At 41.5% G+C, this 72089-nt stretch overlaps 1 protein-coding gene across 10 annotated transcripts; it reads right to left on the bottom strand.

Moving 5' to 3' along the window:
• Positions 1-1589: 1589 nt before the first annotated feature.
• Positions 1590-42686, bottom strand: Prpsap2 (phosphoribosyl pyrophosphate synthetase associated protein 2). Of its 10 annotated transcripts, none has more exons than XM_027922288.2 (13): positions 42573-42686; positions 40757-40797; positions 37749-37844; positions 37351-37499; positions 36396-36448; positions 33620-33686; positions 24562-24734; positions 22860-22975; positions 15383-15438; positions 8039-8187; positions 5905-5975; positions 3343-3489; positions 1590-2276 (listed from the first exon to the last, which is right to left on the bottom strand). In XM_027922288.2, exons 4-13 carry the CDS (start codon positions 37467-37469, stop codon positions 2118-2120), a joined length of 1110 nt encoding a protein of 369 aa, XP_027778089.1. In that variant the 5' UTR covers positions 37470-37499; positions 37749-37844; positions 40757-40797; positions 42573-42686; the 3' UTR covers positions 1590-2117. The 10 variants fall into 10 exon arrangements, with proteins under 10 accessions (XP_027778089.1, XP_027778091.1, XP_027778090.1 ...); XM_027922290.2 differs by having other exon boundaries at positions 42540-42686; XM_027922289.2 differs by lacking the exon at positions 42573-42686 and adding an exon at positions 42200-42456.
• Between the last annotated feature and the right edge of the window lie 29403 nt (positions 42687-72089).

Here is a 72089-nt window from a genome sequence, read left to right on the forward strand (position 1 = left end):
CATTGTTGATATATAGAATTGCATTTGATTTATGGGTATTGATTTTATATCCTGAAACTTGGCTGAATTCACTTATTAGTTCTAGAAGTTTTCTGGTGGAATTTTTTGGATTCTCTAAGTATAGAATCATGTTATCAGCAAATAGTGATAAAAAGTTTGAGTTCTTCTTTCCTATCTTTACCCTTTAAATTTGCTCTGGCTAGAATTTCAAGGACTATGTTAAATAGAAGTGGTGAAAGAGGGCATCCCTGTCTTGTTCTACGTTTTAGAGGGAATGCTTTCAACTTTCTCTATTTAGAATGATGTTGGCCTTGAGCTTAGCATAGGTAGCTTTTTACAATATTGAGATATGTTCCTATTATCCCAATGTAGTATTCTTAAATCCCATTTATTTGTGAAGATCATGGTTTTCAATTTCTAGGGACATATTCATAAAGGCAAGGGCACTTCTTCAAAGTTAATGGCTCTATCATTAACTGAATTTGAAAACTTAGGGGGGTTGAAACACCATTTTCCAAGCTCTTTTTTTGTTGTTGTTGGTACCAGGGATAGAACCCAGAGGCGCTTAACTACTGAGCCACATCATCAGCCCTTTTTATTTTTGAGACAGTCTCACAAAAATTGCTAAGACTGGCTTTGAACTCACAATCCTCCTGCCTCAACTTCCTGAGCTGCTGGGACTACGCGGCATGTGCCACGGCTTTTTATTTTTTTACTAAAATGGCAAGGTGGGCACCACTTGGTGTTGGAGGAGGTGAGTGACCATCACATGCTCAGGGCAGCTTCTAAGTCTTCAGTGCTTCTGCACACATGGGATTCCAGGCTTGCTCTGGCAAACCTGAGTTACTGCTTTCTGAGGGTCACTGAGAAACCCCACTATGGAAAACAGTGACTCATCTTAATTTTGTGCTAAATCAACTGCTATTTTAGTCCAGATTGTAAGACAGGCAGAAAAAAAGGTTTCTCTTTCTTGTAAGAAAGTCTATGCTTCCTCCCTGGATTGGCTGGGAGTGCCACTGAGTGAGCAGCCTAAGGGAAATCCTCATCCACTGGCCTACCTCTGGGGTCCCAGCATTCCTTAGAAGCCTGTCTGCTATACTCTAAGGGAGAAGGTCGGAGTTCTAAACTTGAAACTTTAAAATTAGACAATCTGTAGACCCTTGACATGGACAAAGTTCCCATTATTTACCATTTGTTATGCTCCCCTATCTCAGAGCATGTCACCCCCCCCCCCCCCCCCCCCCCGGGCCTGCAGTGGCATATACTGATGCAAGAATGGTTATGTTCTAGTAAAGGAGGAAAGCCAGATGCAGAGGGCTGCTCATGCCCCCTCCATCACATTTTGCCCTAAGATTCAAACTTCTCCTGCTTCAGTCAAGTGATTTCACATCACAACTTGCAGGGTCTCCAATCAATCATCAGAATAGGGAGCACTGCCCTGCTAAGAGGCTACCTACCTCCAAGGAGGCTACTGCACCTTCTGCAAGTTTATGCAGAAAACTTAACAAGCTGATGAACATTTCAGCATCCATAGCACATATATTCTGCTTACATTTTATTTTAGTTATAGAACAACTGCCCAGACACAATTTTAAAAAACACACACAAACACATATTTTTATTCCTTCTTTTGTTGCAGAAAATAAATACAACCACATATTCCATATGCTTGTCTATAAAAGCATTTCTAAAAACATCATTTACTTGAGTCAACAGTATAATCTTTTTGGCTTTTCAATTGCAGGTATCAGAGTAAATTATTTGAACATTTTTGGACACTTGGCTCAAACAACTTTGGAAAAAGGCTGTTTGTAGGCTTAAAAATCTTATTCCAAAGTTTTTTTTAATAGTTACACTAAAAACAACCACATTTTAACTTATTTAAGAGGAGAATAGTTTTTCTTTTATAAAAATTGCTCCCAAAACTCAAATACCCAACCCAACATAAAAAGTTTTGTCTGTCTTCCCAGGAATCCATGGGGAGGGGTGGGGGGAGGGGTGAGGAACAGCAGCACAGGGTTCCGTCAAGTACATCCAGCCCTAGCCAGAAGGGTCCTCACAGCATTCATGCCTGTGCTTCCAGTTTGGCCCTTGGGAGTTTTAAAAAGGACAGCCTTTTAGTCATCTAAGCCTATGTTTCTGAAAAGGTAGGACATAGACTCTCCATTGTGAATGCGACGGATGGCTTCTGAGAGGATCATACTGATATCCACAGTTTTGATCTTGGGACACTGAAGCTTCTGAATTTCATGTGGAATTGTATTGGTAACCACCACCTAAGAATCAAGAGGAAAAACCAAGAGCATCAGAAAGTCAAGTAGCTTCTGGGGCTGGGGGTGTAGCTCAGTGATAAGAGAGCAGGCTTGACATGTATGAGCCTTATGTTCCATGCCCAGCACTGCAGAAAAGGAAAAGAACACTAAACAATTGAAAACTAAAAGCTAAGCAGCTTCATGGCTTGATCTGAAAATGTGATGCATTTTCAAATATGTGAGGTCCTACTTAACAGGACGGGGGTGGAGTGGTCTCCCCTCCTTTCAATAAGCTTTCCAATCAACGTGAAGCTATCCGTGTCTCTTGGGTTAAGATTTGATAACTTCACACCTACTAGGATAGTTATGGCTAAAAACACAGATGATAACAAGTGCTGGGGAGGATGTGGAGAAACTGGAGCCCCCTCACTGCTGTTAGGACTGTGAGTTGCTTAAGCTGCTTTAGAAACCTGTCTAGTAGCACCTTAAAAGTTTACATATTAAGTTACCATATAAACTAGCAATCTCTCTCCTAGGAATATGTACCCAGGAGAGCTGAAAACACATCCACACAAAAACTTACATATCAGGGTTCATAGAAGTATCGTTCATAATAGTAAAAAAGTACAAACTGAACTCAAGTTTCCAGCAATTGATGGAGAAACAAAATGTAGCACATACCACAGAATATTATTCAGTCATAAAAAGGAACCAAGTATTGATCCATGCTACAAAATGAATGAACCTTGAAAATATTATGCTAAGTAAAGAAGCTAATCTCAAGTGATGACATACTGTATGATCTCACTTCTGTGGTAATCATTACACAATTTTGGATTCTCTAAAAACCATCAGATTATATACTTTAAGTGAATGAATTCTATGATATGCAAATTTTATGTCACAAAGCTGTGATTTTTTAAAAAAAGTGGTATTCAAGCTGCTTATAGTCAATGAAATGCAACTTTAACCCATGTTTAAATTCATTTTTAGCACAAATGAGCATCCTCTTGTACCAACTCTCTGTGCCTCAGATTTTGGAGATGCCAATGCCCGGGCAAGTGCACCCACATTAACCAGGGCCCATTACCTCATCAATGGCAGACTCTTCAATCAGCCGGGGTGCGTCTGAAGACAGCAAACCATGAGTCGCCATCACGAAGATCTTATATGCACCTCTTTCCTTCAGGGTCTCTGCTGCAGCAAGAAAGCTGTCGACATCATCGATGATGTCATCCTGTCAAATCACAGGTGGAGCAAAGGGCATATGAACACTTGCAAGGGTGGGCTAGACAACCAAAGGAAAGGGGCTGCCTAAGTGTATGTGACAGATCTTCCGCGTTCAGTTTTAACACATGCAGGTGTCATGTCACCAGGCCCCACAATGTCTCTCCAGGCCTCTACCACAAGCTGCCTCCTGAACAGCACTCATTATTTCCAGGGCTGCAGTCTCGACAACCTAGGCTCATTGGGGAAAGGGCTGTTTCCATCCCTGTATGTGACTGGCCAGAGCCATACCCTTTCTTCAGTGCAGGTGCTTGAGGTGTGTCTTGGATGATTTTTTAAACGCAGAGGGAAATTGTTTGAAGATGCTTTTTACTCAAGGTAATGGAACTGTGCCTCTATCCCTCAGTTTTTTCCTTGCCATTTTTCCTTATTTTCCAAATTTTCTTCACTGAGCGTATGAGAAATATGCTTTTTTATATGCTTTTACAATGGGAAAAACAAATGATGATTGCAGTTTTTAATAATAAGACATCCTATCAAATGCTTTCTAATGTATAGACCACAGGTTCCTGGAGTTCTTTTATGGTATCAAGCATTGTCTAGAGTTGAATAAATATTCACGTATTTATTTTACATGTATTACTCTTTTCAGATGTAGACTGATAATAATATGATCAAAAAATACAGATATCACTTAAAAGTTCTCTTGGTAAAACAGTATCTTGTGAGACTAAACTGGCAACCACCATGCAAACCAGCAAATGCAACTGTGGGCATTAACCCAGAGAAGCCCATACAGGAACGTGCATAGCAGTTTTATTTATAATGCCTGAAAACTGAAATCAGCTCAAATGTCCTTCAATAAGCAGTTGAACAATGATACCTACATATCACGAAATACTGCCTAGCAATAAAAAGGAAAAAATTATTAAAATACAAAATGACTTGGAGCGATCCCAAAGGAATCATGTTAATAAAAATAAAATCAATCTCAAAAAAAGTTTATAAACTATACATTTCATGCATATGACATTCTTAAAATAAGAATTATAGAGGCGGGGACAGATCAGTGATAGCTAGGAGTCAGGGATCAGATGGGAGAAGATGAAGGTGCAACCATGATGGGGTGGCATCAAGGAACTTTGTGACGATGGAATAGCTCTGTACCTTGACTGCAGTGGTGGTTACACACACACACACACACACACACACGTGCACGTGCGTGCACACAGGACATGAAAGTGGTGCTATCTAATGGTGCTGTGTTTGACCCACAGCACCACAAAAATAAATAAAATGAGCTGTGTGCCTCATAGTACTGTTAATTTCAGGTTGTGTTACTGTATCATAATTCAGCAAGAAGAGGAAGCTGGTTCAGGAGTACAAAGAACCTCCCTGCACGTTTTTTTCCCCTACTTCCTATGACTCTATAATTACTTCAGAGTGATTTATTATAGCTCTTGCCAATTAAATAATAAATTAACAGAGAGCTATTACCCTGTACTGGAGATAAATTTTTAATTTGAAAAAGGAACAAACAAAATCACCAAGAACTGGGGAAGACACGGGGTACCCCTTGAGGAGCTGGGAAAATTGTTGCGACCACTTTGGAAATACTGGGCAGCACTAGTAAAGTTCCAAGTGTGCATGCAGCAGGCTCATCAATTCAATCCCAGGCTCCTAGAAATTGACACATGGATGCACTCAGAAACAGGTACAAGAATGTTCAAATATTATTTGGAAATAGAAAAAAAACTGTATGCTCAGTGCTGTAACACCATCCAGCAGTGAAAAAAAGAACGTGCAACTCCACGTCAGTAGGCAGGTGAAGCTCAAAAAACAGTGCTGGACAAAAGAGTATACAGAGACATCAACTGAAGTCATGTCAACAAGCAGAGCAAAATAATATGGCATTTAGGGATACACGTTGTTATGCAGACTGTAAAGATAAGCAAGGACAAGGACTGATGATTCTCAGGCTAGTGACAACCTGAGAATGGGAGAAGAAAGAGGCTAGAGAAAGGCCAGGCAAGGATTCCAGGGCACCTTGCTACATGGCTCTCTCAAGTGGAGCAGTGAGAACCAGGTGTTCGTTCTAGTCTTTTTAAAACTATCCACACAGGCAGTAAGTACACCCTTTGTGTACATTGGTTTTATAACATATAAAACGATATGTTTTTGTTTATGTGTTTGTGTGTGACGCTGTGAGTGGAACTCAGGGCTTCCTGCATGCTAAATAGGTGTTCTATCATTGAGCTACATCCCCAGCTCCTAGTGTGTGTTTTAAAACAGTTATAATCAACTTTGTTTTGTACTTTACTTACTTGGCTGCACCATCATACATATATGTGCACAGTTAATAAGTCAACAGCATAACAATAGTACATATTCCAATTAATAATAATAATAAAAGAGGTCTCCGTACCACAATGATGGCAATCCTTCCTCCAACGTCACCAACGACTGTGATCGGGGGCTTTTCTTTAGGAATCAGCACTGGTCAGAATAAAATACATACAGCAAAGTTGTATTTATTATTAAAAAGTAAGTCTTCAAGAAGTTAATGTCTCATAATTAAAAACTCCCCACACACTAGGAAGAAAAGGGAACTTCCCTAATTTCATAAAGAACAACTGGGATAAATAAAGAATTAAAAAAAAAAAAAGAGTAACAACCCAATTAAAAATTGGACAAAGGATACAAATACTTGAAAACATGAAGGTATGTAACATCATTAGTCATGAGGGAAAAGCAAACCAAAATCACAATAAGATGCTATTTCACACTGACTACGACAGTGATAATAATAATTTAAAAAATCAGAAAATAAGCACTAAGCATTAGAGATATTGAAACCCTTGTGCATTGCTAACCCTAATCCTAACCATTTTAATGGTACCCTGGGAGTTCCCCCAAAAGTTCAACACAGAATTACTAATTACCAGTCCCATTCCTCAGCATAAACCAAGAGCAAGGGAAGCTATGTGCCTACAGGCGCTTGTACATGAATGCACAAGGCAGCCTTTCCTCCCAAAGGTGGAAACAACTCAAGTCTCTATGAAATGATGAATGAACAGTGTGACACAATGACACAATGGAACTCAAGCACCTTGGGGCAGGATGATTTATAGGCTCTGCTGCCCACATCCTGGAGCAGTGCTGCTGGACTGCCCTATCAGTGGCTCAGGACGCTCCTCTGGATGGCATGGGCAGTAAACCACGGGGGCATCTCTGTGCAGTACGTCTCCATGGCTGTAGAGGGTATGTGCTGCGAGGCGTGGATGCCTCCACCTAGATAACAAGGATGCCCCGGAGAGCCTTGGGGCCCAGACAGAAAAGAGGTACAGGGGTGGTGCTGCCATGGAGAGCCAATACTAGGGCAATGCCCAGTGGAGTCATGGGGGCAGGGCTGCCCCTGAGACCCCAGACTGCTAGAGCCACCAGCATGCAGCTTGAGCCTGAGAAGCGGGCGACATGGGAGAAACACTCCATGAGGGGCCACCCAGCAAGGATGTGGGAGTGGGGCCTCCCAGGGCCTTGCAGGCCCAGTCCAGACACAGTGTGTCAGGAAGGTGGCACATGGAGTCAGAAAAGATTGTTCTGGAGACTTAAGATTTAATGATGCTTACCCTGTTGGGTTTTGGGCTTGGTCGGGACCTGTTCCTTCTCTCGTCTGTTTCTTCTTTTTGGAAGGGAAATGTGCAGCTTAAGTCTGTCCCACCACTACGCTTGGAAACCTATGACCTGCTTAACTTTGCAGGTTCACATCTGGAGTGAAATTTGCTTCAGATGACTCCCATTCATATTTGAGTAAGTGATTTTGCGTGAGACTTGGGGACTTAATGCCAAAACTAAGCTAAGATTTAACTGGAGTCGACACTGGGCACCATGGATGGGATGCATTGTATTTTGCAATGAGGTGGCTGTAAATTTCAGGGGTGGGGTGGGGGTTGAAGGTGAAATGGTGTGCTCTCATGGCTGCATCCCTCCTGATTCATTTTGTTACAGCAGCCTGAGCTAAGATGGGTCGATATACAATCTTGTATGCTGCCTTATTCACTTACATTGCTCAGATTTCCTTGTTTCCAGGTGGAATTGATTATTTCACAGGCTGCATAATTAGCCACACCGACACAACATAATTTATTAAGCCCTATCCTCTGCTAGATCAATTAAACATGTCCAAAATTTTGCATAAAATATAATACTGTGGTGAATAACTTTTATGTAATAATAAGCTTTTCACTTTCATTAAAGTACACTCTAAGGTATACTGCTGAATGAATGAATGAAATTTCCTAAAGTACCACATGGAGTTTAAAGAGTTTGAACATCTTCCTAGGCCTTGCAATGACAGGATAAACTGCTTTTAGAGGGCTCTACTACTCAGGCCTGCAAAAGTGCATCATTATAGTGAAGCCAGGAAAGGCATGAATCAGCTTTTATGCCAATCCAAAAAACAAAAAGAAAAGTTCACATTAAAAAACAACAAACAAATAGCACACTTCAGTTAGCTATACAATCAGGGGAAAGTGACAAAGAGATGCTGCAGCACTTACTGGGGATCTCTAAGCTGGGGTGGATGGCAGCCACACTCCTGACCATGGGTGGGGAGTGCCGTCCATCAACCAAGTCTGACTCAGCATCCTGTGCTTCTCCATGAATCACAGCGATTCCCAGGCGGAGGCGCTCAGCAAAAGACTGTGCCCTGAGGAAAAGCATTAGATGCAAAATCAAAACTCATGTAGCACCTGTTCTTTGCCCATGTATTGGGGGGGGGGGGCATCCTGAGGACACAAGTTAGATGCAGTTTTCAAAGGAATAATGATAAAAAGAGAATAAAATAACCTCCAGAATATCTGAATGCAGGATTAAGTATGGAGAGACCATAACAGATGTGCCCCTCTGGCTGTAGGCACAAATGGTGGGTGGCAGCCTGGTCTTACCTGCAATCAATCACTAAGACAGCCTGATTATGTTAGGTAATTGCCTCTCAGCCTCAGTTCCTCTCCTGTCACTACTCATGCTACTTACCTTCCTTTCAAAACCACATGAGACATAGCACATCAAATATTTGTCAAAGTATTATGCATTAATTTTTAAATAGATTTATGAAGTATGATGGAGATATGAGAAACTGCACTTTTAAAGTGCACAATCTCATAAGTGTTGATATATGTACGCCCACAGAAGCATTAGCACACTGAAGACAATGAACTCTACATCACTGTAGAGCATATTCTTGTGTTTCTTTGTAATTCCGCAGTATGTATTCTGTTGTCTGACTTCTTTCACTTAACATAATGTTATACTGTCTTTATCAAGAGTTCACTCCTTATTTTCAATGCCGAGTAATACTCCACTGTATGAATATATTGCAGCTTAACCATTTACTTTGTGATAGATTTTGGGTTGCTTCCAGCTGTTTTAGCAAATGAAGCTGCTAAGAACATTCATGGGTTGACCTCTGTATAGGCATATGCTTTCATTTCTCTTGGGTAAATACCTAAGAAAGGAATGGCTGGAACACATAGTAACAATATATTTAACTCTTCGAAAGATGGCCAACCTGTTTTCCAAAGTAGTTATACCATATTACATTCCCATGAGCAGTATTGAGAGTTCCAGTTCCTCCACATCCTCAGCAACACTTGATATGGCCAGTCATTTAATATAATCCATTCCAAAAGTGTGTGGTGGTACATCATGCTGGTTTAATTTGGATTTTCCTAATGGCATTCAGCATCTTGTCATGTTCTTACCTGCCATCCATATATATTTTTTGCTAAAAAATTTGTTTATCCCTTGCCAGTTTTTTTTAACAGGTTGTTTGTTGGTATAATTAGCTCTACTGACCCAACATAATTTACCATGCTCTGTCCTCCGCTAAACCACCTATTTTGCGTGAAATATAACACTATGGTGAATAGCTTTTTAAAATGAAAACTTTTTGCTTATGTTAACATACACTCTAGGATATACTAGGATACTCTAAGATATGACCAACTTTTTTCTCTCACGAACTGAGTTTTTGGTGTCATATCCAAAAATATAATTGCCTAGGAAGTGGAGATGTAGCTTAGTAGTACAGCACTTGCCTAGTGTACATGAGGTCCTTGGATTCAATCCCTGTTACCTAGCCCACTGCCCCCCCCCCAAAAAAAAAAAAATAAAAGAAAAAAGAGTAACAGCAAACCGCAAATCATAGACATCTTGCCTCATTCTTGATCTTAGGGGAAAATTGATCAATCTTTCAGTAGTAAGTGTGATGCTGGCCGTCAGTTTTTCAGATTCTCTTAAAAGTTTTCATCAGGAATAGAACTTAATTATCCCATTCAAATAGAGTTGAATTATGCCAAAAGCTTTTTGAGTCTACTAAGATAATGATGCAGTTTATCTTTTTTAGTTTGTTAACATGGTGAACTACATTTATTGAATTTTTAAAAATGTTAATCTAACCTTATGTTCCTGGGATGAACTTCAAATGGTTAGGATGCACTGACCTTTTATATATTGTTGGATTCAGTTTGCTAAAACGTTGCTTAGGATTTTTACAACTATGGTCATAAGGATATCAATCTGTAGTTTTCTTTTCTTGTATGTCTGTGTCTAGTTTTCCTATCAGGGTAATGATGGCCTCAAAGAATGAGCTGGAATCTTTCATCTTCTGTAACAGTTCACGTAGAATTAGTATTCTTTCTTTCTTAAGTGATTGGTAGAATTCACCACTGAAATCTGGGCCTCAGAATTTTCTCTTTTGGGGGTCTGGGGGTGTAGCTCAGTGGCAGAGCAATTGTGTACTGGGCTGCATCTCCAAAAAGGCAAAAAAGGAATTTTCTTTGTAAAGGTTTTCACTTCACTTTCCTCAGTAAGTATAGGCTATTCACGTTACCTGGTTCTTCTTGAGAAGGTTTTGGTAGTTTTCAAGCAATTTGTCCATTTCACCTAAGTTGCAGATTTACTGGAATAAATTTAATATAGTATTCTCTTATTATCCTTTTAATACCTGTAGTTTGTGGTATCTCTCATTCCCAGTACTGGTAATCTTTATTCTTTCTCCTGACTGACTGGAAAAGGTCTCATCAATTTTACTCTCAAATAACTGGCTTTCAGGTTTCATTGCTTTTCTCTACTGTTTATTTTCTATTTTACTGATTTGTGCTTTAATTTTATTATTTTCTTTCTTATGCTGACTTTGTTTTTTTTTCCCTCTACTATTTCTTCTTGGGTGCTGAGGATGGAAACCAGGGTCTTGCATGCTACCACTGAACTAGATCCCAAGCCCCTCTTATTTTGTTTTTTATTTGCTTTTCTTTTTCTAGAAAGTCTCTTAAGGTACAAGCTGAGATCACTGATTTGAGATCTTCTTTTCTATTACAAGTGTTTAGTCCTACAAATTTCTCCCTAAGTAGAGTTTTAATCACAAATTTTGATGTGCTGTGTTTTCATTTTCATTCAGTTCTAAATACTTTCTGATTTCCTTCTTGATTTCTTCTTCAACCCATGTGTTATCTAGAAGTGTGTGAGTTAGTTACCACATACTCAAGACTTCTATTATTAGAATTATTCTTAATTCCAGTGTGGCCACAGAAATTATTTTGTATGTCTTAAATCATTACTAATTTGAAGCTGTTTTTCATGTCCCAATATTGGCCTTAGTAATATATGTGTGCTCAAAAAGAATGGATCTTCTGCGTCCCTGGATGGAGTGTTCTAAACTGTGGAGTAGAGCCCCCCTGGTTGACAGGATCTTTCAAGTCCTCTGCAGCCTCACTGATTGTCTACTTGTTTTATTTACTATTGTCAGAGGAATAATGGAATCGCTAATGATCATCTTGGACAAATAAATTTCTCCTTGCAGTTATTGAGGTCGGCTTCATACATTTGAGGCTATGTTCCCAGTTCATAATGTTTAGGATTATCACAAATTCTTGAACAAATAAGCCCTTTTTCATTATGAAAAGATGTTCTTTGTCCCCAGCTATATTCTTTGCTCTAGTTGGTTTGATATCAATGTAGCCAACCCCATTTTTCCTTAAAAAAATTAGTCTTACCATGACATATAATGTTCTATATTTTTTCTCTTAACCTATGTCCTCCTCCTCACTACCTTGTGCCCTGCTTCATTAGGTCCCCAGCCACAGCATGTCCACCTCCCCAACTGGCCAGATTCCTGAGCATAATACTGGGTTTCATTTTGTCTTCCAACCCCAACAACCTAGTACACAACAAATATTCACGTCTTAAGGACACAATGAGTTCTCCCAGTTTTGGTTTTCCAACACCAAAAATTCAAAACATGCTCTTATCTAACAGTTTACAAGAATAGCTAAAAACAAAAAAGAAAAAATGTAGATTATACCAAATTCTCATCAGTATTATCAACACAAGACACATCCAAGGCATTTCCATGACACATGAAGAGCAAAGCCCTGGAAAATGCAAAATCCTGTTCTCTAGAGGGACAGAAATCTCACCTCTGTCAGGTTTCCTATGTGCACTAAAGAAAGCTTGGTTACAGTGTTAAGTCAAGGAATTAACTTCAGGCTTAAATCATTCTACTTCAAGATAAAGTTAAATTTTGCTTCTTTCAGTAGAAAGCATAACATTTTTACCATAGCACATGTAGTTTAACCTTTCCGTGGTATTAAAAAAATCTCAACTGCATATAAGTAAATATCGATTGGTCTGGTCCTACCCATGAGGAATCTGATTTATATTTCTAAGAAAAGGATGTTAAAGACTTCATGGAAGCAGGTCTGTACCACATAATCAATATAAAAGTGTGTGTGTGTGTGTGTGTGTGTATAGAATAATTGTATTTAGGAAAAGTGAGTCAAATGAAGAAATTTACCAAAAATTTTTAAATATCCCAAAATTTAAGGTTTAGTGTTCAGGGGCTGGGGATGTGGCTAACTGGTGGAGCACTTGCTTAATATATGCAAGGCTCTGGGTTAAATCCCCAGCAATGTTAAAAAAAAAAAAAAAAAAAGAACAAATATATTTAGTATTCATCTAACTTTAAATCCCTTCCTGCAAAAAAATTCAAGCCAGTTTTAAAAGAAATTCTTAGAGAAAAAAACTTCAGTCAAATACAATGGCAGCCTCTGCAGGAAAGTTTGGTACCACACAGATTAGCTCCTCCTTCACTTAAAAGTGGCTCTTCAAACAAAAGACCACAGAAGCCCCAACCAAAGTCCACTCTCCAGCCAGAGGACTAAGAAAAGGGCAGCCTGGTGAGTGAGACTACCTGTGGAAGGTCCTCGTTCTAGCCAAACACCACAGAATAATCTGCAGCCTGTGTCTCAGTGCTCTGGCTTAGGAGAAGTTCATGGAGACTGGCATCCCCCTCAGGGTAATGAGTGCCCAGCAGCGGAGAATGGCCCTCCCAATCTGTCTGGTCAGGTGGGAAACCTCAACTTCTCTCCTCAACCCAGTAACAAGCCCCATAACCTCCCCCACCATTTTCTCTACCAGAGTCAATTAGAGATCAGCAAAAATCAGGTTTTACAAAAGATCCAGACATAAAGACAGATGCAAATATCCAGGTTTTAAAAGAAAATCACTCACACCAGAAGTCAGGAAAATCTCAACATGAGTGAAATCAGCCAATTAACTAACACATGCTAACACCAAGAGTAGTCAACAGGCTATAATTATATGATGACAATTTAAAGCTTCCATCAAAAGAATATGACAGGGGCTGGGGTATAGCTCAGTTGGTAGAATTCTTGCCTCCCATGCACAAGGCCCTGGGTTCAATCCCCAGCACCACATATACACACACACACAAACACACAAACACGACAAAGAATAATTATGACATGCTTAAAAGCAATGGAAAAATCAGAAAGCCTATGCAAAGTAATAGGTGTCAGCAAAGAACTGGAAAATATATAAAAAAATAATTTTAGGAGTTAAAAAAAATAACCTGTGACTGGGAGTTAGTGGTAGGTTAGTGGTAGAGTGTGTGCTTAGCATGCTGGAAGCCCTGGGTTCTATCCCCAGCACCAAAAAACAAACATTAAATTAAAAAGCTGTTTTGACTTCAACTGAACTGATAGCTGCTGTCCCCAGCAGCCACCAGATGCTTGGCAGAAAAGCATTTAGCAGGAACTCTCCCAGACTTGTGAATACCATGAAGGAAATCAGGCCTGCAACACTGACACAGGCCACGTGGATAAGCCTTGAGGACAGATGCTGAGTCAAACAAGCCAGTCCCAGAGGGCCACGCACTGAGATTCCATTTATGAAATATTCAGAACAGGCAAATCGAAACAGGCAGAGATGGAGGGAAGTACGGGCAGGGAATAATTGTGTAATGGGCACAAGGTGTTTTTGTGGGATGATGAAAAAGTTTTATAATTGGAGGCAGGTGGTGGTTGCACAACATGTAAATGCATCAAATGCCAGCAAACTGTAACCTTCAAAATGGTTACTGTACGCCCTCTTTATCCACAGGTTCTGCATCCACATCCATGGACTCAATCAAGGACTGAAAACATTTGAGGAAAAAAAAAATGCATGTGTACTGAACATGCAGACTTTTTCTTGTCATTTATTTTAACTATTTACATAGCATTTACATTGTATTAAGTTTTAACCATATGAAATTCAGACATAATTTAAAGAATACAGGAGGATGTAGCATAGGTCGTATTCAAATACTATGCCATTTCACATAAGGAACTTGAGCATCTGTGGATTTTCGTATCAAAAGGGTGTCCTGGAACTAATCGCCTGCAGATACCAAGGGACAATTATATATCATATGTTTCTCAGAAGCATGAAAATCAAAGAAAAATAAATAAAAATCAGCCTTTAAACAAATGTTTAGAAAAGCTGTTTGAAATGTTTATATTCTGAAATGCATCAAGATTTCCTACAACTTAATCAAATGGACAAGAAAAGACCCAATGATAAAGCTTACAGAAGGTATGTGGGGCGGTGACACAGGCCTGGATATGGTTAGGAGGCAGGCCATAGAACGGGGTCTCATAATCGTTTTGGCCCAACACCAATTTATTTTTTTTTAAATATACTAAGTGTATACACTGTCAGGCTTAATTGATAATATCAAACAACTTATCTGTAAGATTTACGAAATCATGGCTTACTAAGAACCACACTCATTCTTTAATATTAACAGCACCTGGGCCCAGTGTGGAGGTACTTTATGTCTTCTATCACGCCACAGGACTCAATAGATAAGATATATCAGAGATAAGATATTCAATTGGAAAATCATTTTAGAAGACCTTTTTTTTTTTTTAAAGGAAAAAAGCCTTTATTCCTACCTGTGCTTTTGTTCTTTCCCTCTCCAATGGACTGGCTTCTCTAGAAAATAATGCCACATGAAATTCTGTCATCCAAAATCCAATTTTAAGTACTGTATCCCTGACTCGGCACTTACTGCAGGCTAAACATAACTCAGTACAGACTCGGGGCTGCCCACTCTGTATAGCTCAGGGTGTTTGTTTCTTAAAATGTTACCTTTTAACATGTGCAAATAAGTGGCCTCTCAACTGGATAAATTTCTGTTAATAAATCACTTAGTTCTTTGAATAAGAGGCAGCAAACAACCACAAGGTATATTCACCAGTATTTTAAGTGGCAGACTTAAAGACCCATAAGTGCTTGCCCATCTGGAAGGGAAGGAGGTGCTAATTAGTATTCCCCAGAACCTGGATGGCTTTGCTCAAGAAATATGACTGGCAGTCACAGGCTGGGATGGGGGGGGTGGGGTGGAGAAACTGAGTTGGCAGGATAATCTTTAAAATCAGTACATGGAAGAGAAAGAAGGGTTTCTAGGGGTACTACTGACATCTGGTTGGGAACTCCTGGGAGTTGATCAGAACCATCCTCAGAAGCTGAACCAAGGACAGGTATGAGGTCCCACCTACCTCTTGGCCGAGGCTGGAGACTTGGCCACGATGACTGCATTCCTGTAATCTGGGATCTGTGGTAGACAAGAGTTTGGGGATTACCACCATGTCTCTAAGAGGTCATGCTGACAGTAAGTGAAAAAGAAGGTTCCTAAAGACTCAAACTGTCCTATGATTCCTTGGAAGTTTTGCAAAAAGAGAAGTTCAAAACAAAGTCTTTTTTGGAAACTGAAGGAATGCCGACCTACTAAGGTGTGAGACTCAGAGATTCCTTTTAAGAGAAAAATAGGATAATCAGTGATTAGCTCACATATTTACACCGACAAATAACTGATATAAAGAGGATTCTATAAAGTCAACAGAAAATCCTCTCATGATTCCCAATTACATGCAGTTTCACAGTACAAGTAGGATAGTCACTCAATTCAAATCCAAGTTAACTGTCAAATTTCAAATTACTGTGGTCCAGAAATGACTATTCAACATATTGTAGTCACTACATGCCGAATGAACCAATTTTGGAAAGGAAAATCAGCCCTGTACTATTTTAATAAGAGCCTAAAACCAAAAGCAAACTAACAAAACCAATTAAAGTATCAACCCCACTTATGGTGGGGTTCCTGAGGGACTAAACTCATGGGAACTTCACCACTGAGCTATGTCCCCAGCCCTTTTTTCTATTTTTTATTCTGAAGCAAGTGTGAGACTTGTTGTCAAGGTTGACCTTGTCTCATCAAACATCATCATGATGCAATCTTCCTGCCTCAGTCTCCCAAACTGCTGGAATTACAGGCATGTGCTATGGTCCCTACCTGAAATCTTTTTAATGTTGAAAACTGATGTAATATGTGCTAGTGATGTAGTGATGATTAAAGTCAAAGATGTACCCATTTTCAAGGTCTAAGTGCATAGAAGATAATTTTTTTTTTTTGTATCAGGGATTGAACTCAGGGGCTCTCCACCACTGAGCCACATCCCCAATCCTATTTTGTATTTTATTTAGAGACAGGGTCTTAATAGTTTAGCGCCTCACTGTTACTAAGGTTGGCTTTGAACTTGAGATCCTCCTGTCTCAGCCTCTCAAGCAGCTGGGATTACACGTGTGCACGCCCAGTTTATAAACTGTTTTGAAAATAAGTTGCAGTTTGTTTCTAACTTCAACTTAGCAGTATTTTCAAATTATGTTCTCCCCATGGTTTTCCTTTCCTTTCCTTTCTTTTTTTTTTTTTGGTAGTACTGGAGATTGAACCCAGAGGAGCTTTACCATTGAGTTACTTCCAGATCTTTTCATTTTTAAGACAGGGTCTAAGTTGCCCAAGCTTGTCAAGAATTTGTGATCCTCCTATCTTTGTCCCCTATGTTGCTAGGATTATAGCGTGCACCACTGTGCCTGGCTTCCAGTGTTTTCTTGTTCTCACAATTTACCAGTCAGTTTTAATATCAGCAGTAATAACGCCTAACACACTGTATGATGCCTACCATATGAGAAACTTTGTAAATGAACAAAAAATTGATTCACTTAAGGATACACAGGTGCATTTGTCATGAGCATATGGATCAGTGCATCCACAGGAAAGCCTAGCTCTTCCTGTGTTCTCAGGGAGGAAGGCAGAAAAACATATTTTCACTTGGGCACTTCTTTATTTTTTTGGAATTCATTTGAAATGATCTCATGTATTTCCTTGTCTCATCAAACATCATCAACTAGCAAAAACCCACCCTAGAGAAGATATAACAACCAAGGAAACCATTAGTAAAACAAATAAAAGGACTCTAATCAAAACATGCCTATTGTCTCTTCCAAGGTTACACAGGAAATCATACATTTGAAGGAGGAACAGTTGTAATGAGAAAGAACAAAAAACAAGTCATAGCAGGGATAGTGATGCACACCTGTGGTTCCAGCTATCCAGGAGGATGAGGCAGGAAGATCAGTTATTTGAGCCTAGGAGTTTGGGACCAGCCTGGGAAACATAGCAAGACCCCATCTCAAAAATAAACCAACAAACAAATGGGGGAAGAGAAGAAATTATAGTCTATATTATCTTCTGAATTAGCACTTTAATTTTTTGGGGTTATATAACATGAAATAAAATAAGTAATTATTACAGATTTTTCTCTTTCCAAAATTTTTGAGTCATTTTCACTATGAGGGCCTAAACTGATAGTTGGAATGTAGGGAAGGCCTCAAATCTTACCAGAAAAAGTTTTTTTTTTTGAGGTCAATAAACTGCTGTCTTTTAAGTATAGTATTGTAAAAGGAAGTTATTTGGAAAAGTTACTGAAGAAAGAAATAATTCATGTGAGACAAAGAGTTCCTAAAATAAAAATCTAAGTACAATACAAACCAAAATTTAAAAGGCTTCTTTATGTAAAAAGTCACAAAGTGCTCTTATGTCAAAGAATAACATATATGACTAATAAAATTGCACAAATCTGATTTACCCAATAATGAAAGGGTGGTTCAACTTGAGAAAAATAAATTCAATACACTACATTAATAAAATAAAGGAATTCTCGGTGCGCGCGCGCACACACACACACACACACACACACACAAACAGAATTAATAAAGGAGGAAAACGTACAATTATTTCAATACAGAAAAAGCATTTGATAAATCCAATACCTTTTCATGATAGAAGACTCAGAAAAACCAGGAATTGCAGGGAATTTACCTGATATGATAAGGAGTATTTATGAAAAACCCATAGCCAACATCAGACTTAATGGTGAGTGAAAGCGTTTACCCTTAAGTTCATGATTGAAACAAGAATAACACTTTCACTACTTGTGTTTAAAATGCACTGAAAATTCTACCTGGAAATATCAGGCTTGAAAAGGAAATGAAAAAAACTCAAATTGGAAAGGAAGAGGTCAAACTAATTCCATTTGTAAGTGACCTGTTCTCATACGCAGGAACAATAAAGAATACAACCTCGACCCCCTGAAAACCCACAACAAACTACTATAGCTAAAAAATGAATGTTGCAGAATTGCAGGGTACAAGAGCAACATGCAAGTATCAGTAGTGTTCCTAAATTCCACCAATGGACACTCCAACAAACAAACAAAATTCTACTTGCAGTAACATCCAAAAACTAACAAACTTGGGAATAAATTTAACTTAGGCTAGAAAGTGAAAGATTTGTACACTGAAGAAACTGATATCTAAATACACGGAAAGAAATGTTGTATTCATAGGTAGAAGATTAAATATTAAGATGGCAATACTGTCCAAAATGATTCACAGATTTAATACAATCCCCATCAAAATTTGAGATATGGCTTATGATTGCAAATCAAGCAAGGTTAAGTCACCATGAGGCCTAAATGACTTTGTCTTCTTGGAGATTCTTCACATCTCCTCTCCAATTTAATTCAATAACAGATGTAATACTGGAGGTGAGGTCATGCATGGATTCTGTATTACAGTCTAGAACTAATGGTGTTAAAATACATTTAGATAGGAAGAATCCAGTGGAGAAAGGTGGGTAGGGAAAGTTTTGAAGCTCTATTGTGAATTACAAAGTGAAGGCAATGTATTTTATTTATGTATTTATTTATTTATTTATTTATTTTATTTGTGATTTTTAGATATACATGACAGTAGAGTGTATTTTGACGTATCATACATACATGGAGTATAACTTCCTATTCTTGTGATTGTACGTGATATGGCATTACACTGGTCATATACTCATGTATGCACATAGGAAAGTTATGTCTGATTCATTCTACTGTCTTTCCCATTCCCACCCTCCCTCCCTTCCCTTCATTCCCCTTTGAAGTAAAGGTAAAGTTGATTTTAGAAAAATTATTCTATATAGAATTTTTCTGGTCATAACCTGTTCAAAATATAACTGCTTCTGCTTTGTTTTAATCTGGGCTGGGAGAGAGGTGGGTTGACAGGGTTAAGACAAAAGAAAACCATAGTTCGTTGCAGGTATTCTGGTGCTGTCTCCATGAGCTTCACCTCTGGTTTTCCTACTTTCAGTAACCCAAATGAAGAATTTAAAGCTCTTTTATAAAATATTTTGGAAACAAAGAACATTTCATTGACAGTGATTCTAATATTCAGGTAATCAAACCTGATTTTTGCGGATGAATACTTGAATAAAACTCAACATGTTTCTGAAACAGATTGGTATGGAACAAGAATTAGTAGTTTATTTTCAATCCTTGAGTCATTCAACTGGATCAGTTAGAATTTTCCAGGGAAATAATGGCCTGTTAATATTGCCTGGAATAAATAAATGAATTCAACATTAAAAAAAAATTGAGATAAACAGAAAAGCTAATTTGCATAAATAGAAAAGTTGTTCTCAAATTTATATGGAGTCACAAGCTTCAAAGAGACAAAACAATCTTAAAAAAGAACAAAATTGGAGAACTCATAATTCCCAATTTGAATTAAAACTGAGCATGGTATTGGCAAAAGAGAAACATAAAGACCAACTTCAGAGTTCACAGATAAACCAAACATCTATGGTCAATTGATTTTTGACAATAAGGTACTAAAGCCATTCAGTGGGCAGAAGAATAATTTTTAATAAATGGTGATGGACAATTGGATATCCACATACAAAAGAATGAGTGTGAACGCCCACCTTACAACATATATGAAGAATAACTCAAAATGGATTAAGACTTACACCGAAGAGCTACAACTGTGAGATGTTTAGAAAACAGGGACATATCTTTGCTGAGGGCCATTGCTAAGTAAGAATGACGCATGGCATGACCCAGGTCATTTGCAGTGACATTGCATGTAAGGTGACCTTGCTCAAGGACCAGGGCGGATCCGGGTTTAGGGCGGATCAGGGGTTTAGGGCGTTCCCGGTTTAGGACAATCCGGGTTTAGGGCGGTTCCAGGTTTAAGGTGTACCCTGCTGGGAATAGGGCGTATCCTGCTGCCTCAGGCGCACCTGCTCCTTCAGTTCCCGTTGAGTTCTCGCAGGATTGAGAGAGTATTTGGGATTTTGCCCAGAACGTGATTTGGGCCCAGAACGTGTGTAGAGTGCCGGTGTGAGTTCGGGAATAAAGAATTGCTGTTTGAATCTACAAAGCTATGAGTGGCTCGTGATTTTGTACCCAGCCAGACTGCGGCATATCTTGATAACCTTGGATTGACAGTATATATTTTTTAAAGATAAGACAACAAAAACATAACTAATAATAAAACCTGGACATATGCCTACAGTCCACACGACTACAGTCCCAGTACTGGGGAGGCCAAGGCAAGAGGATAGATTGCTTGGGTCTAGGAGTTCGAGACTACCAGCCTGGGCAACATAGTGAGACTTTGTCTCAAAAAACAAACAAAGGCCATAAATTTGATCCTAGTATTGGAGGGAAAAAATATAGATCAATAAAAAATAGTTAAACAAACTTTATCAAAATTATAAACTTTTGTGCATCAAGGGACACTATCAAGAAAGTGAGGCAATCTGCAGAATGGGGGGAAATACTTGAACATCTTCTACCCAATATAGAGTCTGGTATTCACCAAGTTCAATGGCATTACTTTTTAGGGGATGCAAATAAAAATCACAATTATCACTTCACACCCACCAAGATGGCTATAACCAAAAAATAATCAGAAATAAATGGTAAGAACCACCATATATTCCTGGTTAAGTGAAAGAAGCCAGACAAGAGGATAAACTCTATAATTCCATTTATATGAAATCTCTAGAACAAGCAAATCCCTGGAGACAGGAAGCAGATTAGTGGTTGCCAGGCAACGGGGGCAAAGGGGTGGGTAGGTGGAATGGGGTTACTTAATGGGTTCAGGGTGTTCTGGGGTGATGAAGAACTGGGACTAGATAGAAATAGTGGCTGCTCAACATTGTGAATGAACTAAATGCTACTTATTTTTATGTTTAAATGGTTAATTTTATGTTGTGTGAAATTCGCTTTGTGAGACAAATACTTAATATGTTTGCTTCCAACATTCCCCAAACACAACTAAAAGATGGATAAGTTATAAACTGAGAAATCTAAGGGAAATAAATACCAACAAATCAAGAATGAAACAAAGAATGCCTACAACTCAGTAAGAAGCACACAAATGAAACCACTATTAAATAGAAGAAGGGATGTAACACATTTTCAGTGAGGAGGAAAAATATCTGAAGATATATTTGTTCAACCTCAATAGTCATCAGATCCATCCATCAAAGTGACAGGATACCATATCACAGGTATTCAACTAACAAGAGTTTAAAATTTGGTAGCGTAAGCACTGAAGCAAAGATGGATCCACAGGATTTTGATTTCATTGCTAGTGGGAACATAAGTTGGCACAACTGCTCTGGAAAAATCAAATATTCACACAACATGCAATTTTGAAATTTCACTAAGATACAAGGTGGCTTGTGTACCACTGGAGACGTTGAGCATGTTCACAGGAGAGCTATTATGATAGGGAAAGCCTACAAACAACTCATGGAAAAGATTAAGTAGGCTGAGATTCAGCTGCACAAAGAGCACTTCTCAGTAGTCAAATGGATAACTGCATGTACAACAACAGGGATGAGTTCCAGTTGTGTACATACTTCTTACGACATAACACCAAGTGAAATACTCAAAAGATTACAGTTTCTTCTTGTCAAAAGTTAAAAATGTGGGGCTAGGGATGTGGCTCAAGCGGTAGCACGCTCGCCTGGTATGCATGCGGCCTGGGTTCGATCCTCAGCACCACATACAAAACAAAGATGTTGTGTCTGCTGATAACTAAAAAATAAATATTAAAATTCTCTCTCTCTCTTTAAAAAAAAAGTTAAAAATGTAAACCTACATATATAATTTAGCATTAGATATACGAACTAAAACTATCTAAAAAGAAAATTCAAGGAAAAATGACAGGAGATTCGGGGCCCTGGGTGGGAGGAGGTAGTGAGATGGGGCAGAGAAGGATCACATCAGCAGATGTGAACTACTGGGATGGTTATCTCCTCTCTCTCTCTCTCTCTTTTGTACTGAGGATTTAACCCATGGGTGATTTACCACCAAGCTACATCCCCTTTTATAAAATTTTGAGACAGGGTCTGGATGAGTTGCCAAGGCCTAGAACTTGCTGGGATTACAGATGTGTGCCACTGCACCAAGCTAATTTTTGTTTTCTTGTTGGGTGATGGAATTAGGATCATGGGTGTCAACTACTCTGTCTCTGAACAGAGACAGAATGGAGAGATGGAGATATTCATATGAGCCAAGACCACACTTGGACAAATGATGAGACTAACTTATCTTTTATGATAAATGACTAGTCCAATTCTAGGTACTTGAGGTCCAAAAGAAAAGGCAATTTTAAGAGATGAGTAAAAGAGATAAATTACTTATTAAAACATTTAAAATACAGAAATGCATTTGTAAACCACAATAGATCGCTAAACAGGATACAACAAATTTTAATTCTTTAGGGACACCTCAAAGAAATAGAACTATACCTTTACCAGAATATTAAAATAAAAAGTTCAAGTTGGCTCACCTCTTCTTGAATATATTGTAATAGAAAGGGAGATGCTCTTAAATTATCCACAGGAATATTAAAGAAACCCTGAATTTCCTTCTGGTGTAAATCCATAGTAATGAGGTGGGTTAGACCTTCAAAAATAAAGCAGATACAAGCACATAAATAGTTGTAAAACTAGCTGCACCACAGGAAATTAGTATCATGTAAAATAAAATATTATATATAGTAAGTTACCATGAAAAAAATTACTCTTCTATCAAAAAACCCCCAGCATCATTATGGTTCAGATTTTTTGATACTATGAGATGCATGATTTTTAAATAAATTTAAAGTACAAAACAGTAAAGATAATAGTAATAGAGAAATGAATCTAAAAATTCTATGAGAGTGGTTCTATCTATCTCCTTGAATTTTCCTTAATAAGCATAACAAAGCCTACAGAGAAACTATACCAAGCAGGAAATGGAGCAAATGAAAAAACCCTCACTATATCTTTAAAGAATATCTGAAATGATGATCAGCAACGTATAGGGAAAATTCAATATGAAAAAATTTAAAAAGCAGTACTTGCCCAGAAGAGGAAAAAAAAAAAAAAAAAGAGCCTGATGGTTCCTCCAGGTGGAAGGTTGGAAGGAAAGGGTGGACCCAAAAGACTAAGTGAGGAGCCCCGGCTCCTCTTTTCAGTGCCTGTTACAGTGTTTTCAAGGGGAGATGCTGCCGAGGTCCCTGGGGTTAGTTTCATTTTTGCCTTCTTTGGAATGGTACACTAAAAAATATATTCTATGGTAAGCATCTGTGTTAAAATGCAGCGATATGGGGGATTTTTAAATTCCTCTTTGTGCTCTGTGATATGTACCTTATAATCATATACTCACAAGCACACATGGACATATAGGAGAGTGTTTGCACATGTACAAACACATACAATGGAAACTATGTAGAATATTTCGAAACAAGTGGACATATTTAGGATGCTACCTAAGAATACATAACACAAAAAAATACACACTGTTTGCAAAATATGCCTGTCCTGGAAAGGGAAAAGGCTAAAATACAAATAGTTGCTGTGTTAAGAGAAACATCAGGGTTCAGAACGACTGTCATCCTTCAAAACAAGTTTAATGTCATTTCAATATAAATTTGAACAAAGTTTTTAGGAAAAAATGAAAACAAAAGTTTTTCTCATTACCTCCATGTTTTAGGGAGTCGGAAACAGAATTCTCTGCAGAATTTCTCATTATTAGTCCCCTTATAGTGATTTTAGTTACCCATGGTCCAAAAAGATTATATGGAAAATTCCACAGGTAAGCAATTCATAAATTTTAAATTGCACATTGTCCTGAATAACACTATGAAATCTCATGATATCCTGCTTTGTCCTATTTAGGAGGTACATCATCCCATTATCCAGTGTATCTATGCTACAAATGTTATCCACCTGAAGTCACTTAGTAGCCATCTCAGTTGAGAGATCTGCTGTCCCAATACTGCAGTGCGCCTATAGTTTACTAGCACTCACTGTTTCAGGTACTGGGGGTCATGGCATATCTCTCTTGTGGAGAAGGATGGACTGCACAAACTAGTGGGGTTTAAAAGCAGCATCACTGTTTTTCCTCGGTTCAGCATTCTCATTTGCTTAAGAGAATGCTTTGAAATGATTTCTGTAAAAATAAACTCCCAAGCTCCCAGTCAGTTGTCAAGGATCTGCCTTTCTTACCAGCTTTGCACATCATGGAGGCCAATAATTTAGAGACAATGGAGCCTCTTTTCCTCATCTTGCACTGTTTGCTGTAAGGAAAGTAGGGGATCACGCCGATGATGCTCTTGGCACAAGAGGTCTTACATGCGTACACCATAATCAGGAGCTCCATGATGGTGGTGTTCACATCCCTGTAACCCAGGCACAGAAAATCCCATTGAGGGGTGTGAGACTTAAGATTTCCCTTCTGATCTGGGGATGTAGCTCACTAGTAGAGCATGCTTAACATGCTTGAGGCCCTGGGTTCCATCCCCAACACCAAAATAATAACATTATTATCTCCCTGTTCTAAGACTTGAGGTGTAAAACACAGAAACCAGTGATGTCTTCTCTTCTCATATCTCCATGAGCTCTCCACACATTTCCTCTCAACAGATGACTTTAGTTTCTTTCCCCCCCCCAAGACCAGCATTGTTCAGCAGGCAAGAGGCAATAGGGATTAGAGTTAATTTTGGAGTATTTCTGGTGTGCAAAATTCCTCTCTGATTAATGGCACAACACAGGTCAACTTGCATGGTGCAGATGCACCTGGTGGTAGGCTACCATGGAAGCTGTCTTCTGACAGAGTACTGGTCTCAGAGATAACTCCAAAATTACACACTACTCCCCACCCACTCCTGGTTCCTGGAAGATCTTGCTCCAGAATCCTCCCTCCCCAGAGATGGGAGTTCAAATCATTCCCACAGGGGTAAAAGGACCTCTTCCCAAAGGAACAGTAGGCTTATTATTGGGACGCAGCTCTTCTACTCTAAAAGGACTTATGATAAGTCCTGGGGTAATTGATCCCGATTATGAATGTGAAATAAAAATTATAGCCAGTTCTCCAAAGGGTATATCAGTAATTTCACCAGGAGATAGAATAGCACAGTTACTAATAATACCCAGCCTACATGATACATTTTCCAGTCGTACTGTAGAAAGAGGTTCCAAGGGATTATGCTCCACAGGTGTAGATTGGGCTATGCTTCCTTTAAATTTAGATTCTCGCCCCATGCTAAAACTAAATATTCAAGGACATGAATTTAATGGGCTACTGGATACAGGTGCAGACCTTAGCATCATCTCTCATCAAGAATGGCCAAAACATTGGCCATTACAACAAGCCACTCAAACGCTTTGAGGCCTAGGAGTGGCGACTAATCCCCATAGAAGTGCAATGGTATTAGATTGGAAGGATCCTGAAGGATGTGAAGGAACTATACAGCCATATGTATTGGATCATCTTCCCGTAAATTTATGGGGACGAGATGTCCTAGATCAATTAGGTTTGACATTAACAAATAACATCAATCAAAATGCACCCACTATTATGGCTACACAAGGTTTTAGGAAAGGAAAAAGATTAGAAAAACAAGAATAAGGTATAGCAGTACCAATACAAATAGATCAAGGCGGACAGACATGGGTTGGATTTTCAGAAAGGGCCACTGAGACAATAAAAATTACTTGGAAATCAGAAAGACCAGTATGGGTTCCTCAGTGGCCCCTGACTAAAGAAAAGATACAAGCAGCCCATGACCTGGTCAAACAACAATTAGCGGAAGGACATATACAACCTTCTGTATCTCCCCATAATACTCCCATTTTTGTCATCAAAAAGAAATCTGGTAAATGGAGATTATTGCAAGATTTAAGAGCCATTAATAATGAGATGGTTATTATGGGATCTGCTCAATCGGGGATTCCTCCATTGTCTGCTTTGCCAAAAACCTGGTATGTTTTAGTTATAGATATTAAAGATTGTTTTTTTTTCAATTCCAATTCATCCTGAGGATAGTCCACGTTTTGCATTTACTATCCCTGCACTAAATCATGAAGGTCCTGATCAGAGATATGAATGGAAAGTACTCCCTCAAGGGATGGCTAGCAGCCCAACTATGTGTCAAATTTATGTTAACAAAGTAATCCAGCCACTTAGAAATCAAAATCCTGAACTACAAATATTTCACTATATGGATGATGTATTATTAGCACACAAAGATAAAAACACATTGCTAGAATGTTATGCCACACTTACAAACTTATTAAAAAATTATAATCTAGAGATAGCAATAGATAAAGTACAATTAAATTTTCCAATTAATTATTTAGGAGTTCTATTATCCTCAACCATGGTCCGTCCACCAAAAATTCAAATACAAGTAGATCAACTCAAATCACTTAATGACTTTCAAAAGTTATTAGGAGACATAAATTGGATAAGGCCTTATCTAGGTGTACCAACAGGAGAGTTGGGACCTTTATTTGATATCCTAAAAGGTCCATCAGATCCAAATTCACCCCGAATGTTAACGCCTGAAGCAAGAAAGGCATTAAAAATCATTGAAACATATATGGAAAATATGCATTTGGATAGAATTGATATAAGTTTGCCTTTATTATTTATTGTACTACCAACAAAAAATATTCCTACAGGAGTATTTTGGCAAGAAGGTCCATTATTATGGATACATTTATCTTATTCTCCTAACACTATTCTTACTAGGTATCCTGAGGCTGTAGGACAATTAATACTCAAAGGAATAAAAGCAGCAAAGGGAGTGTTTGGAATTTCTCCCAATAAAATTATTACTCCATATACTATGAATCAAATTGATGAGTTAGCTAATGAGTTAAATACTTGGGCAATAATCATGTGCAAATCTAATGTTTCATTTGATAACCACTTACCATCTAATCCTTTATTGTCTTTTTGGTCACCACATCCTGTAATTTTTCCAGAAATGACAAGAAAAACACTTATCATGAATGCTCCAAATATATTCACTGATGGGTCAAATAATGGTACAGCAGCAATAGTTACACCTGATCAAACTTTTACATTTTTAGTACCCAAACAATCAGCTCAAAAGGTAGAGCTTAATGCAGTATTACAAGCTTTTGTGATGTTTAAAGATTCTGTATTTAATTTATTTTCCGATAGTCAGTATATAGTTAATGCTATAGTATCCCTTGAAGATGCTGGTAGGATTTCCCCTTCCTCTACTGTTTTCTCTTTACTTTCCACTATACAAAGTCTAATCTGGGACAGAAAAGATCCGTTCTTTATAGGACATATCAGGGCACATACAGGATTGCCTGGAGCCCTTAGTTTGGGCAATGATTTAGCAGATAAAACTACACATGACATACATATTTTCTCTACACTAGAAGAAGCTACAAATTTTCATAAAAAGTTCCATGTCAATGCTAATACTTTACAAAAGCGTTTTAAAATAACTAAGGAACAAGCTAGACAAATAATAAAACAATGTCAAAATTGTGTGACCTTTTTACCACAAGTTAAGCCTCCCTGGTGGTCTAGTGGTTAGGATTCGGCGCTCTCTTACCACAAGTTAATCTTGGAGTCAATCCTAGAGGATTGATACCTAACCATATTTGGCAGATGGACGTCACACACTTGCCAGAATTTGGAAAATTAAAATATTTGCATGTTACAGTTGATACTTCTTCTGGATTTTTGATGGGCTCCCTTCATGCCGGAGAAAAAACTAAAGATGTTATAGCTCATTGCTTACAAAATTTTGCCACTGTGGGCGTTCCAAAACAGTTAAAAACAGATAATGCCCCTGGTTATACTTCTACCTCTTTTAAACAATTTTGCTCAACATTTGGCATTACTCATATAACAGGAATCCCATACAATCCACAGGGACAAGGCATAGTTGAAAGAGCTCAAACTATTAAAATGTACTTATTAAAGCAAAAAGAAGGAATTGGGAAGGGGTATATATTCCCCAAAGATAAACTTAAAATAACCCTTTTTACTCTAAACTTTTTAAATTTGGATTCATCAAGGCTTAGTGCTGCGGAAAGGCATATGTGTCCAAAAAATGTACATAAGCCCAAGGTACTTTGGAAGGATATTCTAACAGGACAATGGAAAGGTCCTGACCCAGTAATTGTCTGGAGTCGGGGGTCTGTTTGTGTGTTTCCACAGGGAGAACAGCAGCCGATTTGGATTCCAGAGAGATTAACTAAGGTCCTGACCCAGTGATTGCCTGGAGTCGGGGTCTGTTTATGTGTTTCCACAGGGAGAACAGCAGCCGATTTGGATTCCAGAAAGATTAACTAAAGCGATTTCTACAGACCAAAAAGATGATTTGGCTCAAATCCATAACAGCTGATATCCAGAACTCCAGTTTGGCTACCCTTACATCTGCGACAGAACCAGGATGCTTTTTTCAATATCTATTTTATTATTGCCCTTTCCCACATCATGAAGTTCTATTTTGTTTTTTGAGCTCATACAGACCTAGGTTAATGTTTTGCTGATCAGTTCTATTTTTTGACTATAGAGTTTTTAAACATTGCAATGGAGATTTCACCTGTAAAAAGTTATAAGGCCTTTACTATTATGTTATGTGTTGTGTGCACACTTGTGTTTTATGTTGTATGTTTGTATGTACGTATGTCCATATATCATATATGATGAGCGCTCAAGAAAACATGGATCCAAATATTTTTTTTTATTCACGTGATTTAAATCTGCTTGTCATGATCGTTCAGCTAAAATTTGGGGGCCAACAGAGGTGAGGCAAAGAACCTCACCCCCCCGCTGGTACAAAGACCTATCCACAGGTGTGGCTGTATACTGGACGGGTAGGCAGTTATGGGTAAGATCCAATTGCAATGGTACCAACCTAAGACAGGAGGCTGATGCCTTGAGGTCAGCTCATCCAATAACGGGTAAGCACCATATGTACTATTGGACAACCTAAGGCAGGCATGGTCCCTAAGCCACATGCTTGTTGTTTAAACAGAGAGGGGGAGATGTTGAGAGCCACAGCCGAAGGGGCCCCAGCAAACTTTCAGACTGCCAGCTGATGATTGGCTCACAGTGGCCCCAGCAACTTCTAGCTGATTGGCTCCTCTGCGGTGATGCTCATTGGGCTGTTTCCCCGCCCTTTTAGACTGCCAGCTGATGATTGGCTCACAGTGGCCCCAGCAACTTCTAGCTGATTGGCTCCTCTGCAGTGATGCTCATTGGGCTGTTTCCCCACCCTTTCAGACTACAGAGCTGCTCATTGGGGGACTTTTTTTGGCTCCGCCCACGTGACCCAGCCAATAGGCCTCAAGAGCAGGAGGAGTGGGGGAGGTTGAGAGGCTTGTGGGAAGCCGGTGGTGGCAGTTGGGCTCTGAAGGTTTTTCCTGAGGAGCTGTTTTGTTTGGCCTGTGAGTGGTTCTAAAAATAAAGTTCGTTTCTTTTGACAAGTGGCTCCTGAATTGTGCCCAGCCAGACTGTGGCACCTCCCTGCTTACACCATCATCTGTCACACTCCCCTGGCTCATACTCATCAGCTTGTAAATATTCAGGTCCTTCTTCCATTAAAAACTACAATTCATAACCACCTTCTCTGAAGCCCCAACTCTTTGCTCCACTTTGCAGTACATCTTAGGAGAGTTGTCTACCCCATTAAGTGACCATGGCCTGCCCCTCCTGGAATATCCCTGAAGTCCATGCTCCATGCAGAGAAACTTGTCCTTAAAGAGAAGTTAGATGGCATAGGCCTCTGCTCAAGACCATGAGATAGCCTCCTCTTCTGCCCATGGCCAAAGCCCACGGTCTCACAGTGGCTCCCACAGTCCTTTATTATGATCAGCCCCTGTCCTTCCCTTGGCTCCATGCCCCCTTCTCAGCCCAGTCACACTCTATTCTGGTCAGTCCTCCTGCTGCTCATTGCCACAAAACACCTGGTTCTAGATGGTTCTATCAGACTCACTCCCATCCCTCATGCAGTTTTTGCTCCAACATTACCTTCATGACCAGACTTACCCTGTCTACCCTTCTACCCTCTCACTACCATCCCTCCTGATTCCTTGCTATACCAGTTTTTTGGTTTTTTTTTTAGTTGTACACAATACCTTTATTTTGTTTATTTGTTTTTATGTGGTACTGAGGATCAAACCCAGGGCCTCACATGTGCTAGGCGAGTGCTCTACCGCTGAGCCACAACCCCAGCCCTATACCAGGTTGTTTTTTCCATAGTGCTTATCACTTTCAGTATACTGGATAACTTATTTATCAAGTTCTCTGTATGTCTCTTCCATTAGAATATTTACCCCACAAGACAAGGATCTTTACCTGAATCAATCATTAAGGCACCTCACACACCAGTAACGGGAACTCACACATCACAGACATTCAACAAATACTGGTTAATGAGTGAATGGAAACACAGAACATTTGGATAAGTAGGTTTCTGTTATCATTGAATAACAAGTCTGACAACTGGTGAATTAAAACATATTTTCACAGAAGCATTCCATGTGGGAAGATGAGTAGAGGAACTGACAGCGAGTACAAAGTCACTCTATGATCCAGAACCAGGAGCAACAAGGAACAGGGCTTCCACCACTCAACTCAAATGATGAAACTTGCTTGAATCACAGGAAAACTTCAGTTAATGGACTTTTCTTCATCTAAAACCTGTCTCACACTTCTGGTAACTGCCACTGGAGTCTGTACTAAAATGAAGGAAGGGGCTGGGGCTGCAGCTCAGGGGTACAGTGCTCTCCTACAATGCATGAGGCTCTGGGCTCACCCCAAGACTCTAAAAAATCAATCAATAGATAAATGAGGTGGAGGCTATATCTGCCACCAGCAAATCTCCATGTGATTTCAGAAAGAAGACGACGGCATCCAGGCTTGTCATAACCTGGATGAGACTGAGGACCTGACTTAACACAAACTGTGGCACTCAGGGGACAATGTAAAGCAGAGATAGAAAGAAGATTTGGGGGATACTCAGTGGTCTTGACTAGGGGAAAAAGAAGCTGACAAAAGACAAGGACAGATGACGACAGTGTTGAAATAAACAAAAATATGCTAAGGAAGAAAAATGGAAGTATTTGAAAATGGGAAGGATTAACAGTCACCCTTCCTGAATTCTAATTCAACTGGAACTTCAGCTCCCACGTCTCTCCTGGACAATTCACACAGCCTCCAATATTTATCCAACTGACCCAAATTGTCTCTTAGGAGACAGAGGGCTGCAGACACTCAGGAGCCAGAGCAGCCTGAGCCGTCTATGCCTGCACCTTCCCTCCCTGATGCTGCAGTGGGGTACAGGACAGGCGGGTCTTCCACTAGCACTCTGGCACAGGACAGGCCTGGAAAGAGGAGAGTGGCATAGGATACCAAGACTCGGTGCCTTCAAGCCCAGCTCTGCTGGGGACCATGAAGGTCTAAGCAGAAGAGGAAGCAAGGGCACCTGATTAAGGCCAGCCACAGCCACTCTCTCACTTTCTTATAGCACATACACTCTCCCTGGGTTGGGATGCAATGACATTTCCTTGCCATTCCTCTTTCTGGGACAGATAAGAGTTTTGTGACACCATCCTGAGGAAGCAAAATCATGACAAAGACAGTAAAAGTTTAGGTGAAAGTTATGTGTGTTCCAAAACTAAATTCCTGGGAAATTTGGCTTTTCTTCCTTTTCTTTGCTGTTTATCATATTTATTTTATGAGTGTGTGTATGTATGTATGTATATATCTATATCTATTACTAAATTTGGTAGGCAGCAATTTTCAGACTCTGAGCTAAAAAATGATGCAGTCTCCAAACTGATTTCTAGATGTTAAGAATGTTCTGAGGCCTTGGTTCTTGCATTAAAAAAGCAGGAATTCATAGAAAAGAAGTGGTTAGAAGTTAGGGCTTCCATACCATATGAGCAGGGAAAGGGAAGAAGACAAAGGCTCTTAAAGGAAAAGACCAAACAGGCCCTCTGGAGAACAGATAGGAGAAAGGGTACAGTTTTGTGATAATTAGGTGGCTTCTTACATTGGTAAGATTTCTTGTCTAGTCTTAGGACAGAAGTCAATCTCCCTGGTGGGAAAATTCAACTCTAGGAAGAATTATGACACCTGAAATCTTTTGTGAAGTTTTGCTCTTATGCAGATAAAGAGAGTTCAGAGAAGGCCCTCATCCTTCATCTATTGTTTCTCAGATGTCCTCAGATCAAAATAATCCCTATGTCATTGTGGGATACCTTGTGTCCCTTATAGAAAGAGGACAGGGTAGGATGAAGATGGCATGATCTGGGTGGATGAACCTGCCACTTTCTGGCCACCTGTAGCCCCTCTGCCTGGCCAAAGCTGGGACACTTGGGGCCCCTGCTCCTTATCAGAGTTTGGAATGAATAACATGGGGATTAGAGGAATGGCCAGGCCATTTTTTTAAAAAGCAAAAAGCAATCATTCTGAGTGGAAAATTTCCATTCATGGAGGTGTCTGGGAACCTCTGGGGACAAATGCACAGTGGACAAATGCACAGTAGACAAATGCACATTTGACCTGGATCAGCTGAGAATGCAAGCACAAGCACAGGGCTCCATGTGATCACCCTGTGGCTCTTCATTCAAAGTGGCACAGAAAACCTCACTGAATTCTCTACACTCAGCTTATACATCTGTAACTCCACAATTTCTAGAACACATGTATTGGCGTCCAATGTGGGCCAAGAGGCCACATTTAAATTATCTACAATAAAATCTTTACGAATCCCACATAAGAAAATCCCCCTTCCCTAACCTGTTTTGCGTTTTTGGAGAAGTGGGAGTAGAAATGCTTCCCTGCAAGCCTTACATAATCTCAACTATTGACTAGAATAACTTCATGCATTCTGTTATCATTACGAACCTCCACTCTAATACTTGCTTATTTCCTCCCATCAAAAACGGAGAAAAGGTGGCATACAATGGTATGCTCCTATAGTCTCAGCTATTCAGGAGGCTAAGGCAGAAGGACCACTTGAGCACAGGAGTTTGAGGTCATTTTTATCCACATGGCAAAGCCCTGTCTCTTAAAAAGCACACATGTGCATACATGCACACACACACACACACACACAAACACATAAAAGTCAGCAATTATGATAGAAAAATTAGCAAAGTAAGACACACCAATTTTAAGACTATCTGAACTCATCCTTTCCTGTCAACTCTTACTGTTTTAAACACTCGTGCCCAAACAGAAACCAGAAGGCACCAGCACCACTGCTGGAGAACTACTTACTTTGAGACAGTCTGGATGATGAAAACGTCTTTCCCCCTCACAGACTCTTGAATCTGTACTCTGGTTTCTGGCAGGAAGAGGAAAAAGAGGAAGAGAAGGCATAGAGTTTATATTTTCAAAAATATACAAAGTGTCTGCTGCATACCCCAGTGTTGTTATCTATCAAAATTGGAACTATTTATAAAGACTCACTACGTATTAGATGCTCCTAGAGATAATAAACAGAATGCTATCAATTGTGCTTTTTAACAGGCTCGGCTACATGACAGCATTAAATGGGAATTACCTTTCTGACCTGAAACAAGTACATCTAGGCTTCTCAGCCTTTACAAGTGAGCAGTAGGAGCTGGGCTAGGCTGAGCTTAGGACGTGTACAGGAATTGACACATTCAGTCTTTTGACCTGGATCAGCTGAGAACGCAAGCACAAGATATTGTATGCTATGACAGCAAAGAGAAATGAGATCTGATATTCCTACTTTCAAAACATTTGTAATTAACTACAAGGGAACAATTGGATAAATCTCTACAAGACAAATTCTTCATCAGTCAATGTCACAGGAAGAAAAAAAAAAAACACAAGGAAATCATTTGAGATTAGAAGAGACTGAAGATATGTAAAACACACATCACTTGAATTAAGAGTCCTGGTCTGTGGGGGTATGACAGCTGTTGGGATGGTGGTATAGCTCAAGTGGTAGAGCACATGCTAGCAGATATGAGACCCTGAGCTCCATCCTCAGCACTAGGTTCTTTAGGAAAACTATGGAAATCTGAATATAGAGTGATATTACATGAATAAAGAACTATTAATTTCTTAAATATGACCGTGGTAATATTTTTTACACAGGAGAAAGAATTTATTCTCAGGAGATATGTGGTCAGGTATCTAGCACCAAGTGTCTCAACGTCTATAATTTACTTTCAAATGATTCCACACATACATATTCAGATGGCAAAATGTTAACTATTGACTCTATGTTGTAGATATACATATGGGTGGGTGGGCGCTTATGGGGTCAGATTTTAACTTTCACATATGTTTGAAAATTTTTATTAAAAATATTGGAAAGGGATGGAGGGTAGCTCAGTGGTACAGTACTTGCCTAGCACGTGTGAGGTCCTGGGGTCCATCCCCAGCACTGCATCAAAGAAATAAAAAAGTTGGAAAAAACAGAATGCAGATTTACAAGAGAATGTGGTGTGATGCTGAGAAAATGAACGTTAGAATCGCGGAAATCTGGGTTTGAATCCTGACTCTCCTACTTTGGGGACCTCATACAGAATATCTCACCTAAACTGTTTTCAAGATCTGATGACAATACAAAAGCATAATTGTTACTTCCTTCCTTCCTTCCCAACAGACACTAAGTACCTTCCCTCCCTTGACTCATAAGCTTGAAGAGTGAACCAGCCTCCTTGAGTCTTCACTGCGGTTGGCTTTCCTTTGGCCCTCCCTCATCCAGTCCCCATTAAAGGAGAATCTCCCCTAGAATGTCTCTTCAAACTGTTTCTTCAACTGCACTTTTCTCTACTGAAGCCATTTGGGGTATCTTAGGAGACAGGAAAAAGGAGGCAGTACTGGAGAGATCAATAAGGGAAGAGGAGAAAGGTACCTTTCTATCAAAGCCTCTTGAAAGCTTTGTAATACTTAAATATTTGACAAAATCCTGTAGTAGAAAGGAAACGGAATGAGTATTTACAGAGTACTTACTATGTGCCAAGATCTGTGTTATACACAGATTATCCATTTAATCCTTGAAACAGCCATAATTGTTTACAATTTAGAAAGGTTAAATAACTTTCCAAGAATAAGGTGCTGACTCTCAAGCCCATGCAAGCTGTACATCACTCTTGCTAGAATAATTTTAAATATCCAACATTTAAAAATATACTACCAACATCTAATAACACATTCTTTGTAAATTGGGATGGTTATTGGTGGCAGAAATCAATTAGCAGAAGTATTTCCTATGATGTTTAAACTATGGCAGCTTAGGTGGAAATAAAGAATAACTAACTTGGAACTAAGGGTATCAGAGGTAGGATGCATGCTTAGCACATGGGAAGCTCTGGGTTACATCCCCAGCACCAGGGGGAAAAAATGGCATGGTGATATATGTCTATAGTCCCTGCTACTCAGGAGGCTGAAGCAGGAGACTGCTTGGGCCCAGGAGTCTGAGGCCAGCAAAAACACTCCAACTCCCCACCTCCCCTCCCCCTGCCCCCATCACCCCCATACTGGGCACCTACCACTGAGCTACATCCCATGCCCTTTTATTTTTTGAGACAGGGCCTCACTAAGTTGTCCAGGCTGGCATCAAACTTGTGATACTCTTGCTCAGTCTTCCAAGCAGTTGGGATTACATGGCATGTGCCATTGTGCCCAGTAAGACCCTGTCTTTGGGGGAAAAGAACAAGAACAAAAACCAAAAAACCCAACTGAAATTGCAGCCACACAGGATTTGCTTATCCTGCCTAAAGTGATGTCAATTCAACCAACAGCAAAGCTAATGTTTTCATTCATCTGACTGTCTGGTTCATATATTTATGCAATTATTATTAAATAAACTCTAAAACTGGCATTTGAGACCCACATGTGACTCTAGTTGGTACGAATGAGAACTAAAACATCACTCTCTTTCACCTTGAGTGACTTTTTGCTAACAGAATCGGACAACTGAGTCAAATTGTCTCAACAGTAGAGGATGAAGGACTAATCCAACATGCCATATTCCCCCAAAAGATCAATGGTACACACGACCAAGATAGCTCACCTCGGTTAGGTTCCTGGTAAACCTGCACTTTGCCCATTTCCACCCCCAGCCGCCTAGAGAAGAGAAAGTGGGGGAAAAGCTGAGAAGGTCATAGAACAGACTCAATATCTCTATTATTTAAGGATGATCATAAATTGATAAAAGTAAAATAAAATAGTTATTCTTATTACAAAATTTGAAGTCAATATTAAATTGTTATGAGTTCACCTCCTGCCCTCTTACCCCCTCCCAGGTCTAGCCAAGGTCTATACAGTCCATCTCTGCCTGTCTTGCCTCCTATACTCCTGCTGCCCTCTGACCTCCAGCCCAGGTTCCTGACACACACCAATGCCTGCTCCTGCACACCAAAGGGCCTTGGAACCTGCTGTTCCCTCTGCGTGGAGGCCTCTAACCTTAGACCTCCATGTGTTGGCTCCTACAGGTTTCTCAATTTACTTATCATCCCCTCAGTTTAAGACACTTGTACATCCAAGCTAAAGTTGTACAACCTGCCGCATTCCAACTTTCTTGCTGCCTTCTTTGGCTCTCACACTTAAATGTAAACTTTGTAAGAAAGAAGAAAGTTGACTGGTCTGCTCCCTGCTAACCCCCAATGGCTAGGTCAAGGTCTTGTACAGAGCAGGGGTTTAATGTTCATTTAATAAATATCTAAAATTACACTGAAGTATAAGCTGTGAACTATTCTTATTCACTATACATTTCACTTTTCATTATATGAAAATAATCCTATGAGCACACAGCACCCAATGCAATCCCTGGCACTTATGAGGCACTTAATGGAGTAAATATGTAGGGAATTGGGATAATTTAAATAAAGGTTAGCTTTAGTTTATATGGATAATATATAGATTAACTACAACATAACTGCTTTCAAGCTTGACAATCACTGCTAATCTGATTATCAAATTTATATCACACAATCAATACAGATTTTAATGGTAAAATTATAACTCACTCGGCAATCTTCTTTGAAAGCTCCATACATGATGAATTAGAATTTGCTGAAAACAGCACCAGACCTCCTTTGGTTATGTTCATCTTGGTTTCTAATTCAGGTGGCGTCACACAAAACATCAAAACCTTCTTGGTTTTCCAATTCTGAGCCTAGAAGGATATAAAATGTCAAAATTGCCATATGATATAAAATATACCTGAAAAGATTTCTTAAAAATAGCAAATAACTTCTGCTGAAAAAAAATATTTTTCACCATAATGGTGCCTTTTATAGGGGAGATATATACATATATGGATAAACAGAAAGTTCATTTGAATTTTAGGGTTCCAAATTGATGGAAATAAGTCAAAAGACTTAAACTCATTTTCACAACCACTGGGAATAAATGATGAACTTACAAGAAAGGTGGAGCTGAAGAGCTCAGTGTTTTACTGTTTGCTGCTTAAAGTCAATTATGGACAACCTCCTTTTATTCTCTGACAACAAAATTCCTCCTGGATTAACACACAGAAAAATGGCAGAGCCATTAGCAAGGATGTGCACTGATCGATCCTTAAACAAAAAATATATGACCTATCTACACCCAGCTTTTCTTGTAAAACCTGTTTCCCATAAATCTCCCTGTGATCTTTTAGATGCCTCCCAGATGCCCGAGTCATGCATAAAACTGATCTTGTCATCTTTCTTTTCCTCAACTGGAACATGAGGCTGACTAGAAAATAACCCTAAGGAAAGTTAAGTGACCTCCCAATTGACAGGCAGCAGGACAAAAGTAAAAAGGCCCCTGGCCTAGAGGTCATTATAGCTGAGCTTCTCATCTCATTTATTCTGGGCTGCATGTCCCTATTATGTAATGAGGATGCTGCATTGCATGGAGTATCAATAATCAGCAGGCCATGAGAGGACCCTTTTCCCAGAAAGCATAGTGCACTTCTTCCATTGAATGTTTACTTGGGGCAGCTGGTGATTATAAACAGGCTGAAACTCAGCTGATCCTTTTTGTTATTCTTAAATTTTAATTAAGCAAGTAACATGCAAACACATCCTCCTTGTCAAGATCTTCAACACCATAGTTAAGGCAAAAATCACCAGCCCCAACACTAGGCTTGTCCCCCAGAAGTGAGGGCTCCTGGATACCTCAGGCCTTTTCCATGCACTCACAGGCCTGACCCTTATAAAATATATAGATAAAACATACATTCAATGGTTCCAGCACAAAAAGGTATATCATTGCACAAATCTAAACTTTTTCACCAAACAGTATATTTTGACAAGCTGGGTTAGAAAACACAGACCTATTCTGTTCTTCCTAACTCTGCCTAGTCTTGCATGGTGTGAACACGCCACTTTTAGCCAGGTCACCATCCTGAAGAGTTCTCATAGTGCACATATGCCATGGAACCATCCGGTCACAGGTAGCTCAGTGCATAGTCCCACTAGAGGGCTAGGAAAGTACACCTCCAGCCAAGAGCCCTCAAGGGGCATTTCAATCAGGACAGCCTAGGATTCTAAATCAGAATATATATGGGACTACATTGCAATTCATCTTAAGCCTATGAATTATAAAGAAAAATGTATGCAGGATGATCAAAGTCCTGAAGAGATCAAGGAGGAACACTGATGTCTACACCAAGGCTTTCAAGCAGGGATCAGCAAATACAGCCAGGAGCCAAATCAAGTCCCTCCAAAGCCATGCTCCTTTGTTTGAAAGTTGCTCCGGGATGCAACTGCAGGCTGGGCATAACTACAAAGCCTAAATATTATCTGGTCTTTTACAGAAAAGGGTGGGGTGGCTGACCACTGCTTTACAAGAGAGCACAGCATCTGCAAAGGATGAGAACCCATCAGAAAGGTTAATATAAATGAAAGAAATACTGCATCATCACCAACACTGGGTGGGAAGGGATCTTAGATGTCCTCTAACAGAGATGTCTGTTTACAAAAAGGGTAGAAGTTTAGAAGGAAACAAACAAAACTGTTTCTTCAGAAGTCACAAATTTAGGCTTCTGAGTCAAAATTCATGTTTGCATCTTAGCTTCCACTTCCCCTTAATTGACAGCGAGGCCTTGCTAAGTTACTTAAGACCTCGTAGCTTCAGTTCCCTTATCCATGCAAATTAGAAAACTGGTCCCACAGGGTTACTGTAAATTTTCTGCCAAGGATTTAACACATGGACATTGGACACATGTATACGCAGCAAATAACTTTCAACACTTTGGATATCTATTAAATATAATAATAGGTATGGGGTGGCCATATTTCTTTCTAACCTTCCAATAAGCTCCTAGAAGTACAAAAGTGTTCTTGAGAGTACTTGGAACAGAATGAAAATATTTTAGAGATACAAAAAATATTATATAAATAATTTAGACCATTTCTATTCAATCTGCTGTTAGTAGCCCATCTGTAGTTTCTTGCCAAGGAACTACACCAAGGGCTCATCATTTCAAATTCTTCCTCAGAACATGCTGAGACTCCTTTCCCTGCACCCTCTATCCACTGCTTCTTGTCCTTTGAAGATTTATAGGAAACATCAGATTCCTTGTTCACAGGACAGCCCCCACGTTATCTTAAGATAGTTTCTCTTGATATTTCCTGAAGCATTTCCTTATCTCACATGGCTCAAATGCCCTATATCACCCTGACTATGGTATCTGAAGTTCCAATCTTCAAATATAAAACTAGTTTTATAGGCTAGTTTTAAAGGCTAGCCTCAAAAACACAATGATAGGACAGGCTGGTAGGAGGCTCAGTAGCACAAGGTTTTATCGTGAAATGGAGAATAAAAAGAGCATTCCCACTTTCCCCCTATAAGCTACAACTGCTTTTTTGTTTATCCTAAATCTATTCTAGAATGTGTAAGACAGCAGATGTGAAAACCCATCCTTTCCAATGAATCTTTGCATCTTTTAAAATGGAAATCACGCTCCTCTCTGAATGAGCTTTGAGTCTGCTGTTTCATGAATTAAACTACACTGCAAGAGTTCACCTACTGTGGACAGACTAGTAGTCATTTCAACATCAACCATTCTTTTTTTTTTTTTTTAAATTCGTGACCCTGCGTGATGATTCATATTGGAAATGAGCAAGGATGGCACAGAAGTATATCATTTTCCCACTGTGTAATACTCCTCTATCTGCAGATAGTGGAGGGGGGTGAAGGCTTGGGATTGCCTTCCACAGTTACTAGCTGCCAGTTCTGGGGCACATCCCTAGACCTTAATCTTTACCTTCCAGAAAACAGGGATAGAAACCTGCTATAAAACCTTCCCCACCAGAATTTAAAGTCCAGGCAGCAGAGCTTTTTTTTTTTTTAAAAAAACTATTTTCTGCCAATATCCAATGTCTAGAAGATCACCTAGCATTTGACAGAGGCTCAACAAAAGTATGTTGAATAAACCCTCACCTTGTTGAGTTGCGGCGATTAACAAATGGAACTGAAGCAGTCTGTTAACAAAAAGGCATCAAAAAACAAAGGATTATTACTTTTATTAGTAATACACCTCATTCTAAGAAAATTTACTTTTTTAAAAATCAAGGGCTGGGGGTGCAGCTCAGTGGGAGAGTGGTTGCTTCATGCAGAGGCCTCGGGTTCAATCCCCAGGACCAAAAGAAAAAAAATCAATATTGAGAATTTACTGGTAAAATTTAAATCTAATTACTCTTCCATTCTTCTGTGACCCCAGGCACTTTGTTCATCTGTCATCATAAAGTTTTATTATCCCTAATGCTTAACATTTTCTGAGTGATCTGAACTTTTATGACAGCCCAATGAAACAGGTATGAGAATTAAACCCATTTTAGAAATGAGGAAGTTTATGGTGCTGAGGGTATAGCTCAGTTGGTAGAGTGCTTGTCTTGAAAGCCCAAGGCCTTGAGTTCAATCCCCAGCACAAAAAGAAAGAAAAAAGAAGAAAAGAAAAGAAAAAAAAGAAATGGGGGAAGTTTAGAGGTGAAAAACCTTACTCAAGGCTGCACAGCCTCTCAGCAGCAGACAGAACCTGATCTTGGCCTGATTTCTAGGAGTTGGTAGTATACAACACTAGCTGCACAAACTGTCTCAACGTACACAGAATATGACTTGCCACCCTGCTGAATTCCACATACAGTGAGCAGAAAAGGACGAATATCCAGATTTTGAAAAATGTCTATTGCAAACGTGCCTTCTTTAGAAAACGGTTTATATCAAGTGCCAAAGAAAGAATACAAAAGTTTAAGTATTTCCAACTTTTTAAATTTACCCCAAGGAAAGAAGGACAAAACTCTACGCTCAAGATGGTAACTGCAAGATTTTTTTTTTTCTTTAAAGAGCAGAAATTCTGGATATATGCAAAGGTTCCACAGTGGGGTAATCAAGTACAACTGATACCATGCACTCAATATAATAATTATTCAACACTATTTAAGCAAAGTTGCTTATGAATGGAGCAGAACTGGGTAACAAAGGTACAGACCAGGACAAGGAAAAATATGGACAAGAAAAATATTCTTTAGTGGAGTTCAATAATATGGGTAAATTATTTTTATTTGTATATTTAAATTCTTGAAACCAGAACATTAGAAATCATACTTCCTATTGCCCCCAAACCCTATCCCACATGTTCATCCTTTATACAACCTAATCACTCAAATTGAGCCAACATTAAAATAAATTTCTAAAAAATCCTTGTCATCAATATACTATATTGGGGTAAAACATTTTAAAGCAGAACAGTAGCTTAGAAAACACATCTCGGCGCTCCCTCAACCTCTGCGGGGTTGAGTATGGAGTGGAATAAAACCACTCTTTTGTAGGTAAACGTCCACGACTAGCAAGATCAAGCAAATTAAAACTCACGTCTGCACGTACATTAGGGATGGGAGATGAGATCCCCTGCTGGCTGGGGACTTGCTTTCTGAAGGGCTCTGCCGCAGGTCCCACAATCAGGAATTGTCTCCCCCAAGGCGCCTAGAGGGGGCGGGGGACCCCGGGGCCATGCGGTAGGTCCTGTCCCCGCCAGCCCACTCGAGAAGGAAGGAGGGAGAGAGTGAGGGGATCCCTAGGGGCGCGAGGCTGGAGTCTCCCTCAGTACCCGCAGCCTCCCCCGCGGGACCCAGCCCACAGAGCCGCGGGGCTCCCCGCCCCTTTCACCTGCCGGTAACGCCCGCCAATTCGCACCGCTACTCGCCGCAGGCTCCCGCCCGCCTACCTGGCCCCGACCCCAGCCCCGGCCCTGCCGCACCCTCCGCAGTCGAAGGAAGAAATCACGGTTCTCCAGGCGGTGTCCCTAGGAGCAAAATGGCGGCCCCATGCGAAAGAACCGCATCCGCAGCTACTGAGAGGCCTGGGGACGACGTGGGGGAGGGGCCAGAGTGGGGCTCGACGAGTCAAGTGACTTGGGCTTTGGGCGTGGCCTACCTGAAGGGGAGGAGCGGGATCTTCCGGTCCAGGCGACAGGGGTGGGGCCACATGGAGCGAATGCTGGGGGGGTGCGGAAGAAGGTGGGGCCAGGAGCTGGGACCCGGAGCTGGGACCAAAGAGATGCCTGGTTTGGTTTTGTGGGAGTGGCCCTCCTCACGTAGAAGTATACAGTGGGCGTGGCTAGGGCGGAGTCCGGCCGACACGAGGGGCGTGACGGAAGACGGGGCTATGCCTTTTAGTGTCTCTGGGAGCATGTAGGTCACAAGGATTACGTGTGAAGTGAGAGTGGGGCTTGGAATTGTAGGTGTCTGGGTTCAAGTCTTTATTGGCCTGCGACCTCGAGCAAGCCACTTCATCTCTCAATTTCCTTGTGTGGAAAACAGATGATCATAGAACCCATTTTATGGGATTGTTGAGTGGAATAAATGAGATACTTGCAGAGCTCTCAGCAAGATTCCTAGCATATCATAAGTGCTTAGTTGTTATCGTTTCTATTTGTTTTGCTGCTCTTTTCTTACGAATTGGTGCTTTGGGTATCCATTGCTTGAATTCTTTATAACTTCAATATGTTTACTCTTTATCATATGTATGATTGGGACCAGAAGTGTTTTGGATTTCTGATTTTTCCCTGGATTTTGGAGTATTTGCATATACACAATGAAATATGGCGATGGGACCAACTATAAACATGAAATTTGTTTCATATATACCTTATACACATAGCCTGAAGATCATTTTACAAAACATTTTAAATAATTTTTTTTTTCTGTACCAGGGATTGAAGCTAGGGATTCTTAACCATTGAGCTACATTTCTAGCCCTTTTTGTGTTTTATTTTGAGACAGGATCTTCCTAAGTTGCTTAGGGCCTCGTGCATAAAATAAGTTTCACTTTGTATCATTCCTAAAGCAAAGGAGGGCAGTAAAACACCATGTTCCTGAATGTACTTTTTCTGTTCCCCAAACCCTAGCCAAGTTAAGGACACAATGAAAGCAAGCTGGGCAGTATACACATTATCTTGAAGGAAATTGGCTTTCTCTTGTGAACACTCAGAACTGGGCAAAATGGTGTTATCTGTCAAAAGCTATTTCTTGTATATGCCAGCACAGTTGCTTCTTGGACTGCTGCTCATACAAGTAAACAAAGCAAGCTAATGCTGATGTCACTGCTTCTGCAGCCTAACATTTAAAACCTCTCAGTGGGGACTGGTACAGAACTGAAGTCACTGTGGAAAGTGTGTCGCTCGTCCAGCCAGTTTCCACTGGACAAAATTGCTGTGAGGGAGAAGAGGCGCTACTTGGTAAAACACTTTGAGGGATGGAGGTGCTGTTGGTCTGTCATCCCTGAACTCTCCTTGGAGCAGTTATTGATCTCTTGCAGGCTTTTGTCCGTAAACCATGTCTCCCATGCCATTTCTGGGCACTTTGTCTTTCCTGCAACCTACTCCACTGCCCTTGCACAACTGGGCTGGGGATGAGACACAGGTGTGGAATTTTCCACTCATGGCATTATGTCACTGGCAAAACATTTTGGGTTTTGGAGCAATTTGCGTTTCAGATTTTTGAATTAGGAATGTTTAACCTATATTTGGGCGATGATTTGGTAAATATCCCTAACCCAACCCTTAAAGACTGTAAGCACCACAATGGCAGGCTTTTTGTTTCTCTTGCTGTTTGATGGTATCCAGCAGTGTGCCTGGCACAATTATGGTACTCAGGAAATGTCTGTTAAGTGAGTGCTCTTTGCTTGGTGGAAAGAAGACGAGCAGCAGCAAAGAATGATGCTGAGCTGGCTGCAGCTTATCACTGCTCGCAGGGGTTCATGGTGAAGTGGCTTTTCTCTCATTGGTTCCCCTCCCTGCAGGAACTAAGATTGTGTTTCCTTTGATCTCTTATAGCAGATACAACTTCTCTATTTGCTTTCCATTTTCCAAACACTCTGGAAACCTTTTGTATACTGATGTCAAATCTCCCCACCTCTTTATTCTTGGGATAGACCCTGTCTCAAAAATTAAAAATATGAATCAGTTGTACAGCATTTACCTAGTAAGCATGAAGCCCTGGGTTCAATTTCAAGTATTGGGCAGGGATGATGGGGAATGGAAGGAAAAAATCTTTGCTATAGTTTAATAGAAGTTGTTCATGGTGTAGAGGGACAGAATGATTCTTCTCTTTCAAATGATTATTGAAATGAAGGAAACAGACGTGGATGTCAAACACTAGGACCAGGTTCCACATCCTCTCTCCTCTCCATTGCAGAAATGACCTCCCAGAGATACCATTGTTTCTCCGAGCTTTCAGTTTCCTCACCTGAAAAATGGTAACTCATGTTGGTGACATGGAAAGTTTGGTCCCAGTGCCTGAAGTAAAGCCAATAATGAGGTTTTGAGAAAAAAGTTTTTTTGCTTTGTTAGCAAAGGAGAGTACAGTAGACTCCTATCCCAGAGGCTGTGATTCTAACTGCCAGGGGGAGCAACTGGCTTTTAAAAAGGGGATACAAAAGCTAAAATGCAGCCGTGCCCTATCAGGACTACTTATTTGTAGCTTCGAGAGAGAGCTACTTCTCTGACCCACTTGTACCAGCCCCGAAGTCTGGAGCCTTCATTCCTGTGGTCATTGGGCTGAAGAACAAATAAATCTGCCTAGGACAGGAAGAAGGTTAATCTTGCTTCCTTCCCTCATGATTAAAGAGGGGGAGAGGGAGAAGAGGAAGGAAAAAACAGCTTTAAAATAAGCTACCAATGGCAAAGCAGCAAGGGTTGTGTTCAAGGCATGGAGTGGCCCCATTACGTCAGCAGCTGTTTAGGGGTTGGGTGAGCAATGACATATACATGGAGTCCAAGGAGTAAGGGGTCACCAGAGAAAGCTGTTTTGCAGCTGCCTCTTCACGCTTGAGTCCCTGGTCATGCGGCCTCTAAGGTGGAGTGGGACTGCAGCTAGTCTGGCTGTGGGAGACAGCAGAGGCCAAGACCAGGTCCCCAGTCAAGGGATCCTTGGAAGTTTCTGTCATTGGATCCCTTCCTCTATCCTCCAACTTTTCTTTTTCTTTTTGCCCCTAAATGAAAAGACCTTCATTTTCTTTTATTAAAATATTTACATGTTACCAAAAAATCAAACAAGGAGAATTAATTAATTAATCTGCATTTACCCTATGTAGGTAATTACCTTTGATACTTTTTTGACTCCATTTTTCATTTGACAGTTTATTGTGCACCAGATCCCAGGTTGATGAATTTAGGTGGATGTCATTCATCATCAAGTGAACCATGGACAGAATAGCCCAGACTGGGAACCAGCAGCCAGGGTCCAGATTCTTTCTCCTGTCTCCCCAGATGTGTGATCTCAAGTCCCTTTAGCTCTCTGCACCCATTTCCTCATCTACAAAATGGGAATGCTAACAGCTTCTACCTCATGGGGGGTTGTGGTGACCAGGTGAGTTATTAATCAGCACACAGATGACAACCATTCTCTATTAGCTATACATGGATGCTATTGTGGTATGAATGGATCATGGTTCTGTTAAACCAACCCCTAATTATGGGCACTTTTTACTATTGTATACAATCTGTATCTGTACCATTGCCCAATTATTGCCTCATGTCAAATGGCTAGCCGTGTGCTTACTTGAAAGGTGACACCCTGTCTACATTTTGTTTCCCAGAAAGTATATACTGATTTACGTTCTCACCAGGAAGGTAGAAAAGCATGTGTGTCCCTCACCCTCACCAACACCAGGCACTATCCATGTTTTAACTTGGCAGAGTGGATGTCAATGTTTCCTGGACTTTAAAAATCACTTGCCCAAATCAAGCTGCCTGTAGCTGTGCTGGCCATCCTGCTGCTTCAACTCCATCTCTGTTCATTCACTCTACACATGTCAGGCCCAATGCCAAGACCTGGGGCTACAGCAGGAAACAGACAAAACATCTCCTTCATAAGGTGGCCACAGTAGAAGGGCCATTTCATGTCAAGTGTTCAGCAAGGTTCTACTTTAATACCCAGTAATCTATGACTACAGTATTTTCAAGTAAGTTTTATTTATTTTCTAAATATATTACATAGTATTATTATCATCACATGTGGCATTCATCATCATTACACATATAATAATATATATTACATACTGTCATTACCTTTTTTAAGCAATAGACCTTAGAAGTTACTTTTCCTCTCTGACCCTCAGTTTCCTCATCTATGAGGAATAGTACCTCCAGGCACTATTGAGAGGATGGAGTGGAGCCATGTATCCATGGTACCTGGCAACAAACCAAACCACAGTGAAGTTGAGATGGGCCACACACAGGTCCCTGTGGCAGCCTTCTACTGACAGACTCAGTGAACATCTGGGCTTCGAGCCTTTTGCAGGAATTGTTCTCACTGCAGCTATTCTCCTTGCACTGTTGGCCACACTGTGCAGAACCACAGCAGCAGCCCACCTGCTAGGACTTTGTTTCCATAACTGGAAAGTGACTAGTCAAAGGGTGAGGATTCCCCAAGCGGCACCCCAATTCAACTCTGTGGGGTCTCTCCCTGCCAGAGTCCAGCATCACAGCAAACGCTCCTCCCTCCCAAACCATATTTCTCTGGCTTGGTTACTCTAAATCCATCATCCTGAGATAGAGTCTTGGACCTACTGATCCCCTCCTCCATCTGGTCTACCACTGTCCTCTCTGGAGAGCCCTTTGTTACCACCCTTCAGGCCATTTCTCCTTCCTCATTTATTGGAAGTTACTCCCAGAGAAGCCTAGCAATGGGGCCTTTGACTTTGCTTCCTAGGGCCTCCAGGGAGTAAGGCTGGTATACCTCCTTCAGGGGCTTTCACTACTCACTTTATATTTTGTATTTGCTTAAGATAATAGCAAAGGAAGATGTTTTCCCCTGTTCACATTCTATCATAAGTGTTTGTATTAATCAGGAATCTTGCAATGAAGCACAATTCAAACTGGCTGGAAATGAAGAGTTGACAGGTGGAGTTTGTTTCATTTTCATAGTAAATGAAAGATCCAGCACTCAACTATCCCCAGAGTTTTGTGTTTCTCTTTAAGATTTCTCTGCATTTTTCTTCTTCAGTGGTTTTATTCTCAGCAAGCTCTACCCAGAATATATGAAAAACTTTTTAAGAATCAACAGTAGGGTTTACTTCATGCACACTAAGTTGTTCATGTTAATAAAAATAAAAGAAAATAACAAGTGTTTTTAGGATGTGGAGAAATTGGAACACTTAACATTTCTGGTGAAAATATAGTGCATTCACTGTGAAAGACAGTGTGTTTTAGTCATCTTTTTCATTGCTGTAACCAAAAGACCTGACAAGAACAATATAGAGGAGGAAAAGCTTATTTGGTTTCTCACAGTTGCAAAGGTCTCAGGCCATAGACAGCCAGCTGCATTCCTCAGTGCTTGAGGTGAGGCAGAACATCATGGAACTCAATAAGGACAAAATATATACCCCAAAAGCATGCCCCCAGGGACTCACCACCTCCAGCCACACCCTGCCTGTCTACAGTTACCACCCAGTTAATCTGTATCAGAGAATTAATGCATTGATTTAAGGCTCTCATAACCCAATCATTTCACTGCTAAACTTTCTTAAATTATCTCACACATGAGCTTCCAATAGACAAATATTAAAAGCATAACAGTTGGGCAGTTCCTTGAAAAATTAAGACAGAGTTAGCACATAACTCTTCAATGCCACTCCTAGTTACATGCCTCAAAGCACTGAAAACAAGATGAATATTGATAGCAGAATTATTCACCAATGGCCCAAAGGTTGAAATAACCCTAATGTCCAGCAGAATTATTCACTAATGGCCTAAAGGTTGAAATAACCCTAGTGTCCATTAACCAATGAATGAATACACAAAATGTGGTCTGTCCGTACAATGGAAAATTATCCATCCATGAAAAGGATAAAACACTTATTTATTTTACAACATAAAAGAACCTCAGCAACATGATGCTAAATGAAAGAAATCATTCATGACAGCTCACATATGAAATGACCAGAATAGGAAAATACATTTAGAGAGCCGACCTGTGTTGCCAGGAGCTGGTGGAGGAGAGAAGAGGTAGTAAATGCTTATGGGTATCAGGTTTATCGATTTCATTTTTATTTTTTCAAAGAACCAACTTATCATTTTATCAGTTTTTAAGTTATTTCTTTTGTTTCAATTTCATTGATTTCAGGTCTGATTTTAATTGTTTCTTCTATTACTTTTGTTGTTGATTTGTTCTTTTTCTAGGGTTTTGAGATGTAATGCTAGGTAGTTGATTTTTTGTTTTAATGAGCTTAATGCAATGAACTTTCCTCTTAGCACTGCCTTCATAGAGTCCCAGAGATTTTGATGTTTTATCAGTGTTCTCATTTACCTCTAGGAATTTTTTATCTCCTCCCTGATGTATTCTGCTATCTATTGTTCATACAATATCATATTCTTTAGTCTCCAGGTGTAGCTTCTATTTTTTTTTTAAATTTTATCATTGATTTCTCATTACATTCCATTATGATCTGGTAGAACACAGGGTATTATCTCCATTTTTTTTTTTGCAGTTGCTGTGAGCTGCATATGGTCTATTTTAGAGAAGGGACCATGTGCTGTTGAGAAGAAGGTATATTTACTTGATGACGGATGATATACTCTATATATGTAAATGGATGGAGGTGGAGAATATCATGCTAAGTGAAGTAAGCCAATCCCCCAAAACCAAAGCCTGAATGTTTTCTCTGATTAGTTTAGTGGATGCTGATCCATAATGGGGGAAAGCATGGGAAGAATGGAGGAACTTTGGAATGGTCAAAGGGGAGGGTGGTAAGGGGAGGGGGTATGGGGCAGAAAAGATGGTGGAATGAGATGGACATCATTACCCTGGGTACTCATATGAGTGCATGAATGATGTGATTCTACATCATATACAACTAGAAAATTGAAATGTTGTGCTCTATTTGTGTACAATGCATTGAAATGCATTCTGCTGTCATGTATAACTAAATAGAACAAATTTTTAAAACTGGAAAAAAAAGAGCTGATGTAGTTCAGTGGTTCAGGGCACCTAGATTCAATCCTGAGTACTGCTGAATCAACTCAATCAATAAATAACAAAAGGGGTATACCCTGCCAAACCCCACCCAGCCTGTAAACTATGGAAGGGGGAGAGATGCCAGGATTTCAGTTTTGGGGTTTCCCTAAGGTGTCCAGGGATCTGCTTACTCTGGGCTATCCCAAAGACAGGAGGTGGCTCTAGATGTAGTGGTACAGTGCTTCTTGTCATGGGTGAGGCCCTGGGTTTGATCCCAGCACAGCCAAAACACAAACAGAAAACCATCTAAGACAGCAAGGAGAGACCAGGGCTGGGGCCCTATATCCACCAGCCTGGGTAGCTTTGTCAAGGATAAGCCCCCTGGAAGCAGGGGCTACAAGAGAGAAGGCTTCACATTCCTTTCCTACATATTTTGGAGCTTGGAGTAGGTCATCACAAGGGTCCTACAGGCTCAGCAATCTCAGTTGTCCCTGGTGTGACACTGCGCTATGGATTTTGGATTTTCTGCCCACTGGAAGGACTCGGAGAAAACAGAAGTTAGGAAGACAGAAGGGTAAAGGATTATGAACCACTCATGCTCAGAAGGGAGAATGACCACCTTTTTGGAGCCTCAGGGTCTCATGTGGAACTGGTACCAGAGTGCTTGCCCTGGCTGTGGTGAAAAGGCTTTGGGAGGTCAAGGGACTCCAGGGCCATTGCCATTGTGGCCAGCAAGGGAAAGGACAGGTCCCTCTAATGCCCCTGTTTCCTGCAGTGGTTTTTCCTCCATAGGTGCAGGATAAGCCATGGCCACCAGGGGGAGACAGCCCACCGTGCTCTGCTGGAGCATCTGCAGCCAGGAAGAGCCACCTTGTTCCATGTGCTGAGTTAGGACTGGGAACTTGCAAAGGAAGAGACCAATATGATCGCAGCCCTCGGAGAACTACAATCTGGAGGAATAGAGAGACTAAGTAATACAACTGAAAGAAAAGACCAAGTGTTACATGTAAATAAACCCTGGGCTCTACAGGAGATGAAGTCACTGCATGAGGCCTTCTGAGGGGCCTCACTGAGATGACTCAATCCTTAGAGCTTGGACCTATTGGGATCCAACCCTGCACAAGTAGGAGAATCAACTACTGATAGATTCAAAGGTGGAAACGAGTTGTCCAGAGAAGAGGTAGGAGGGCAGCCAGTGTGGCTGGAGGGAGCCCAGGAGGAGAGAAGGGGAGGATGGACCCTGTTGGGGGTACATTTGGGGACTGACAGGCTCTACAGTGAAGCAAAACTATTTGAAGAATTAACAGAAATAGAGCAGATGAAACAACATCTCATTGTGTTCTCACAGGTTTTTTTTTTTTGATCAGAAATGCAGGAGGCCTCAGCCAGGGCTTCTGCCATGTTTCTCATGAGGCCTGGGCCACATTCTCAGCTGAGGCTCAGTTATGGCAAGGTCTGCTTCCAAGCTGAGTCACAGGGTTACTGGCAGGACTCAGCTAGGACAAGGCCTCATTCTCCTCATTGGTTGCCCTCTCTGTCCTGAGACTCGGGAGCCTCTCCTTAGGGAGCCACAGAAGAGAGCAGCAGCTTCCCCAGAGCCAGAGATCCCAGAGACAGAGGGACAAGGAAACAGTACAAAAAGAAGAAAGAAACAAGAAAGGAGAGAGAGGTGTTAGCCACAGTCACTTCATAAGTCAATCTTAGAGGTGACACCAGTCATATTCCAGAGGTCACAAGGGATACACTAAACCCAGGTCACACTGCAGGGGAGAGGACTGCTCAGATGTGAATACCAGGGTGAGGGGAGCTGGGCGCTGCTCAGCAGGAGGCCCAGCACACAGGCCTGGCTGGAGCACATGGGTCTGAATCTAAAGACCATGGGAAGCAACTGGAAGGCCTAGGGAGATGAGGATATCCTCACTAATTGCATTTCAATCCTTTACCATGCAGAGAGAAAAGAAGGTCGGGAAGGAAAATGACATTTACAAAGTCACAGGGCAGGAGGCTAGGCCTGTTGTTAGCTCTATTATATGTGACATCCCACCTGTTCCTATATTTGATCTCTACTTCTGTGCATTACACACACAAGGCAGCAGGTTTTCTAAGTGCTATCTCACATTCGCCTGGTGACATCACTAGGAAGCAGATGCTAGGATGACCCCACTGTGCAGTGGGAGACTGGGGAAGACTTGAGGGACATGATGACTTGTCCAAGGTCTCATGAGAGGACAAAAGGAGGAGTGAGGTCTAGTCCCAGGTCTCCTGAGGAGACAGACCTGGGACCCTGGCTGCACCCAGGCCTGTCAAGGGATGTGGGGGACAGTGTTGGGGATGGCTGTGAACGCATATGGAAATGTCATAGGGCTGAAGGAGAGCCAACAGTAGTCCAAGGGACATTGTGGGCTTATCTGGAGGAGGGGTCAGGTCAGGGAACCCCAAGACATGGCCTCCCTTCCTTGGTGATAGATCCAAAGAGAACTTGGAATCCAGTAACCAGGCACCCACATACTAGCAACAGCCTCCTCCCCAGCTCATTTGGTGAGATACATTTGAAGGAAAAGCACATTTTTCTGCATTCCCTATGAAGGCCAAGGCTTTAGGAGGCCTCAGGGCAGACCCCCTGCCCCCTCCCCCCGCCAACCATGGCTGTAAGGCCCCTTCCCTAGGTCCCAGCCCCAGGATGCCCACAGGCAGAACCTACTAGTAAGATGGGGGGTGCTGGTTGTGATACCGATCCCAGAACCTCTGCCCATGTGTCAAGAGACAACGCAGGCCTACACCCAACGGTCTAGGACCACTGAGCCAGAAACCATCCACCACCCCGAGTACCTCTGCAATGCCTTCCTCCTGAGTTTGGGGGAACAGGGAGCTGAGGCAGGAGCAGCTATTGGGAGATTGTGAGCCAGGTGTCCTGTCATGGTCATCTCCAGCACAAGGCTGGAGGTGGGGATTGAGAGTGTCCAGGCTTCATTCTGGGCTCCCAGTGCCATCTCCTGTCCTCCTAGGGTAGAACTCTGGGACATAGGGCCTCTATGAGGTTTAGGGAGAAGAAGGACACAAGGGTCAGGAACAGCCTGAATAGAGACCAGACAGGACCTGGGGCTCCTTACCAGCACCAGGCTCTGTTTACTTGCTCTTCACAGGTTCTCATTGAGGAGAACTGGAGCAGGGGCTTCTGTGCCAAATCAGTGGTGGAAGAGCCAGGGCTGAGCACCAGAGGTAACAAGCTTGGCCTCAGGGTGAGTGTGGGAGCAGAGGGGACTCCACATCCAGGGCTTAGAGAAGAACAGAGGGGGACACTTAGCCCAGATACCACCCTGACCACCTTCCTTGTGGGGCTGGAAGGTGGAGGGGCAAAGTCGTGAACTGTAAGGAATCTGAGCACCAACTCCTCACCCATCCCCACCCCTCCCTGACAGCTGTGACCTTGGCCTCATGTAGGATCACTGTCTCCATATTAGTGACAACATCACAACAGAAACAGTGACACTCTTTCACTTCCCTTCTTCTGTCAACTGTGAATTCCACCATTCAGCAGATAATAAGTACTGGACCGAAGTGTCCAGGTGGCAGTGACCTGACTGTTCTTGCAAATACTATCCAAGTCTTACATACCATCAGGATTAGTAGGGCTGTGTTGAGCAAAAACATAATGGACTTATGCCAATGGGTCCATCTCTGTCACTTGCTGTCTCAAGGAACACACCCCAAACTCTCAGAGCAGGACCAGGGGCCCCCTGGGCATCACTACCTTCCAGGTAGAACCAGTTCCCATAGCCATTCAAACTTTCAAGGCTGTGGGACTTGAACCTTGTTCCTTCCTGGAGCCATTTCTACAGACCACAGAGAATGATGCCCTGGGTGTCCTCACATGGGGACCCTCCTGTCTGGGATGAGCCTTTTTTCTCATCCCCACAAAGCAATGTTCTGGTGGGATTCATGGGATAATGATCCTATTGCAGGGAGCTACCATCTCTTGTCAGCTAACAAGCTGGCCTGAAGCCATTAATATTTCTAACTATTCCCTCAGCAATTCCACTTTGAACTCTGCCAGCCATTGTTGTGCTGGGGCTCTCCTGTCCTCCTGTGGGACAAACCCCTTAGGGCTTCGGATTTTGCACTGAACACCATCCCCAGATACTTCTGGTGGGTCACACTTTAGCCATTGATTCTAGGCCTCCTCCATGTCCCATTCCAGAAGGCAGAGGTGGCTACAGAGGTGGATGATACCAGCACTTTATGTGTGTTCCAGGCAAACTCATCTGGTGGAGATACACGAGCCAGCCTTCATAGATGACTACTCCTCCACCCAGGGACCTAATGTTGGGAAGGTGAGTGCTGCCCAAGGTGACGGGTCACATACAGCTGTGAGTCCTGGAACTGGCCCTGCACCTCTCTGAGCCTCAGTCTGCTCCTTTGAACAGTGGGTGCAAGAAGACTGACCTCATGGTAGAAAGGCCAGGCCTCTCTGTGGCTTGCAGTTGCTTCACAATCCAGCTGGTAACATCCACAGCCAAGTCTGTATGACAGGCCCCGACATGGAGAACCTAGGCCTCTGGGTCCTGACCTTGATAGAAAACCTGGAGCCTAGGGAGAAAGAGGCCATGGAGGGAGAGGCCAAAGAGGTCTAGGGTGGGGGCAGTGAGTATGTAGGGAAGGAATGAGGCTGGACATGCACAGCAGAACTTCCAGAAACACAGGCAGGGCAGAAACAGTAAGCACTAGAGCCGTCATTGTCTGTATGCATTCTGGGAATAATTCCAAGGGTGGGTTCCTGTGTGGAGCTCTGTGAAAGGCAGTGGGAAGTATTTTGTCCCTGGGAGGAACAGGGGTAGTTGGCAACCTTTACTCTGGCACATGCAGGGCTACCTCTGGTGCTTGTGGAGACTCTTGCTCCACTTCCACCACCTCCACCACCTGAGAGAGAGCTGGAGCTGGAAACACCTGCAATGGCGGCTCCAGGCCAGCAGCTCCTAGTGGCCCCTCAGCCAGCAACACCCATGGAGCACACCTTTACAACTGTTCCCAGCCCAGAGCTACACTTACCCTCCTCTGCCATTTTTTTCCTGCTTTTTATTTTATGTATTTATATTTTTGTTAAAATTAGCTTCTTTTAAAATTAAAGATTTATTAACTTTTAAAATATTAAGTTTATTGGCATTAAGTACATTCTCAAAATTGTGCACTAATCACCACTATGTAGTTCTAGAACATTTTTCTGAATATAGTTATCTATAACCACTTCCTCCCCTCCCACTAGTCCCCAGCAACCCCTCATCATTCTTGCCCTGCAATATGACTAGCCTGCATTTTTCAAATCAATGCAGTCTCATTTCTCTTTGGTAACATGATATTGGAAGGGACTGATGAAATTTCTTTTGTAGGGCAAATGCCACACAGATCTTAAGTTGATTATTTTTTAAAATTTTTATTGTTTTGGTACTAGGGGTTGAACCCAGGGGCACTGTACCACTGAGCTACATCCCTGGTCCTTTTTCTTTTGAATTTTGAGACAGGTTCTTGGTCAGTTTCTGAGGATCTCTCTGAATTCTAGGGCTGCCCTCAAACCTATAATCATCTTGCTCAACGCAGTATTATTTGGAAATAGAAAAAAAAAAGACACCTCTATATTCAATGCTTGGAGAACAGATAAATCAGGTGTGTAACAGTTACACCAGGGAAGATCATACAACAGTGAAAAATAATAACGTCCAGCTCCATGTCATTGAACTAGTAAATCTCAACAACACTGCTGAACAAGAGTACCCAGAGAAATCATTTATGATAATATCAACAACAAGCCAGCAAAATAATAAAGCACTAGGAAACACATTCTCACCATAGGGTAAAAAGAACAGGGAGAACAAGAATGGACAAGTCTCTGGCTAGTGACAACCTCTATGTGGGAGAAGAAAGAGGCTAGAGAAAGCCCAGGGAAGGTGTCCAGGGCACCTGGCTGCATGGCCCTCTCAAGTGGAGCAGTGAGTCCACAGGTGCTCATTCTTGTCCTCTTTAAATGAACAGGCAGCAAGTGTAGTCTTGGTGTGCATTGGTTTTATGAAGTGTGAGACAGTCTGTGATTTCTGGGAGGTAAGCGAGTCTGTGTGTGAGAGTGTGTGAGAGTGTGTGTGTGTGTGTGTGTGTGTGAGGATGCCTGTCAGAGAACGTCAGCACTCATTCAAAGTTCTCAAGTTCAAGTCCCTTTATCTATCATGGCCAATGCAACAGAGTAATTCCATCTCTGCACTCACTCATTTTTTAAGATTTCTTTGCAAGACTCCTCCTCGCAGCACTGGTTGAATTCGTAAAGTAGTACAGCCCTCACTGACATCCACATAGATGGAAGGACAGTCTGTTCCTGGTGCCCCAGGGAGCACTGGTGCTGCTGAGGGTCTGCCTGTGCCCACAGGGAGAGAAGTCAAGGAAGCTGTTACATGGAAAACACAGATGTTTTCAGGATGTCTGGAATGAGAGGCTCGTTGGTTTTTAAAGGATACTCAGGGCATGGTACACCTGCACACACATATTTGAAACTGACTCTGGGTGTGAGGGCATTACACAAACATGGTGAAACAGAGAGACATATGAGAGAGACAGAGCCCAGCCATTCAAAGTGATAAGCAATGGTGGCTGGAACCTAGAAGATCCTTTATTTCTACATTGTCATAGGTAAATACTTTAATAATGTGACTATTTTTCATTACATAAAGATCACATCATATCAAATCTTATTCAGTAAATTACCTACCCTTTATTTATAATGGTATTATTGGAAGAGAAGATCAGTAACACATTCAATATGAATGAAAAAGGGAATTAAGGACACAGTCCTCCCACCAAGAAACAGTGCCCTGCTCAGGAAGGACTCATCCTTCTGTCCTCCCCTTCCTGTGCAGGCCTGTGGGTTCTTAGTGCCTGGGCAGGGATCAGGTCGGGACCCGAGCTCTTCAGTCTTCTCATGTCCGTACCGGGGACAGGGCCCTGACAAATCTCCTCCCTGGTGCATTTTCAGAGGCTGAAATTTTACAACAATAGCAGCTTCTGGACCCATTACATTTTCCCATATCCCACAGAGCTGAAGGGGACATCTGTGTTTTAGATGGATCTCTAGGTGTGGACTTTTAATTTCCAATGGACACACGTTATCAAGATACTGGCTATAGTTTTCACATCTGACATCACCTCATTGACTGGAGACTTAATGGGGGAAGGCAGGAGCTGTGGTGACCCTGGAGCTGAGGGCAAGGACTGGGGGGTGTGAATCCCCTAGCACTAGCACTGGAAGACACCATGGCAATATGTAGGCAACCAGGGGACTGGGAAGGCCTCACCCCAGCCCCTTTTACCTCAACAGTTAATTTATCACACAAGCAGCAGGGAAAGTGCTTACCATAGAAAGTACTTACCAATATTTATTCCCATGGATAAATCTGCAGGAAGGGGCTGTGCCTATTCTCATATATTGTTCTCTCTGCTTCAAGGACCTCTTTGCCTCACTCCTCATTTACCCTCTAGACTTGGAATAAGACAGAGGTGAAACTCACTCTATGGACCTCTGGGTATACCCAGAACTAGATTCCATGAGGGCTAATAGAGTCTGAGTTCAGTACCACTCAGACATCTTGGAAGCAAGTGGGTGGCATTCCACTCTATAATGCATAAACTTGAAGCCACCCTAAGTGCAGATAATTTTCTGGGAACTGACCATTATCTTAATTTTCTGGGAACTGACCATTATCTTATAAACAGAGCAGACAGAAATCCCTGCCCTCTTGGGACTCTAGGTCAAACATTCACACTAGATATTGGGGTATACACTCAACATTATAGGAGCTGGGACATCCTCCTGGCCTCCTCTAGATATGCATGCATATCAGTGGGACAAGATGACCCACATGAGGTGAAGAGAGAATTGGGCAGCATGTCAGTGTGTGAACAAAAGGCCTAGGAAAGGCTGGGCAGGACAGATCCCCACTGTTCTTTCACTTTTCAGGTATTTATAGAGCACCAGCCCAGAGATAGTGAGTGCAATGCACATAGCAGACACCACCTTCCTTTCCTCATGGAATTGACATGCCATTGAGAAGGGAGCAGAGAGACCGTATGTCAAAGTTCCCTGAAAACAGGTGGGATGGTCACACTGTTGATCAAGGTCTCCATACCATTGGGTTCTATCAGTACATCCTTGGTTACCAGGATGTAACCTGGAACCTAGTCTCTGGACTGGGGCTGTCACACTAGGGTGTGCATAGGGGGAGGTTGGCCTGTCTCTCCAGAGGCCCAGCAATGCAGCTGTGCAGGGTTGCCTGGGATGGCTATGAGGAAGAAAGGCCAGGCCTCTCGTGCTCGTGCCCACCCATCTTCCCCTAGGGTGGTCTCCTCCCTCCTTGGCTCATGTCTGAAACACTCTACACAGCTGGTCAGAATATCAGCCAGCTCAACATGCCAGGCCCACATGTGGGACACAAAGCCACCTTCTGGAATTACTGAAGCACCCAGTGTCCATTGAGTCAGAGCCTGAAGGTGAGAGGAGTGGGGTGGGGATCTGTGAATATGTGGGGAGGAGATGGGGCTGGGTAATCAGTGTGGAGCTTCTGGAAGCGGGGGTAGGGCAGGGACAAAGAGGAACAGAGCAATCATAGGTTGGAAGCAGTCTGGGAACTCTTTACCAGCCTGGGTTTTTGTGTGGCCCATTCTCTGAGAGAAGGTGGACAGTATCCTGTGCCTGGCAGGAATGTGAATATTCGGTGATCTTTTCTCCTCTTCCAGTTGCAGGGCTACCTCTAGCACTTCTTGCAGCTTCAGCTGCTGACCCATCACCACATTGAGCACCAGAGGGATAGTCACTGTCAGAAACCCCTTCACACCAGTGCCAGCTCCTAGAGGCTCCACAGCTAGTGCCAGCTCTTCAGCTCTACCTTGGTCCTGCTATGACCAGAGCAGCCCTGTCCTCTCATTATTTCTTCCTATTTATTTTATTTCTTCATTTTTTATTTGTTTATGATTAATTTGAAATAAAATTTAGTAATTTATTTATTTTGAAATGTTTAGTTCATTGCATTTTTTTTTCTTTTCTTTTCTGCCAGGGACTGAACTCATGGGCATTTAATAACTGATCCACATCCCCACTACTTTTGATTTTTTTTATTTTGAGACAGGGTCTCACAAAGTTGCTTAGTTTCTCACTAAGTTGCTAAGGCTAACCTGACCTTGTGATCCTTCTGCCTCAGTCTCCCAACTCACTGGGATTAGAGGTGAGTTTCACCTCGCCTGGCCCAGTTCAGTGTATTTTCAATATTGTTCAACTATCAACACTGTCTAGTTCAGAACATTTTTCTCAATCAAGTTCCTCCCCATTCTCCTCCTCCTCTTCCTAGTCCCCAGCAACCAGTCATCATTCTATCTATGTGATTTTTCTATTCTGGATTTATCACATCAGTGGCTACATATTGTTGGAAGGGGCTGGCTAAGTATGACTTCTGTTAGAAAGGAACATTCCAGATAGGTCTAAAAAGTAAAAAAACAAACAAAAAACCCCTCCCTAGACAATATTTCCATGACTTTGGTGTTGGAAATGCTTATCTATGACGCAAGTGTCAGAAACCACAAAGGAAATGACTGACTGCTAATGGCAACACAAAACCAACAACAACAGAGATAGTTACACCACAACAAGATGAGCATTCCTTAGACCTTCAGGCAGATAAAAGGCTCATACTCTGGGGGCACACAAAACCCTCAGGAGTCAAAAATTTTTCAAGTGAGACAAAGCGAAATGTTTGGCAATTCAAAAGCAATTCAAAAGGGTATCAATGTATATGGGCTGTACTGTTAGAGATGCTCAACTTCTAAATGTCAATATAAATACATTATGGAGATGATATGTGAATCCCATTGATTGGGCAATTTTTAAGGCTGGTGCTGAACAGCATTGGGGAGAGTATGGGAGATGAAGGCCTGGGCAAATTTGCTGGGATACACAGCCAATGATACTCCTCTCTCAGAGATCCACTGGGTGAACCATTTGGCACCACCTATAAAAGTTCTAAAAGTTGTGTGTGCTTTTACTTAACACATCTAATGCTAGCTACTAATTCTGCCAGATCTGGTTGGAATAGCAAGGAACTGGAGATGGCCTCGAGTTCATGATCCTCTTGTCACTTAGCAGCTGGGATTACAGGTGTGAACCACCCTGCCTAGGTTTAAAAATTAATTTTAAAATGGTAGAAAATTCAAGTGTGGTCAGAGCAACTATGATAATCACCAGAGACAACCCTATCATTAGGGAAAGTTCAAGTATTTACAGAATCTCTCCCAGAAGTTGAGGATGGGAACTCAGCTTCTTTCTCCTTTATGTAACAGATCTTTTGTCATGGTTCTTTCTCTTGGATAACATTGGGGAGAGGGAATTGGGGATAGTGTCAAGAGGCTTAAAAGCCTAGGGTTATACCACATCAGAATATGGCAGATGTGGCCTCATAAGAGTCAAAGACTCTGGCACAACAAGTGTATGAAAAAATGTCCGACATCATTAGCAATCAGGAAAATAAAAATCAAAACTACTTGGAGATATCATCTCACACCAGCCATCAATGGCAGTCATCAAGAATACAAACAATAATAAATTCTGGAGAGGATGGGGAGAAATATTAACACTTTTTCACCATTGCTGGGATTGTAAATTAGTACAACCACTTTGGAAATCAGCATGGAGACTCTTCAGAAGACCACACATAGAATCAGCCATAGCACTCCTCAGTATATATAGAATCAATGTCATCGAACAACAGTGATACATGCATACCCATGTTTATAGCAGCACCATTCACAATAGCCAAACTACAGAACCAGCCAAAGCATCAATCAACAGATGAATGAATAAATTAAATGTGGTATATATATAACATGGAGTTTGACTCAGCTATAAAGATCCAATTATGTCACTTCCAGATAAATGGATGGAATATGAGACCCCTATCTTAAGAAAAATAAGACAAACTCAGAAGATAAAAAGTCATATGATTTATCTCAAATGCAGAAGCTTCAGAGGAAAAAATAAAGGAAAAGAATGGTGGTGGGAGAGAAATCTCATAAAAATCCCAGAGATGCCAGTAGGAATACCAAGGGGTGGACAGTAGAGAGGGAAGGAGGAATTACTTGGGAATACAACACAGCAATGAAAAGGGATGAACTGTTGCCAAATTATATTATTATATTGTGTGCTTGTATAAATATGTTAACAAATCCCATTATTATGTACAACTATAATGCACCAGTAAAAATGTGGAAAAAATAAAACAATTATGCAGAAGTGCCTTACATTTTCACACAAAAAAGACACTGGCAAATTAATAGTCCTGCTGGATCATTAATGATCATTCCAGCTCATTATCACATAGGATGTACAAAATGTCTCCCAGGACAAGACCACTCAGGTTTGCAAGCTTCCAATGGATCTTGGGTTTTAAAAGCAGAAGTGGCCTCAGTCATATGTGGCTTCACCCTTCCAGGCAACTGAGACACAACAGCATATTTTGTTTAGAGACTCATTCAAAGTGTTAACATAATATTACCTTTCTCTCCCTGTATAATACACCCATTCATACTTTCTCTCAGTTATTAACTTTTTTTTGCATTTATGCACTTTAATATATAATCCATAGATGGGATGCAATTTCTCATTTTTCTGAGTGTACATGTTGCAGAATGATGTTGGTCAGTAGTCACATATATACATACAGTAATAATGTCTGTTTCATTCTACTAACTTTTAAAATTTCATGTTTACATCCAAATTTTTCTACCTTTATGAGGGACACAAAGGGAAGCTACTTTGCTAGTCTCAATTACTGTCATCAGAATCCCAGGTAAGCAATTTCCTCCCCGCCATCCCCGTCCATTCCCATTCCCTCAGGGCGGGGCTACTTGTGTACAAAGCAGGTGGGCTAGCTCAACCACTAGTTAGCAGACATACTGACTGCAAACCCCAATTTTTCCAGATAGGGTAAAAGCAAAACCCAACTTATCAGACTCTTAGAAACTGTATCATGGTTTAAAAATCAAAAGAATATAAATATAATCTGACCATCATGATCGCCACATGGAACAAATGATTCATTGTACCAGAATCATCTCATGGGAAATATCCCATAGGCACATGAACAACTTCCCCAATCACTCTTTATCAAATCTCCCATATGAAACCTCCCCCAGTGGACACCATTGCTTGGCCCCCTCATGTTGAATACAACCAGATGTGGTGGACATAGATAAAGGAAGAGATGGGGGAAATCAAGGCAAGCCATACATGCTTTGCAGGGGAAGTTTCTTCTGTAAGGAGTGTCTTCTCTCTTTCTCCAACTATGGAAATCTTATTCATACATCAAAACCCAGTTTAAATGTCATCAACTTAGAGAAAATTTACATAAGTCTCACCATTCTTCCAACAAAACCACTGTTGCCTGTGGCCATAGAGTGTAAAAGCACTCTCCAAAGTAATTAAGACTTCATAGCTGTGTGAGCTAACTCAGGATCAAATCCTCCCTTCATCCCTTACTAGCTGTGTGACCTTGTGCAAGTCCTTCAGCTTCTCTCAGCCTCAGTTTCCTGTAAAATGGAATGAACACAAAGTGCTTAGTACAGTGCCTGGAACACAATAGATGCTCAATAAAATGACACTAAATTCCTTTATTACTCTTACCATTAACATGCCCACCTCTGAATTCCCACAGGCACCATTTTGTATAGTTCATTCCACGAATTTGCTATTTGCGATAGATAGCCTTGTTTTGCTAATTAACATTCCATATGTGTGCATCTCTATTTCTTAAATATATTGCAAGGTCCCTGGGGACAGAACTCTTCAGTCATTAAGACAGGGTAGCTCTATTTTAAACAGCTAGAACTCCCAACTTGGACAGATCAAAGTCTTTCATCTGCCTAAGTGGCCAGCAGCCTTCTGCTGGCCTGGAGTTGGCTGCAGCCAAGACTGAGGTTAATGGGATTCCACAAAGAGCCTGCTGCTTCTGGCCCCAGCCAGCAGGTTGCTGATCTTTGATAAAATACAGACTAATACAAAAAGCAACCTCCTCATGGCCACTGTCCTATAAATCATCAACCACCAAGGGCTACTGAATTCTTTGGAAGATGGATGACAACAAGCTGGAAGGCTGCTTGATAAGGTTTCCTTTTGAATTCAGTGTAGAAACCTGGGTTTGAGAAATGGGGTCTCTCTACCAGCTCAGCTCCATCCATGCCACCTCTGTCAGCTGCATCCAAGATAAACACGTTTCCTTAGGAGCTGCCCTGGTGTCTGCGAGAAGGAAGAAAACTTACTGCCAAGCCCCAAAGAAGTACCTATTCTTGTCTTAGGTCCACAGAGTGGTTTCATTTTAGTCATAATGGTGGTATTCACTCTTTGTAGTGCTACTAATAAGAGTCATCATTTTTTATTATCCATTTTCTGAACTTCTAAGTAAATTCCTTGTGGGTAAAAATTTAATATTGGTCCAACCTGAAATTTCACATTGTCTATATGACCATCTGGTACATGGCAAGTACCTTGTGCATATTTGTGGAATGAATCAATAAACAATCAATTTAACATGAAAAAATAGCTATTAATTATTAAGCATACCCTAGGTGCCAGGCAATGTGCAAAGCAATCACAGGAAAAACCATGGGAGTGGTTCCTGTTACTCCCTCCATTTGATTGATGAATTGAAGCCCAGAGAGGGGACATGACTTTCTCAATCATGCAGCCAGTCAGTGTTGGAGCTGGGACTCAAACCCAGGCTCTCAGCAAACTTTCTTTTTGTAAAGGGCCAACTGGTAAATATTTTAAGCTTTGCAAGCCATATGGTCTCATTGTAACTACTCTCTATGTCCTGGTAATGCAGAGGCAGCCAAGGACAATAAGTAAATGAATGAACATAACTGTATTCCAATAAAACTTTATTTATACAATAGGCAGAGGGAAAATTTTCATCCATGGACTATAGTATGCGTTCCCCTGCAATACTAGGGATTGAACCCAATGGTGTTCTGTTACTAAGCTACATACCTAGTCCTTTTTTTCTTTCTCTTTTTTTTTGTTTTAATTTTGAGACAGGGTCTCCTAAGTTGCTGACCTGCAATCTTCCTGCCTCAGCCTCCCGAGTCACTGAGATTATAGGCATGTACCACCCTGCCCAGGGACAACCTCCACTCTTAACAGTTACATGGCATTAATTATCTCCATTTGTACTTCGAATCTTCCTCCCCTTATCTCTTTCTGGAGGATGGAGTTATTTACTTTGATTGCCTTATAATTCCTTTATTGCTTCCACTTAAAGAGGTGAGAATTAAGATAAAATTATGTCAGCAACCATGCTGGGGCCAAACTCCTGAAATCCAATTAAGAAACTGAATAAATACTTTGGAAGTTTGAGCCTGAGTGATCTTCTCATTGTTCTTCTCCTATTCATGTCCCCCAAACAGAGAACACAACCAGATCAATTACCGTCCCATTGTGAGTTTGCATTGGCCAAGTCACTTCAGGTTTAAACCATTGTCTTCCACTAAGCTATGCTGTGGTCACAACCAACTCCATTATTCCAGAACTGAAGGAGAGGCAGCCATTCTCAGGCATGAGACAGAAGGAAAAGGACAGTACTGGGATCACTCTTGGCTCCTATGGTTTCTGCTCAGGCATGACATGTACATCCACTGAAAAGTCCATTGACCAAAGCAAATCATGTGGCCAAGTATCAGTGTTACAGGAAGTATCTTATCACACAGGGAGGGACACCAGAAAGGAGACCTAGTTGGCAGATGGGTCTATTGACTAAAGAAGGACTCTGACATCCAGTAGATAGAGGTCTGACAATTTGGGGACAACAAAGAATCCGATTAGCTGAAGATACCAAGAAAATATTTTGAATATTCCATACAACTACCACAATGGTTCTCAATTCCCTCTCCTCCTCAGGGACCACTTGGCAGTGTTCAGAGGCATGTCACAACACAGAACACACTCTATCTAGGAGATAGAGCTCAAGAATGTTGTTAAAACTTCTACAGTATGCAGGAGACAGTCCCCCATAACAAAGAATTATCACACCCCAAACACTAAGAGTGCTGAGATTTAAAAATCATAAACTACTACAAGAGGCAACTGGACACCTCTATTCATTCATTCACTCACTCATCATTAATCAATGATTTATTGAGTACCAGGCACTGTGCTAGGCCCCTGAAGATAAAAGAGGAGCTAAACTAAACAGAATTTGTGCTTAAGTGGAATTTATATTCCACTTGGAAAGGCAGATGTTAATCATACCAGTGTCTCATTATAAACTTAAACAAATGAGTAGAACAGATTCTTTGAGAGTCTACCACAACCTGTTGGGAAAGGAGTGGAGATGAAGGTTAGAGATGTCTTTCCCAAGAAAGTAACAAGAATTCTGAAGGAATTAACCTGATAAATAGGAGGCAGAAGAGAGTCCTAGACAGAGAGTGGGTAAGAACACGCTGTTGGAGGATCTAAATGCTCAGTGAGATGAACACACAGACAGTCAGGAGTGAGTGGCATGTGATGCAGCTGAAGACAGCAGCGACCAGATCCCCAGGGATTTGTAGAGCAGCTGAGAGAGTTTGATCTTCCTCTTAGGAACAGTGAGATGCCACCAGCAGGCTTTAAGCAGGGTGTCAATCAACTACTTTGCATTTTGGCCAGATCACTCAGGTGCAACTGGAGGATGCACATGGGGAAGGGTGTGGAGTGGGTGCAGAGAGAGCTGCCCAGCACACTCACAAACTTCCAAACAAGGAATGAGGGGAGCTCAGAGCAGGGTGGTGGTGAGGAAGACAGAAAAACATAGAATATCTGAGAACTAATTAGGAAGTGGAGAGAGATACACGCAGGCTGCCGTCTACATTTCTGGCCTGTATAACTGCATGGATGGTTGTGGGTTTCACTGAGATAGCAAACACTGGAGAAAGACCAGGTGGGACGAAGGAGAGCAGGAAGACAATACACTCGAAAACAGAATATGAGCTTAAGAAACAATTGAGGCAGCCAGGCAAATATCAACAGAGTGAACAGATATGGGTGCCCACGACCCCAAGGAGAAACAAGGCTACAGTTACTCAGCTAAGAATAATCGGTCTATAGATGCATAAATCTCTCATGGAAGCCCTTGGGATGGACCCCAGTCTCTGGTCTCATCACTCATGGCTGGGTCTCCTTGACTCAAAGGCAGTAACCATAACACTATGAAGATGGAACCACTTTCAGTTTCCCTCAGAAGTCACTCATTCACTCCCAGTCTTGCTGGTTCATGTGTCACATTTTGTCCTTGGGGGCTGGCCATACAGCAATAAGTGTGAGCAAATAAAGTTAGGCTCCTTTTAGGCATTTAATATTGTATGGCTTCTTCCTTCCAATGGATTGCTCAAAACAACCCACTCTTTTTCTTCCATGTCTAATATGGAAGAATTCACCCCACTTGAGGGAAAGGCTTGCTTGTAAAATGACCTCAGATTTCAACAAGATACCAGAAATAGAGTATCTTAGTCTCATGGAACATTACTCAGCATTAAAGGAGAATAAAATTATGGCATTTGTAGGTAAATGGAGGAGTTGGAGAATAGCATGCTAGGTGAAGTAACCTAATCCCTAAAAAACAAAGGCTGAATGTTCTCTCTAATAAGTGGACGCTGATCCATAATGGGGATAGGGGGCATAAGAAGAATGAAGGAACTTTGGATTGGGCAAAGGGGAAGAGGGGAGGAGAGGGAGCCAGGGAGTAGAAAAGATGGTGAAAGAGATGAACATCATTACCTTAGGTACATGTATGATTTCACAAATGGTGCGACTCTACATTGTGCACCACCAGAGAAATGAAAATTGTGCTCCATTTGTGCACAATGAAATGAAATGAAGATAAAATTGAAAACCTGCAAAGGGAGGACACTAAAACAATAGTCAATCAAAGAGAAACTAATTCAAATTAAAAACCAGAAATAAATCAAATGACAGGGAATAAAAATTATTTTTCAATAATAACACTGAATCTGAATGGCTTAAATGCATCTATCAAAAGACATTGGCTTGCAGACTGGATTAAAAAACATGACCCAACAATATGTTGTCTACAAGAGACTGACCTCATAGGCAAAGACATCCAGACACTGAAGATAAAAGGATGGGAAAAAACATATCATTCACATGGATCTCAAAAACAACCAGGGGTTTCTATCATATCAGTTAAAGTGGACTTCAAGCTGGACATGATTAATTTCACTGTTGTCTGATCTTCCCTGGTGTAACTGTTACACATCTGATGTTTCCATTCTCCAGCCACTGAATATAGATGTTATTTTTTTCTAATTTCCAAATAACACTGCTTTGAGCAAGATGACTGTAGGTTTGAGGGCAGCCCTAGAATTCAGAGAGATCCTTAGCAACTGACCAAGAACCTGTCTCAAAATTCAAAAGAAAAAGGACCAGGGATGTAGCTCAGTGTTAAAGTGCCCCAGGGTTCAACCCCTAGACTGTGTGGCATTTACCCTACTAAGGAAACTTCATCAGTCCCTTCCAACATTATGTGGCCAAAGAGAAATCAGGCTGCACTGATTTGAAAAGTGCACCTAGGCATATCACAGTGCTAGAATGATGGGAGTTGCTGGGGACTAAGGGACCAGGGGATAGGGAATGGTTATGGATACTCAATTCAGGAGAATGTTCTGGAACTACATAGTGGTGGCAAGTGCAGAGTTTTGAGAATGTACTTAATGACAATAAACTGAATCTTTTAAAAATGAATAAAATCTTGGGGCTGGGGCTGTAGCTCAGCATTAGAGCACTTGCCTCACACATGTGAGGCACTGGGTTCGGTTCTCAGCACCACATAAATAAATAAATAAAACAAAGGTCCATCAACAACTAAAAATTTTTTTAAAAAATATGAATAAAAGTTTTAATTTTAAAAGAAAGCAATTTTAACAAAAAACAGCAGCGGAGGGTAATGGGAACTCTGGGGTGGGAACAGTTGTAAAGGTGTGTACTAATGGTTTTGCTGGCTGAGGTGATTAAGAGTACTGTGTGACTTTAGCATGACTTTCTCATCACTGGATAGAGCTTCCAAAAAAAAAAACCCTAAATAAAAAGCTATAGAAGTAAAAAAATACAATTAATAATTCAGAATTAATAGACATATATAAAATCTTTCATCCATCAATGATTGAATATACTTTTTTTTTTCTCAGCAGCAGAGATTATTTGTAAAATAGACCATCTCTAAATCCACAAAACAATGCTTAGCAAATACAAAAAGTAGAGATAATACCTGGCATTCTATCAGATCATAATGCAACAAAATTAAAAATCAATAATAAAATAGAAACTAGCCTAACATTTGGAGAATAAATATTATGCTATTGAATGACCAATGGACAAGAGAAGAAATCAGGGGTGAAATAAAGACATACTTCAAGGTAAATGAGATAGAGAAAAAACATATCAAATATCTGGGACTCAATGAAGGTGATTCTAAGAAAAAAAGATTCATTGCAACGAGTTCATTTATTAATGGAATATAGAGTCACCAAATAAATGACCTAAGAATACATCTCAAAGCCTCAGAAAAAGAAGAACAAAACAACACCAAAAGTAGAATAAGACAGAAAATAATTTAAATCAGAGCCTGACACCCCAGGAGGCTGATGCCAGGATTGTCTGGATGTGGATAGTGAGGGTAAGAGGGAGTGGGGACGGGGACGCTAAACCAGGCTTCTCCCTGCTGCACTTCACTTCTGACCTGCGTGGACCCCTCCTAGGCACCCTTCAATGCCTGCAGTCAGCACGAAGGGTCCTGGCCACCATTCTTTAGTGCCCAATAGTGAGCAGCAAGAAGACACTGGATTTTAGCAATCAGTCAACTCCAGTCACACCTCCTCAATATCCAAGGGGGATTGGTTGCAGAACCCCCACATTGAACACCCAAATCACTGATGCTCTACTCCCTGAAAAAATTGTGTAGAATTTACATGTAGCATCTACAATCTTCCTTCCACATACTTTAAGTTGTCCTCACATTACTTATGATGCAAATGCTTTGTAATGGTGGTCAAAGTGTATTCTTACGGAATAATGACCAAGAAAAAAAAAAAAGCAGCTTTCTTGGTTTCACTTCACAGAGCAGCCAGGAAAGCAACCTCTATTCCACTGCCTTAAAAACTTCCAATACACATGTTTTAGCTCAGGCTTTGGCTCATTCTCACTGGGTTGGTTCTTTCTCACCAGCATCTCATGAATATTCCACTATGTGTTGCAATGTTTTTCTCACTGTTTGTATAACATATAAAACTAAATAAAAATATGCACAACAAATTGGGAATTGTCATTATTTTAAAATGGCGGGATCTGGCAGGTGCTGTCTTCTTCTCATGGTGGTCTGTGGGTGCCATTATGGACAGTGACAATGCTATGGTTTGGGTAAGTGCTCCCAAGGCCCAAGTGTTGTCACCATTTCAATCTTGTCACCAGACTGAGGTGCTATCATAACATGGTGGTACCACTAAGTGGGGGTACTAAGTGGAAAACACTGAGGTCACTAGGAGCATTCTACTGAAGGGAATACTGTGACCCCATCTCTTTTCTTTCTTTTTTGCTTCCTGGACAGGCAACATTAGAGGCTTCCTCTGCCACTTACTCCTGCCACGATGTACTACAAAAATCCATAAGGTCAACCGACCACGGACTGAAACCTTTGAAATCATGTAGCCACCATGTAGCCACCTTCTTGGTTGGGACATTGAAGAAACAGTCAGTGCCAAACTGACCCACCAGAAGTGTCTGGGGATGGAGTCCAGTGCAATAGCCAAAGCACATAGGGGCTTGTCCCACAGAGGGACAGGAGAGCCCCAGCAGAGCAATGGCTGGCAGAGTTCACAGTGGAATCGCTGAGGGAATAGTTAGAAACACAGCAGCTTCAGGCCAGTTTGTTAGCTGAGCAGAGGTGGCAGCTCTGTGCATTAGGAGCTTATCCCCTGAGTCCCACCAGCACACCACCTTCTGAAGATGGGAAAACGGGCTCATCCCAGACAGGAGGGTCCCTGTGTGAGGACACCCAGGACATCATTCTCTGTGGTGCTGTTGAAATGGCTCCAGGAGGGAATGAGGTCCAGGTCCCACAGCCCTGAAAGGCTGAATGGCTGTGGAACATGGGTCCCCCTGGAAGGTGGTGAGGTCCTGGGGGCCCAGCTCCTACTTTCCCAGTCTGTGTTCCTTGAGACAGCAAGTACCAGAGAAATGGACCAATTGGCATGAGCCTTGTGATGTTTCAGCTAAACTCATCCCTAGTAATCCTGATGCTGTGTAAGACTTGGAGAGAGTGTGGAAGGACTATCAGGCCATTGTCACCTGGACACTTGGGTGTAGAAGTTATAGTCAGTTGGATGGCAGAGTACAAATCATCAGAGAATTAAAATGAAATAATGTCCACGTTGCTGTTCTGATGTTGTCACAAATATGGGAACAGTGACCTTGGATGAGTCCAAGAATGAGGCTGGCAGAGAGGGTGGGGAGGATGGGCAAGGATTTGTTGTTCAGATTCCTCGCGGTGGGGACTGCCCCTCCATCTCCCAATCCTACCAGGAAGGTGGTCCTGGTGGTGTCTGTGCTCTTACTCACTTTTATTCTGCTCTGTGCCCTGCCAGTACAGTCCCCCCTGTCCCGCACTTACCCTGAGGCCCAGCTCCTGCCCATTGGTGCTTGGCTCTGGATATTCCTCACTGCACATGGAGTTGGAGCTGAAGCTGCAGCTCCAGCGCTTGTTGAGGGTGAACTGTGGAAAGAATGGAAGACAGTGCCTGGTAGCTGGCCGGGAGCCCCAGCCCCTGCTCGCCTCCATTCAGGGTGTTTCTGCCCCTTGTGACCTTCTGCTCCCCCGACCTCATACAGACCCTGTGTCTCAGGCTTCTACCCTGAGAAGACTGGAAATGACACAGTGCCCAAGATGTATTTCATTCCCCACCTTTAGCCCTGTCCTGGGGGTGACCATGACATGACACGAGGCTTACAATCTCCCACCACCTGCTCCTGCCTCAGGTCCCTGTTGCCCCATACTGAGGGGGAAGGCGGTGGGGCTCTGCAGGGCTACTCACAGTGATGTTCTCTCCTGGATGTACCTCACCAGGGCTATCAGGTATGGACCTTAAGCTACTCCTCCCACTTGCAGGAGTGCCAATCGGAGGAGGACCACCAGCGAGGCACTGGCAGCAGGATCTGAAGCAACATCGCAGTCGTTTCCAAAAGTTTTGTCTTTGGGGTGTCCAGTGAATTGGGCCTGGGGAAGGAGCTGTGCAGCCATAGGGGGAGCTCTGGCGGCGTGGCCTCCTAAAGGGTCGGCCTCCACAGGGGAAGCAAGAAAACATGTTTTGGCTTTCAAAGTATTTCACCAAATGAGCTGGGAGGAGGCTGTTGCTAGAATGTGGGTGCCTGGTTACTGGGTACCAACTTCTGTTTGGATCCCCAAGGGAGGTCATGTCTTGGAATCCCTGGCCTGACCCTTCCTCCAGAAAAGCCCATGCTTGTTCCTCTGTTGGCTCTCCCCCAGCCCCATGACATTTTCATGTGTGTACACAGCCAACCCCAACACTGTCCCCACATCCCTTGACAGGCAGGTGCAGCCAGGGTGCCAGCTCTGAGGAGACACAGCTAGATTTAAACCTAGCTCCTCCTCCTGTCCTCTCATGTGACCTTGGACAAGTCATTGTGTCTCTAAGGCTTGCCCAGTGTCCCCCTGCACAGTGTCTACTTCCTAGCACTGTCACCAGGCATATGTGAGATAACACTTAGAAACCATGTTGTCAGATGTCTGTAATGCACAAAAGTAGAGATAAAATATAGAAACAGGTGAAATTTCACATAGAATAGAGCTAACAACAGGCCTAGTCTCCTGCCTCCTGACTTTGAAAATGCCATTTTCCTTCCTGGCCTTCTTTCTCTATCTGCATCTTGAGGGGATTGAAATGCAATTAGTGGGGATATATCCTCATCTCTCAGAGCCACCCCCTTGTTCTCTTTGGGATGACTGAGAGTAAGCACAGTCACATTTAGTTAATGTATGAGCAAGAATACCTTCACCTCCATCACCCTTTCTACTCAAGTCCCATCAAAATAATTGCTGAGAGCCATTGCCAAGTAGGTATGACACATGGCATGACCCAGGCCATTTGCAGTGACATTGCATGTAAGGTGACCTTGCTCAAGGACCAGGGCGGATCCAGGTTTAGGGTGTATCCTGCTGGGATTAGGGAGTATCTTGCTCCTTGGG

The sequence above is a fragment of the Marmota flaviventris genome, chromosome 17 (genome assembly GCF_047511675.1).
Source record: "Marmota flaviventris isolate mMarFla1 chromosome 17, mMarFla1.hap1, whole genome shotgun sequence".
In the NCBI taxonomy this organism is placed as follows: domain Eukaryota; kingdom Metazoa; phylum Chordata; class Mammalia; order Rodentia; family Sciuridae; genus Marmota; species Marmota flaviventris.

Excerpts from the sequence above, each read along its gene's own strand:
- Prpsap2 (XM_027922295.2), bottom strand. The coding sequence starts at position 37,469 with ATGTTTTGTGTGACGCCACCTGAATTAGAAACCAAGATGAACATAACC. Across the intron at positions 22,976-24,561 it reads CTCCATGATGTGCAAAGCTG|GTCTAACCCACCTCATTACT; the intron begins GTAAGAAAGGCA and ends TTATTTTTGAAG. Across the intron at positions 2,277-3,342 it reads AAGAGTCTGCCATTGATGAG|GTGGTGGTTACCAATACAAT; the intron begins GTAATGGGCCCT and ends CTTGATTCTTAG.